The sequence below is a fragment of the Lissotriton helveticus genome, chromosome 1_1, assembly GCF_964261635.1.
Source record: "Lissotriton helveticus chromosome 1_1, aLisHel1.1, whole genome shotgun sequence".
NCBI classification, from domain to species: Eukaryota; Metazoa; Chordata; class Amphibia; order Caudata; family Salamandridae; genus Lissotriton; species Lissotriton helveticus.
This window is the reverse complement of record NC_136057.1, coordinates 1166803301-1166875389: the sequence shown is the minus strand read 5'-3', so window position 1 is coordinate 1166875389 and position 72089 is coordinate 1166803301.

Genomic DNA, 72089 nt, shown 5'->3' with positions numbered 1-72089 from the left:
CTGCTAGGATTATTAATGCTATAATCCTAGCGGGCTCGGGGAGCATGGTGCAATGTCGAGTTTGGTATCCCTGAACTCAGGGTTTAATAACGCATCCGTTTGTGTGGATGGTTTTTGGACTCTGTGTTTGAAAATAGCACTTTTAGAAAGTAGCTATTTTCTTGTCTAACTGTCTACCGGTCTCTGCTGGTTCTGGTGTGCGTGTGACAGGAGCTGGGTGGCTCCAGAGGTCTGAATGAGTCAGTGTGGGGTGAGTGGGACATTTGCATTGAGAGTAGGGGAAGAGTAGCTCCTGATAGCCTGCCCTGCCTGATACAATGCTGGCTCCGCCCCTCTGCCGGGTGGCTGATGACTCTGTGCCTGCCTGGGACTTTCCTGGCCCACCTCCTGCCGGGCAACTGATGGCCCTGCCCCTGCCAGTGACAATGCTGGCACCGCTCCTGCTGGGCGGCTGAAGACTGCCCTGCACAGTGAATAGGCCAGGTGCTTCGGCCTGGCAACACCCACAACAAACCCAAGATGGGGGGGAATTCCCCTGCATGGACAAAGGGATCAAAGCCAAAAAGGGGTATAAGAGAAGGACCCCTGAACCAAGAATTTAGATCACTTCTGACAAGGAAACCTGAACCAAGGACAAGAAGCCTGCTGATCTAAGGACTGCCTATCCCTTCTGCCAGAGTGCTGTTTGTTGGGGGAATCCTGCATTGCTTCTTTATTTTTGCCAAGGAACCAGGAGAGAGGAACTGTGTGTGTACTCTCAATCTTTGCTAAGAAAATCTCCAAGGGCTGGAAGAGTGCCAGTCTCCTGTTGAAGTCACAGGGCTAAAGGACTTCATCTGCTTAAAGTGCTGTTTGCTGGAACTTGTGAATCCAGCACCTCTGAAAGAATCCAGCAATCTCGACGCCGACGGACGCCGCTGAATCCAGCTCGACATCGTGAGTAACGGCTCCAGTGTCCCGCTTCCTCGACGCCGGCCGCCGGGCCCGATCGACGCCAGCAGCAACGCCAGTGAGTAGTGAGTTCGGCTCCAGCTCCAAGTGACCTCGTGTCGGCACCGCTGCTGATCACATCGACTTCGAGCCCTCTCGACGCCGTGAGCGCTGCTCACTCTTGCAACATCGACATCGACGACGCCGTATCCTGCTTCATCTCGTGAGCGCTGCTCCTGCCTGACTTCGGTCGACGCCGCTGCAGATCGCCCCGACTCCGAGGCCCGATCGACGCCGAAGACGCGACGCTGGACATCTCGACGCCGCTGATCATCGAGTGCTTCACTTTTCCAAGGTACTGTGTTGTGGGGGTCTGTGCGACTCCGGGCTCGACGTAGCGCTCCTCGCGGTCGACGCCGAACCTTTGGGTTATCTTTGCCTCGACGTCGTGTGACTTCCGTGGGGGTTACATTGTTGCCAAGAACTGTGTTTTAAAGAAGAAGAGTTGCTTTTGATACTAAAGACTTTGTGCTAAGAAGAAACCGTGCTTGAACTATTATTTTTCCTTCCAAGAGTATTTATTAAGATTGTGGTATATTTTTGTCGTTATTTGGTCTTGTGCTAAGCCTTATATAAAAATCCTTATTTTTATAATACTACTGTGTCGTGTCCATTTGTAGTGTATTCACTTTATTACTGTATGTGGTCATAAATGCTTAACGCACTGCCTCTGAGATAAGCCTGTCTGCTTTGCCAAGCTACCAAGGGGGTGAGCAGGGGTTATCTAAGTGTGTGATCCCCTTGCCCTGACTAGAAAAGGTGTGTCCCTATTTGTCAGAAGTGTATACCTCTGCCAACTAGAGACAGCCGCTTCTAACAGCACCACATACATGTACCGTGATGTAGCCTGCCCTGAGATGTTCTTAGTACAACAGTTTTGTCAATGACAGTAAAGCAGGGTCTAACCCCATATAATCCAGCTTATTCCACCGCCTATGTCTTGGTATAAGGTTCAAGGTGTAATGTGACAATATAGATCTTTGAAATACATGGAAGTGGAGTTAAGAATATTAACGATATATTTTCCTCTGTACTCTTAGCTTCAATTAATTGTGGTTGTTAATATTTAGGGCAAGATATAACCAAAATAGACACGGCAAGTTTCCCTCTCCCAATGTGGCTATAATGCCCATTTTTCCCAGTCTGATTTTCTAATGTTGTGGGTGAGTGCAATGTTTTTGGACCTCTCAGAATTGGAAAACAGGTTTAATCACATTTACACTGAATTTCTGAATGTGAGTTCCCTCACAATAAACATCCAGCTGCTCACTTATGATTACTAAGAAGGTCAAGACCTAAATTAGACACAAGGTTCAACTCAGCCTAATTTTGGAGGCCCTCTCTTGAAAGGGATTAAGTTAGAGGGGAAAAAAAAGTAAGGAAAAGATGGCAGCAGAGGTAAAATAAAAGGGGGAGAATTACCTTATCAGTGAGCAAAACCTATACCTTTACTGTACATTAACAAAATCAAATAGGTGATAACTATGTCACGGCCTTCGCACATCAAAATGCCGTTTACAGTCAGGCAACCATTACACCGCATAAAGACAACATTTCTTTGTTTGGTGCTTTCCCGGTATGCACACCCTGTCAACTAGGGTGAAGTATCCAGCCTGGGTTAAGGCCCCTCACCTATAGTTTTAAGAAAAAGAAGTACCGAAGCTCACTAAAGAGTCCAGTGGTCACTGTAAACAGGAAGGAATGAAATACTCCAGAATCCAAGTATATATTACGAGTATTTATTCTTCCCAGCATTTTTCACAGCCCTTGTGGAACAGAGCGTCACATCCGAGACCAACAGCAGTCGACGAATATGACACTTTACTACACGTACTAATACAACACGTGTCATTACAACACCGGAATTACCACATGTAGTCATTCACTATGACCTACCATTACATTGCATACTTTTACCACGAATATGCCTTTACCAAGCATGCCATTACAACGCAAAGGCATGCGGGGTAAAGGTATACTCTTGATAAAAGTATCAAAGGTAAGTTACATTACCCTGTCCTACCCTAAAACCTAATTTAGTACGCCTGCACGACCCCCCAGCCCCAATTCGTTCCCTACCCTAAACACTAAAGCAATACACCTGTATGACCCACCAACCCCCAATCCTTTCCCTACCCGAAAACACCACCCCTGCATAACCGTTCTCCCCCTCAACCCACAGTCTTCTCCCTACTCTAAAACATTACCCTGCAGAACCCCAACCCTACCCTGACCCCCAGTCCTCTCCCTACCTGAAAACACTACCCTGCATGACACTCCCCCAACCCAGTCCTCTCCATACCCTAAAACACCATCCAGTACGACCCCCTGACCCTACCCTTAACCCTAAAAAAGTACCCTGCATGACACACGCACCCCACCCTAATCCCCTCCTTGGAGCGATAGTAGCGCTATATAAATGTGTGCTTACATTAAATTACATTACTCTAAAAATTAGCCTCACCCCAGACCCAATCCCCCCTTTATTTTTTTTGGAGAGTTTTATATAGCGCGAACTAGACCCGAACCGAATCAGGTATCAGAGCGCTTTACATAGCACCAGTTACGTTACATGAGGACGGACACACATTCATTTTAGGCACAGGGAGATTCAGTGATTTGCCCAGAATCACAGGAGGATTTGGCGTCGTTACCGAGACTCGAACCCAGGTCCCCAGGTCCGAGGTCGAGCGCCCGAGCCGGTAGGATAACTCCTCTCCCCATACCTTTCTCTCCTTGTGGTTCCTCTCTCTCCTCATAGTTCCTACTGGAGGTCAGGTCATATGGGGCGGTGCACGTTGTTGTGAGGAAACAGAAGAGCTTCTGTTTCCTCAGGATCACCTATATTATTTTACAAGGTATGTGCCTTTACCATACATACCATTACAACAAAATTCGTTGTAAAGGCATGTGTGATAAAAGCGTATGCATTGCAAAAACATGCGTAGTAATGACTACGCATTGTTGCAACGCATGCATGGTAACACATGCGTTGTAATGGTATGCAGGAAAACAGCCATGTTGTAATGGCTGTTTCCCCAGCAGCATCTGACACGTTTTTTAAGGCTTTTTCACGGCTGCAAATGATACATGTAGATAGTTTAACATTATTTGGAGACATGATGATTATTGTCTAAGCTATACTCTTAATGTGACCACACCCGAAGAGTGGAAATATGCTATGGTGTGTGTAAGGTTTCCACAAAAGGTGGTAAAGAAGTGGAGATACACACCAAAAGTAGTGGAAAGAGTGATGAAATCTATAATAACAGCACAGACCTGTGACAATGGTCTAGCAGAACATGTGCTCCCAGTAGGTAAACTAGTTTGTTATATAAAATGTCATATAGACTAAAGTGACAGAGGTAGATCGTGCTCATTTAAAATAAGTATTCTATGTAAAGAATAGCCTTTTCACAAGAAGAAAGAGTGCAGAATACCAATTTAAACACAATCCTGTGTGCATGCCAGAGAGTAGTGAGGACATTTAGTATTACCTGGGTTGAAGTATTGTTAATTTGAAATGCAATGTAGCCTAAAAATTGGGGTGTGTCTCGCTGCATTCTGTAAAAGAAACACCAGAAAACTGTCAAAGGACAGGGACATGGCCCTGAGTGTATTCAGGAACTAAACCAAAAGAGAAAACACTGGAGAGACTGTTATATTACATTTCCAGTGCATTCCGTCAGTTTATTACCTGCCAGTATACTTGGTCAGGCATATGGGCCAAGAAAACAGAATTCAGAGGTCATTATATTCCTCTTATAAATTTAGATCTGGGAAGGGAATCCCTCTCAGATCTGGAGGGTCGAGAGAGAGAAACACTTTCACAATTAGAAGGGACTTAGAGGGGTACGTTCTCACTATTTAATTTTACATTCACCCTATAGGTATCCCAGCTTAACCCCTTCCACGCTCATGACGAGCTCAGCTCGTCATGAAGTACACCTCTTGTCCACTCATGACGAGCTGAGCTCGTCATGAACTGCGGTGTTTTGAATTTTCCAGCGCACAGCGGGAAAATACACCGCATCGATGCGGTTAAATGTTGAGTGTGATCTGATTACGGGGGATAACCAGCCTTCACAATAACACTGCACTGCTAAATGCGGAGAAGGAATTCTTCGTTTTCTTTAAATAACCCTCACACATTTTAGTTGTGTCATGCTTCATCATCAGGTATCACCCTGACTCCTACAGGTTAGGGTGGGCTCAACCGTCTAACAGGGAGCTCTTACAAGTATAAGACCAGGGGGCATACTAGAGATTAAAATTCCCTCAAGTGCTCCAAAGTGTCCCTTTATTAGTGGAGTAATCGTGGAAGTAAAAATTACAATATTTGTGGGTTTTTAGGATTTGATAGTCCTATGACCCTCTGTTTTACCAACATGTTTCAGACCTACTCTAAGACCTAGATAGGTCCAGGGCTTTCATCAGGGTGATACAGTATACCTCCCCAGTCCGTCTAACTAATTACGCTAATTGTGTTCTATGTACACATCATGCATACAGCCTTTTGTATGCCAGGGCAGTGGGTATACTTGCCCTTTTATTCCTTTGGGGTCTAACCTGCAATACAAATATTATGTACAGTTGTGATACTAGTTCCTTTATGACATCATGGAAGATATTATAATCATATCATTAAGGTTCTCACCCCTTGTACGCATCACCTACTAAATGCCATTATGGTTGCGATCATGAAACACTTATCTTTACCACCAATCCAGTACTCAAGGAGCATTAATGTGCCAGGCATTCTTTTCAAAACTCCTTCTGTTTCATACACATAAGAATTCTCCTTTTTTAGATGAAGAGAAAGTTGTGTTCTATAAATACTATGCGTCATATTATTCACCTTAGTGATCACGATCATATTGTACGCGTATTTTATTTCTCTTGTGAGATTCATTTCAATCCTCACAAACATCCGCTGCCACCCTCTTTCATACTTTCATGTAATATTCATAAGTATTGTTTGTAGTTAAAAAAACTTTCATACACTCAGCCGCCTGAGTTGGATCTTTTGTATCGCGGGAGGGAGCAGGTCGCCCTTTAGTCACACTCTATGATTTACACCATAATGGTTAGAGAAACAGGGGGGGGTATGGTGTCAGTGATGGTGTCTCTGCATACGGTCTCATATGCAGCTCAGATGTCACATCTTGCCCATGCATACCAACAACAAGAGACTTACTTCATCAAGGGTCCTACCCTGGATTTTCACCTATTTGGTTCAGTGTCTCCCGGCTTGTGGTAGTCTGCAGAGGAAGGACGCATGTTTTTATATGTAGATCCGGTCCCGGTTGACTTTTACTCAGCACTGCATTTCAACCTGTTTTGTGCCATGGGCACGTCGTATGACTTCTATTTCCTAGGCCATCTGTAAGGAGTTGTTGTCATAGAACTACAAGGATCACCAGGGGATCATGGGACTAGTGGTTAGGACTGAGCGAGGTCGCAAACATTGTTAAATTCTTTTGTCCAATCTATGGGAGACAAAGACTTGTTGGTCAACAATTTAAAGTCCTACATCATGCAAGTTGGTGCCCGCTCTAGTAGGCCCTTTATCGTCAAGGTAGGGTCTATCCCAAGGACGAGTGTTTTTTCATACCTGGGGGTTCTGCTGGATGCCAAATTGAAATGGGTACCCCTACTAACTCGCAAGAAGAAAGATCTTACCCAGTAGACTGCAGCCATTTTTAACGTTGCCTCTAGATTGGGAAAAAGACCAGTGGGGACCATACCATACCTCTATAGGGTCAAGTGTATCTCAAAAGCGCTGTATGGCAAGGAAATCTGCGGTTACATTATTCCTGAGGGACTCTACATTGCTGAAAATAATTTCTTGAGATGGCTTTTATCCATCCCCCAGGGTACTTGTCCATGAGAAGCTTGGATTGACTTATATCGCTGTGCTCCTATATTTTAATGAGTATTGAGAATCCTAACAAATGAAATAGATGAATATGTCTTTTTGAACCAACCAAATAAATAATTTTTAATACTTGATTTTCTGGCAACTGTTAGAGTTATTTGGTAACAATTAAATGTTATTTGTTGTGTGAGAATCTGATTGGTTGTAGAAATAAAAACCTTCTACGGGTTTCACTGATACACCTGGTCCTTTAAACCAACAAAAAAGAAATTGGCACGGAAGCTGTAATATAAAAACAATGCATTTATTAACCTCACATGAGAGAGATTGCGTCACACAGTACCCTCAGGCCACTGTAGGAGGTATTCTAAGGAGTATATATGCATAGGTTACATAGTCAGCATAAAACCAAGGGAAGGTCCTGACACATACAAACATGCTTATTGACTAATATGGGTATACAACATTTTAGTGGGAGGGGAGACTAAACTGAACACATCAGTAAGAACAGCCTGACAGTTCTATACTAGGAGCAGGTGCATTCTACCAGCTAGGCCTTTCTGAGCACGTGCAAGGATCTGGAAGGGGGAGAAAGTACATGGCGAGCACATGGCTGCCAAGAAAAAAATGACTTTCAGCTCATGCTAACAGCGTTTCCTGCAATCTTAAACATGGTATGCTGAATAAATAACCCAAAGGGAGTTTATTTTAGACCTGGGGAATTGAGAAAGTACATCCGAGCCGAGTAGTTCAGTGGTTCAGCTCCAGTCGTCAAAGGTTAGCTGAGTTTGTTTCTAGCTCCCCTTCTACCTCTAAGGAGAAAAGGCCCCCAACGTTTTCCCCTCCTCCTTCAGCAACTGAGTTAACCACTCAAGTGATTCATGCTATGTCCCCAACAGTCCCATTAGCCCCTCCAGAGAGATTTTTGGGTGACTCACACAAGGCTCAGATTTTCTTCACACAGTGTTCCCTACATTTCTTATGTAAGCCCATGATTTTCAAGGAAGACCAATCTAATGTAGCCTTCATATTGTCTTAGCTGAGTGGAGATGCAGCTGCCTGGTCCATGCCCTTAGTGAATTCCAATGGTGGAATACTTTATAAATTTGAGGAGTTTAAGTTGGAGTTCCTTCGAAAGCCAGAACCTGTTTGAGCACCAACTTATCTTCTGGTACCATAACTTTTGATACTGCAAAGGTCACTTTGATTGGACCTGATAAACATTGAAGTGTCTTGAGTTTTAGTCTTATCAATGCCCACCAGTTTCAATAAATTTTGAGATTTCCATGGCTTACCGAACACAATCCTAAGATCGACTGGGCCAAGAGAACAATTGAAATGAATTTGCATTATTGTTTGGGGCATTGCTTCGACTTTAGTACTTCCGATCCTCAGTCATCTCCATCGTCTTTTTTGGCAGAACAGACTTGTATGATTTGTGGAAGTTCAAGACGTACTAGAGGAATATCATGACTTGATATCCGTATTTGATGAGAAAGATGGAAAACTTGGGACTTGTATTGAGTATCATGCCCTGAATCAAGTCACTAAAAAGAATTGTTACCCTTTGCCTTTAGTTTCTGAACTTTTGGATCTGGTTAAGAAAGCCCAAATCTAAACCAATTGAATTTGAAAGGGGCATATCATTTGGTACGTATGGCTGAGGGTGACGAATGGAAGACTGCTTTTAGAACTTGTTTTGGTCTGTTTGAGTACCAGGTTATGCCATTTTGCCTGTGTAATACAGCAGCTGTGATTCAGCACTTCATCAACGATATACTACGAGATTACTTGGCTTGTTTTGCAGTCGTCTATATTGATGACATTCTGATTTTTTTCCACTAACATGGAAAAACATATCAGACATGTTCATACTATTTTGCAAAGATTGTTTGAAAACCAGCTATTTGTGAAATTGGAGAAGTCTGTATTTTGCACTAGTCGTGTGGAGTTTTTTTGGTTTTTGTCCCATCTGCTGAAGGTGTGTCCATGGATGATTCCAAAGTAAGAGCAAAAAAAGACTGGCCTTCTCCACAAACTGTCACAGAAGTATAAAGTGTTCTTGGCTTTGCCAATTTTTACCGGCGATTTATTCATACATTTTCTGAAGAGGTCAGTCCCATCACTCGTTTGCTCAAAAAGAAAGAAACATTTGTCTGGAATACTGAAAGAGAAGAAGTGTTCCAGTTATTAAAAGAAACCTTCACCACAGCACCTTTCCTGTTGCATTCGAACCCAGAAGATCCTTTCTTTGTAGAAGCGGATGCTTCAAATCTGACCAAAGGTGGAATCTTTCCGCAAAGGCATAAAGAGACTGGTCAGCTCCATCCGGTCGCCTATTAATCTCGTAAATTAACTGACACATAAGTTAATTACCCAATTGCTGACAAAGAATTGATAGCCGTAAAATATGCCTTTCAAGACTGGAGCCATTATTTATTGGGAGCAAGACATGAAATAACTTTTTTTACGGATCAACAAAATTTTAAATTCCTTAAGTCAGCGAGAACTCTTACTCCTCGGCAATTGAGATGGTCCCCCTTTTTTGCAGATTACAACTTTGTCTTCGCCTACAAGCGAGGGTCTGCAAATGGTAAGGCTGATGCTTTATCCCATTTCAATACTGGAGAAGTAAGAGAAATCTCAAAACAAGGCCATATAATTCCAGAAGAAAAGATTGTCGGAACAATTTTGTATTAGGAATTGGAAAACAAGATAAAAGATCACCTTTAAGATTGAAATGTTGAATTGGGTTCAGGAAGGGCACAATAGAGAAATAAAAGACAAAAAAACTCTACTTTTGAAGGAAGGCTCTACGTACCCAATGAAGAACTACGACGTGAAGTCATTCAGTTGTTCCATGATAACCCCTTAGCTGGGCATAAAGGAGTAAAAAAGACCTAAGATCTTGTGAAACAATAATTTTGATGGCCAAGCTTGGAAACTCAGGTGAGACAGTACATTCCATCTTGTGAACAGTGTGTTAAGGGAAAGGTAATTAGACAGGCACCACAAGGTCTGCTCATGCCTTATCCCTTGTGGTACAAAAGGGGGTGGTGATGGACGGAGCATCTGAACCAATCAAACACTCACACCCAGTCAACAGATCTGGGTTTAATCCATCACCGTTCTTTAGCCCACTCTGCCACCCCAGTTCATACATGGCCATATGCAAATTAGTCTGACCCTGTGCCTCATGGGAACAGTCCAGCCCGAACTGCCAAGCCATGCCTTCCCTGGACCGGAAACAAGCTTCCGAGGACCGGTTTCTGGCATTTTAGCCGTCTTCAGCCTGCTTGCTTGAATCCAGTGGCAAGTGAGCAAGGGACTCACGTCTGAGTATACCCTGCCAACTTATGGCGAACACAGTGGTACAAAAGGGGGGTGGTGATGGACGGAGCATCTGAACCAATCAAACACTCACACCCAGTCAACAGATCTGGGTTTAATCCATCATCGTTCTTTAGCCCACTCTGCCACCCCAGTTCAGACATGGCCATATGCAAATCAGTCTGACCCTGTGCCTCATGGGAACAGTCCAGCCCGAACTGCCAAGCCATGCCTTCCCTGGACCGGAAACAAGCTTCCAAGGACCGGTTTCTGGCATTTCAGCCATCTTCAGCCCGGCTTGCTTGAATCCAGTGGCAAAGTGAGTAAGAGACTCATGTCTGAGCATACCCTGCCAACTTATGGTGAACAATGTGGTACAAAAGGGGGGGGGGGGGTGATGGACGGAGCATCTGAACCAATCAAACACGAACACCCAGTCAACAGATCTGGGTTTAATCCATCACCTTTCTTTAGCCCACTCCGCCACCCCAGTTCAGACATGGCCATATGCAAATAAGTCTGACCCTGTGCCTCATGGGAACAGTCCAGAACGAACTGCCAAGCGATGCCTTCCCTGGACCGGAAACAAGCTTCCGAGGACCCTTCTGGCATTTCAGCCGTCTTCAGCCTGGCTTGCTTGAATCCGGTGGCAAAGTGAGCAAGGGACTCAAGTCAAGCATACCCTGCCAACTTATGGCGAACAAAGTGGTACAAAAGGGGGTGGTGACGGACGGAGCATCTGAACCAATCAAACACACACCCAGTCAACAGATCTGGGTTTAATCCATCACCGTTCTTTAGCCCACTCCGCCACCCCAGTTCAGACATGGCCATATGCAAATCAGTCTGATCCTGTGCCTCATGGGAGCAGTCCAGCCCCATCTGCCAAGCCATGCCTTCCCTGGACCGGAAACAAGCTTCCGAGGAACGGTTTCTGGCATTTCACCCGTCTTCAGCCCGGCTTGCTTGAATCCAGTGGCAAAGTAAGCAAGGGACTCACGTCTGAGCATACCCTGCCAACTTATGGCGAACAAAGTTGTACAAAAGGGGGGTGGTGATGGACGGAGCATCTGAACCAATCAAACACTCACACCCAGTCAACAGATCTAGGTTTAAGTTGGCAGGGTATTCTCAAACATGAGTCCCTTGCTCACTTTGACACTGGATTCAAGCAAGCCGGGCTGAAGACGGCTGAAATGCCAGAAACCGGTCCTCGGAAGCTTGTTTCCGGTCCAGGGAAGGCATGGCTTGGCAGTTCGGGCTGGACTGTTCCCAGGAGGCACAGGGTCAGACTGATTTGCATATGGCCATGTCTAAACTGGGGTGGCGGAGTTGGCTAAAGAACGGTGATGGATGAAACCCAGATCTGTTGACTGGGTGTGAGTGTTTGATTGGTTCAGATGCTCCGTCCGTCACCACCCCCTTTTGTACCACTTTGTTCGCCATAAGTTGGCAGGGTATGCTCAAACATGAGTCCCTTGCTCACTTTGCCACTGGATTCAAGCAAGCTGGGCTGAAGACAGCTGAAATGCCTGAAACCGGTCCTCGGAAGCTTGTTTCCGGTCCAGGGAAGGCATGGCTTGGCAGTTCGGGCTGGACCGTTCCCATGAGGCACAGGGTCAGACTGATTTGCATATGGCCATGTCTGAACTGGGGTGGCGGAGTGGGCTAAAGAACGGTGATGGATTAAACCCAGATCTGTTGACTGGGTGTGAGTGTTTGATTGGTTCAGATGCTCCGTCCGTCACCACCCCCTTTTGTACCAACATGCCTTATCCCTGGTATACAGTTTCCATGGATTTTATTGTAGATTTTCCCTCTAGTTGGGGTTATTTCACAATTTGCGTAGTGGTTGATCATTTTTCTAAGATGAACCATTTCATTCCATTAAAATCCATTCCAAATGCCACCCAGTTAGCTACCTTGCTCATGCAACATGTAGTAAAGAATCACGGTATTCCAAAGGTAGTGATTTCGGATACAGGACAACAATTTGTGGCTCACATGTGGAGATTATTTTTAAAGAGTTTAGGAGTAGGTTCTCGTCTGTCTACCAGTTTCCACCGTGAGACGGATGGGCAGATGGAGAGAGTGTATCAAGATCTTGAGCAATATTTGCACTTGTACTTGATGGATCAGGAAGGAGATTGGCCAACCTTGATCTGGGCAGCAGGATTTGCCTATAATAATTCTGTATACTCTTCCACTGGTTAATCTCCATTCTCTTTCAAATCAGGTAGGCATCCAAACGTGTTAGTTGACAAGATTGAAAGACTGGTACCTGCAGTTGATTTGGTAGTGCAAGATTTGCAGAAGGCCTATCAGATAGCCAATAAAAATCTAGTAAAAGCAAACTATTCCTACGAGAAGCAGGCAGACGAAAGTAGAGGAAAAAAATGTTTTCAAGCCTGGAGATAAAGTTGGATTTTCACTCGAAACATGTGATAAAAGTAGAACAGAACATTTCAACCCTGATTTGTAGGTCCTTATGCAGTGGACAAGATGGTAAATCCAGTCAGTGTAAAGGTTAAACTTCCTAGTAAATTAAATATACACAGGGTAGTTCATGTCTCCCTGGTCAAAAGAAACCTGCCAGACTTAAGAAAAGGTTTGCCTCCAGTCCCAGTTCAAGTGCAGTCAGAAGAGGAATTTGAGGTGAAAAGAATAATTGATTCAAAGTTCAAGAATGGAAAAGTATTTTACTTGGTTGACTGGAAAGGTTTTGGTCCAGAGGAGAGATCATGGGAACCCCGCTCTAATGTTTATGCCCCCAGATTGATTAAGGAATTTCACAAGACTTATCCTCAGAAGCCTAGAGAGAGTGGGAGGTTTCTTGGTGGGGGGTACCGTCAGGACAGAAACAAATCTATCCACTTGCGAGCTGTTTTCCTCTTAATCTTATGGTGGGGCAGAAGGCAAGGTGCAGGAAATCACCTCTTCGCTGGACTCAATTGGTGGCTAAGCGATTCCAGTTGGTGAATTAATAGATATTACTCCAGCCGTTTTTGGCGGAATTCTAAGATGGTGGCCGCATGGGAGGGTAAGGTTAGCATTCGTGCTCTATAGCTGTTTTCAACAGCGTTACGGTTTCACGCTCGCGCACCTGATGTGTGGTGCACTTCAACAGTTGTTTTTGAGGAAGAAGCAGCGTCATTTCTGAGAAGCTGTCCTGGCAGATTCAGCAAGGCTTCTGATCGCTTGCTTCCTAGTTGGTATCCAGCATTTAGTTGCACACCGGAAGGTCTGTAATTAATCTACTATTCTCAGTGGGGCTTCGCAGGAGATTTCAAGTATTTGTTTCTCTGGGTACTAAGGTACTAAGAGTCTCTGCATTTGCTGTTACTGTCAGCACCCGTTTTTCTGCCCCTGTCGCCACAGTTTAGAACTCTGTTCTTACTGGTTATACCCTTGTGACAGAGTTAATTGCAAACGATTATTCTACTGAATTTTGGAGCGCAATGGATACCTATCTTCAGTGAGCTCCAGTTTTTTACAAAAAGACTTTCAGCAGAGGAGGCGCTTATGCATAGGGTCCATCTAAGGCAGTGTCATCTGCATATATTTAGAGACTAATTCAATGACTATTAATAGCACAAAGCATTATTTCTCACTCACTGCTGCGCACTAATTCCAAATCCTCAACTAACAGAGTGCGACTTAACTTATTCATCACATAGCTAGATATATATATATATTTGTACTTACCATCTCTAACTTCTTCATAGTCTATGAAGTCTGCAGCATCTGTAAGAGAAAATAACAAGTTAACAAGACTGTTGAATTGTTTGCTAAAACATTTACCAAAAGTATGAACCTTCATGACAAAACTTTCTGAAAAATTTGTAGAGAGAAGCTAAATCCACTGAGTATACATGTAAAGAATAATTTGTAAGCTCTATAATTGTAAGGAAGTTAAGTGTAAGAGTTGGGGAATGGAATAATATTTTGCTTAGTGGTTTCAGGTGCAGGAAGTCCAGTGCTGGGATATTCTGCTAGAAGAAGCACTGCAGTGGCAGTCTCTCTTTTCTTCCCATTCCCCTTTCGCCCTCAGTACTGTGGGCAGACTAACATCTAGCTCGCAGTGGTGGTGGGGAATTGAGAAAGTACATCTGTGCAGAGAAGTGCAGCAGTTCAGCTCCAGTGGAAGATCAAACTTGGTACATGCTTCTGACATTAGGACAGAAAGTGCACAACCAGCCATCTCGTGGACATAGAGCACAAACAGTTTGTTATAGTTAGGTGTGCCGAGCACTGGAACCGAACCAAAGTTTTTAATTGCTCAAAAGACTGCTGACATTCAGGCGTCCAAGCCAAAGGCTCATGCACTGCTTTCATTGTTAATGCAAGTAAAGGTTTAATTAGTAGCAATTAGTTGGGATCTACTAGCGACAGTAGGAAGTAATACCTATAAAAGTGCAAACATCTTTTTGAGTTTGTGGAATGGGCATTCTAACAATAGTACTAATACGCCCAGGGGTCACTCGCCTACAGAAGGTCACCTAAATAGGTGACCTCCAGTGGACAATACTGACATTTAGAAAGGGAAACTTTATGTCCATGGTGGTGCAATTGCAGCAACAATTTCACGGTGCTGTCTTTACAACCTTGTTCTTTATCGGAAGCTATGAGTAGATCATTGAAGTACTGCACCAATACATTACCTGAGGGAAACAATAAGGAACCCAACTTATTTTTTACGGCTTGGCTATAAATACTGGGACTCTCTGTATAGCCTTGAGGAGTGCAACAGAATCTAAAGCCTCTGCAGTCCAGTGTAAATCGAAACAAATACCTGCTGTCTGTGTGAATAGGAATACTAAAAAAAACATTTTTCAGATCAATGACAGAACTGAGCTGTAGATGGAATCATCGTTAAAAGTGTAGTGATATCAGGAACCACTGGAAACTGCAGAACTACAATTTTATTAACCTTGCTCAAATCAATTACAAATCAATAAACATCATCAAGAGGCTCAGAGGAACCCGAAGGTGTCCTCTTAAGGACTGGAAGAATAGGACTATTACAAATGTTGGCAGATGTTTCTTCAACTACTCCCTTTCATACTAAATCCTGAATAATCTGAAGAAGAGCCTGTTCTCCTGCCTGTGATATTGTATACTGAGGAATGCGAGGTAGAACAGCATTATCTTTTACTTGGATAGAAACCGGTGGTATATGCAACAGCCCTAAATCTGTGTCACCTGTTGCCCATAGAGTGGGTGGCACTGCAGCAAATTCAGCTGGGAGGGTTGCATCCTGAGACAAACACTATTTAGTACTCACATCTGGACCCATCGTTATATACACACTTGCAGGAGAGCAATAAATAGTAGCATGCAGTTTCTTTAACAAATCCAGACCCATCACATTTTCACCACTATCAGAAGTTAACAAGAACGGAGACTCAACATTGAAAGGACCAACAGTCAGTGCAAGGTGTCGTGAAATGGGGCTTACAACCAGTACACCTGAAAAACCTATTGCAACATTATTATGGCCAGAGACAGTCGCCCCTCGGACCATATGTCGAGAAACAGAATTTTCTGTCCTCCCTGTATCCACCAAAACTTCCTTAGTCGAACCTTGCAAATCCGCTATAACATAAGGACACACTGATCTACAGGTATCTGGACTGGTCCCCCATCCTGCTCCTGGCTGTCCTAGCTGTAAGACATACCTGTCACATCATCCATGTCATAATCATCATGATAATACTGTCCATCTCTTGGGTTATCAAAATAGTTATTGTCAGAACTGCCCCCTGGAGCTGCAGCATTCTAATTTATGCCAGTCTCATGGCCTCTACCACCAGTACCACGTCCTCTAGGGGAGGAAACCTTCTGTAAAAGCATAGGGCACTGGCTGCGCTAATGTCCTTCCTCCTTACAATAAGCACACTGATTCTGTCCTAAAGGTTTCGTGGAAGGCTGCCTAGTATGTGAAAGTTGTCAAGAAGGACATCCTCGCTCTTATTTTTTCCCCTGAACGCTTGCTGCAGCAATACCTTTGTCTTTAAGTCCTTATGTTTTTTTTATCTGTCGTCTTGATCCAGTGGCTTACCATCAACAGGTAATCCAACACTATATACTCACATGGGCCAATACGAGCAATTCACAACAACATGGCAATAACCGCTGAGGTCATGTTTTATGAATTTCATACCATATCAAGATTAGTTATTTCTGGCTCCCAACTAATCCTTCCTCTGGTCAATGGACCATTAGTTGAACCAGTTGATAGTGAATTGACATAAATCAACTTACTGGCAAATTTAAAAAATCACAGAGTCGGTAAGAGTTTTAAATCTTTATCTAACAAATTATTTTCCTGTGAATCACTTGCAAAGTACAGAACAGTCTCTGTGTATTCATGGAAGGATGATTCGATAAATCAATTATTAAATACATTCAATTTTACTACGCCATGTTGATGCATGAACGGAGAGGATAGAGAGTAAAGGACATAGGCATATTAAATGGACATATCAATATAATTACCAAGTATGGTGTGAAAACCAACCCCCTGGCCAAGGGGCTGGGAAGGGTACCCGAGGAAAGATCTGGCAACCAAAGGCTTCAGAACAGGAATCAGGACAGGACAGATGACCTCTCTATCACCTACGCTTGTGTAGCACCCCTCTCTGACACTCTCTTCCTCCTCAAGATTCTTCTGTGATCTTCTTCTAAATTAATTAGCTTAAGGTATATGGTTCTGCAATTCGATTCTTCTTCAGCATCTCTTGTCACTTTGACAGCATCTCGGCCTCTGCAGCATTCTGCATCGATGTCTCTCTAACTAACTAGGTACTAACTCAATTATACCCTACAATATTCACGTACCCCCAAAAATGTTTCAATATTATGAAACTCCTAACTCTGATTGGTACAGGCGAGGGGAGGTGATATTCACGGATGTACGTCATGACAACACGGGCTTTTACACCGCGCTGCCATTACGACGCATCCATTACAACGCAAGTCATTACAATGACTTGCTCTGTAGGCGCTGGATTTTGGAATAGTATGATTTACTATTCCAACTCCAGCCTACACAACAGTAGGGAAGGTGTTGGAATAGTAAATCTACTATTCCTTAGTATCTAGCGCCATCCAGCGCAAGTCGTTGTAACAACTTGCGTTGTGATGGCAGCGTCGTAATGGCAGCGCGGTGTAAAGCCCGCGTTGTCATGGCTGTCTCCCATCATCACACCATGCTTACATATTACTCTTTTCACTTAGCCTTTTGTTAATAAACCCACCCCCTTAATTCTTTATTCAAACTTTATTTATAAGCCTTTATTTCCAACCCCAATCACATCATAATTGTCACAAATTATAAAAGTTCACAGGTTCCCATCCATGTCAGTGGACTGTCATTCTGGTTCCCAGGAACAGTATCACTTCTTAACCTTGGACAGGGTTCAAGATGACATTGCTTCTTCCAGCTCAATTGTACTACGCATGTGCAGAAAACAGGAGGGAACAGACTATTCTTCATGTAAAAAGGCCCATAATAAGCACTATTGAAAAGAGTCAAAAAGACAAATGTTAAGATCAAAAATAAATGGTTTCACTGTATACCACCTGGTAAACAGTCAAAATATCGAGTAGAAAATATCGAATGGACATAATATCGAGTTTAAAATATAGAATGGACAAAATATCGAATGGACATAATATAGACATCAAAAATATAGTTTTTTAAGGTAAGTAATGTAATATCGAATGTTAAAAATATAGAAAGTTAAAATATCGAAGTATATAATATAGGTTATTAAAATGATCGAATTTTTAATAATATCGATTTTTATAGTGTTTTTTATGTTATTATATGTGTGAAAAGTGTGTATTTATGTTATAATTTATTTTAGTTAATGAATTTTGGTTTTTTAAATTTTGCGTAATTTAATTCTGTAGCGGGTTGTGGGTTTATAGGGGAATAGGGTGGGAAGTAATTTAATTATAATTAATTAAATATGTAAATTTATTTATTGGTATTCATTTTTAATTAATTGTTAATTAATTTATCTTTGGTAATTAATTAAATTTTAATTGGCAATTAATTTTAATTAATTGATTAATTGCTAATTATGTTAATTTTACTAATTTATTTTCTGTACCGGGTTGTGGGTTTATAGGGGAATTGGGTGGGAAGTAATTTATTTATAATTAATTAAATATGTAAAATTATTTATTGGTATTTTTTTAGAATTAATTGTTCATTAATTGTTTATGGGTAATTAATTACATTTTAATTGTCAATTAATTTTATTTAAATGATTAATTGCTAAATATGTTAATTTTACAAATGTATTTTCTGTAGCGGGTTGTGGGTTTATAGGGGAATAGGGTGGGAAGTAATTTATTTATAATTAATTAAATAATTCAATTTATTTAATTGGATTTAATTTGAATTAATTGTTAATTAATTTTTAATTGTTAATTAATTAATTGTTAATTTGTAATGAATTTGTATTAATAGGTAACTAATTGTAATAATTTTAATTTGTAATTTTAATTGATTAATTATTATATCATATTAAATTGGTAATTACTTTTCATTAATTTTTTATAGATATTAATTTATATTTTTTAAATAATAGTTGAAGTATTTACTTTCCCTACTGTTGCACTCTCTGGAGTGGGAATGGTAATTTTTACCCCTACGCTATTCAACGCTTTCCCTACTGTTGCACTCACTGGAGTGTGAATAGTAATTTTTACCCCTACGCTATTCAACGCTTTCCCTACTGTTGCACTCTTTGGAGTAGGAATAGTAATTTTTACCCCTACGCTATCCAACGCTTTCCCTACTGTTGCACTCACTGGAGTGGGAATAGTAATTTTTACCCCTACTCTATCTAACGCTTTCCCTACTGTTGCACTCACTGGAGTGGGAATAGTAGTTTTTACCCCTACGCTATCCAACGCTTTCCCTACTGTTGCACTCACTGGAGTGGGAATAGTAATTTTTACCCCTACGCTATCCAACGCTTTCCCTACTGTTGCACTCTTTGGAGTGGGAATAGTAATTTTCACCCCTATGCTATCCAACGCTTTCCTTACTGTTGAACTCTTTGGAGTCGGAATAGTAATTTTTACCGCTACGCTATCCAACGCGTTCCCTACTGTTGCACTCATTGGAGTGGGAATAGTAATTTTAACATTCTTGCTATGCTACGGTAATAATATTGTATATTTTTTAATAATATTCTGTTAATATATATATATGTTTTAACAAATAAAATTGTATTATTTTTAAAACTTAAATTAATTATTTAATCATTTTAAGGTTATTTAAGTATTTTTAAGTATGTTTTAGTTATTTATTTTTAGTATGTTTTTAATTTTACATTAATTTTAATAAATTCGATATTTTTACAAAGTACATATTTTTAAACGATATTTTTGATTCGATATTTTTGTACTTACCTGTTTGTAGATAGGACTTCTATATTTTTGTAGTCGATATTTTAAATGCCTATATTTATGTAGTCGATATTATGTCAGTGATCCATACCACCTATCTCTATTATAAACCCATTTACTTATTAATGCTTTCCCCGCATTAGCATTAGTAAAATAACTTGTTTTCGTTTTCTGCAAAACAGCTGCCAAACATGTGACTTTCATAACAGCCATCTTGTTAGCAACTGCGCAAGTACTAGAAATTCCCTTAAACCATGCGTATTAAAGATTTTCAGTCAGCGGCAATTTTAGAATCACACTCGAGTTACTGGTTAGAAAGACACATAGGCAAGCTTCTCTTTTCTTGCAAATGTAATGTTGTACACATAAATCTTCACAATACGAGGTTAAGACAGGGTTAAAAGTTACTTGAGAGGATTGGATCCGAGCAAGACTCTTTTCTACGAGTCCTTGCTCCATTAGTATCCTTCTCTTCCTGATCTCGATGTTCATAATATTGGGCCATATTTAAAATAACAGAGGGGGACTATGTAGACCAAGTACTCTTTGACGCTTGCAAATGAGTCATTATCTCAGCAAGAAGATTAGTAACGAACCTGTCCACAAACAAGCAGACTCCCCATCAGTGGACATATCCTGCCCACTATAATCCAAAAATAGATCCTCAAACTGAGTAAAGAAGTCAGACACACTCTTTTTCTTCCTCTGTCGACAAGTCGTCAATCTATTCCAGCTGACCTTCTTAGGTGGCATAAGTATATGCATGTATGTAATAATACGACCTGGCAAAGCAAGTATCTCAGCACAGGGTTTATCACCTGACTTCCTTTCCTGATCCCATCCTTTAATCACATCCCAGGCTCCACCCAATTCTGCAACATGATCTTGATTATGCATCTGCCACCAAATATCAACCGGAACAAGAAGACAAAAAAACATTTTAATATCAACATGAGTCATTACAGTTGAAGAAGCAGTCTCTGTTAATTCTTTTAAATAAGCTGTAGGATTTTCCTAGGGTAGGACAACGTAGCCTTAAGGGCTAAAACCTCACTCCTTTTCCACGTAGTATAGACGCATTGTTCCTGAAAACGAATGGGTACGGCTGCTCTAGTGACATTACTGTGCTGATCCGTTAACTCAGGAATTTCTGGATGATATTGGATGAATCTTACGTAGAGGGACTCTTTTCAAACAACCAAACTATAGGAAACTTTAGCATTATATTTGCGAGCACCTGTCCTGTGGCTAAATTAGCAATATAAACACAATCTGTAATATCAAATAACACTTATGTAGCCTCAATTTTGATATGTGTGTGCCAGAGATTGATCAATATAGCAGACATATGCTGGCGAACATGCTGTTGTAGAAAAGGCTCAAACTCACACACAGCCTGCCAAATGTCTTCAGCGCTATAAACTGGATTACTAGCCACTTCATAGCCTGTCTGGCTAGCACCTCCTTCTCATCATCTCCTACTTCAGAGCACACCAACGGACCCATCCGTTCCCTGAATTTTGTCCAATCTCTAATCTCAAACCCACATACAGGCGTCTCAGTATTCAAAGATGTTGGAGGGTGAAACACCATAGAAGGAGAAGCAACAGAAGTAACAGGTACAATCGTTGTTAATGCTTGCACCGGAGGAAAAAGAACAGATGATACAGAATTTGGGATAGTAGATGTACTGGAAGTTAAAGTACTCAAAAATGGCAAGAGCAAAGAAAGATTCTCGAAGGGGGTGGATCTGCACACCTGTATTCAATTGGAAAGGTATCTTTTTGTCACCTTAGAGAGTTTTAGCGTGCCCTCTAGTATGAAGGGTGCGTGCCCGGCTCCCTACGTAGTAACAAATATGTAAATATGAGCCCAGGGAAAACCCTGGACTGCTAGAGGCACAACTGCTGGGCCGTAGGCCTTTAAAAGTTCAAAGCATATGTTAAATCTTTAGTTCTTCTGCATAAGCAAATCACATTTATTTTCAATAATTTGCATTTTCTTCAAAAACATGTATCATAAAGGTACATTACTTTGCATTTATATACTGTATATACAAGAATAGCTGAAAATATTCAATAGTCATATTCTCAAATCACATGCTATGTGCACTAATGAAAAGAGTCTCATGTGTGTAATTAAACAAAATTAATGTCCAGAATCCCAATGCATTTCGGGTTTCAAGGTGAACCCTTCGTCAGGGGATTAATGATATGAAGATGGAGGTACAAAATTCTTGGAATGTCGACGTCCTGTAGTGCAGATTCTACGGGATCTATAAAACAGCAAAGAAAGAGCAGGATGTGCCAGAGCCACAGCCAGTTAAGGAACAGCTGTTGACACAGAGACAACCAAAGCAGGTGAGACATGTTGCTGTTACTGTAAAGCAACAGTGGGATATATCCTCTGCGGGGCCTAAGGATACGGGGGTCAAGTATCTAGCAACTCCTCTACAAAAGCATAATTGTCATCTTTGGCCAGATAAGACTTGTCAACATGCAACCAAAATCTTCTATCTTCACATTTAATCCCTGGCTCCTGCTTTTCCCTATCATACGCCACAGCCTTCTGTGTCAATGTTTGCATTTTCCCCTTTCGTGCATCTCTTTCCATATTTAACTGTCTCTGTCTAGCCTACTTCTGCCAAGTTTGAAGAGAATCAAACATTGCCTGCCTACTTTGTCTATTAAACCATAGTACCTGTAAAAAACACATTTTTTGTTAATCAAAAGTGCCTGTCAATGGCCACTGCAACTTGGCATTGTCCCTCATATATTTGTGCCATAATGTACTAAACATAATAGGGCCAAGAGCATGTTTCACATACATATCAAAATTAGGGCTGCCTTCAGGAGGCACCGGCTGAGCCTCTTTCAATCAAGCATCTGCAGAACAACACCATCAACACAAATTCCAAACTGTGCTGAGGCCAGGTATTTCAAAAAGAAAACAAGTCATTATTTTTACCTGCAAAAGTAGTTGTAAATACTATTGATCAAGACAGTCCTCCGACCGCACCAAACTCAAACCACAATGGTACCATATCTACAAAGAACCTTAACAAACTCACCTGATATCAGTAGTACAAACGTACCAGTACTCCACTGCTGACTTCAGACCAAATGGTCAGATCCAAGGGTTTTGCCATTCAGGACTCTAGCCGGGATGACCGCTGGGCGAGCAGGACAGAAGGGGCAGCTGCGGGCAATAAATCTCTTTGTGCAGGGATCCCTGAGCTGTCAGTACTACCCGACGATGTCCTCGGCCTCTCCCCTGTCTGCAGAAAGGGGATGGATTACTCACTCAAAGGAGCCCTGATTGGGCACTAACTGAAGGAAGTGACCCGTTTAGGGCCATCCAGGTCACTAATAACCACTTCTCAGCCTTCCATACGAAAATAAATAGTCAGTCAGAAAGTAGAGAATACAAACCACTAACTATTTATTAGGATACACTCAGAGTGGAGCTGCATCTGCCCAGTCGCTAGGAGTGCTGCAGAGAGGACTGAAAGCAACAAGCATAAGGATACATTATGTACATTTCACAGCCGGGCGAAAACATGCCCACAGTGGAATTTTCAAAGCAGGTGCAGCTAAACAGTGAAATACAAACAAAATGTTTCAGTGCTCCTATCTTACACAAAGATTCATGGTCCAAGGTCATTCCATCGGTGGCCCGCCACCAAACAAGGAGGAGAGGGCCTTTATCTGAAGAGAAAGCTGTGTGCTGACAAAAACAGTGTGCCCATTACAGAAAAAAAACATAGTGCAGTAACGAAATTAAAAGAAGAGCATTTTTCAGAAGTTATCTACATCAGTCTCAAACAGCCTAAAATGGCGCCCAAACAGAAAATGGTGCAGCGAATGCTAACTTACATGAAGCATGCGCGAGCATAAAAAAATTCTATTCTAACACTACGGTTAAAAGTCTGGGCTAGCAAGGGGACACCATTAAACACAGTTATCAAATATATCAAGGGGAGTCTGATGAGCCTGGGGAGAGGAAACCTTTTCACCAACCCTGAACAGATCAACAAAAATGACCTAATTAACATTAAGATGGCCTTCTTTACACAGCAGTCATTTGCCAGGGAAGATAATGAGCTACAGAAGCCCAGTGTACGTCGTTTCATCATGTTAAGAACCAAACAGATGGTGGAGCTCTACTTATTAGGTCTCGTGAATTCATTTACCGTTTTTTACTGACCAGATCCTGGTTTGACCTCTTTCATCTCACTATCACCCATCCAAGGTGGTAGTGCAGCGCGGTCGGTAGTAGGAGTTTCTGCAGGGCGGTGACGTGGGGAGGGGGAGGGGCAGGGTGGGGGAAGTAATGTATGGATTACAGAGTTTAACAGGTAGGTAAACATATAAATAAATAAAACGAATTTTGTTGCGTGCACTGCATCACCAAATGCGATGCAGTGCACGCAACGAAATTCGTTTTATTTAGTTATATGTTTACTTACCTGTTAAACTCCGTAATCCATACATTACTACCCCCCACCCTGCCCCTCCCGCTCCCCACGTCACCGCCCTGCAGAAACTCCTACTACCGACCACGGCTGTGGTAGTGCAAGGGCCAGAGTCTGTTGTCCTGTGACTGTGACGGAAAATCCCAACAGGATACGTTTCGTTTTTTGATGGTCTGTAGTTTTCATGACTTACCCAGAAAGACCTTTTTAGTCCTGATCATTGAAAACGCCTAATTTTAAGCAGGTGCATCCTGCTTTTATCTTTGTACAAATGCTTACAGGTAGCACTTTTTTTTATGAGCTTGTTTTTTTAAAATCTGCTTTCATCCTTAGGTTTAGCTTTGACTAATCACCCTGTTTCTAACATATTTTTTATGGCACTTTGCACTTTGAATGTCTTGCTCACCCTCTTGTTGATCAATTGTTTTTATCTGATGAATTTAATTGTGGTCAACCAAAGCGATTTTTCTTACTGGCATCATTTGTACCTTGTTTCTTTACAATTAGCCTAGGTCATTATCTCACTTGGCATTTTATTGTGAGGAATGTTTAAATATATCTAATGTGTGCTTTTAAGGTTTTACTACACAAAATTGAATAAAGATATTTTGACTTACTGATTACTTGCCCATACAATCTCTGGTATGTTTGAATGACCACAAGAAATGTCAAAGTTAGAATCAGTGATCATATAAATACCATACTTTGCAAGAGAACATCCATGAAACTAACAGCACATTATGTAGAGAAAGGACACACTGATCTAGATGTCAAGTATACAGTGATAGGGGAAGTGGCTCCAATACAGGATTGAAATACAAATTACTGGCAAGAGAACAATGTTGGGTGTACAAATTGGAAGGGAGACCACAATCAGGTTGAAACGCTGTCGACTACCCACCTAAAAACATTGGCGCTGTTGTGGTCAATTTATTTATCTTAAATCCTAAATATTAACCCTGTACGTTATCCTTATCTGTATCTCTGACTACAGTATTATTATTATTTCTTGTTACAGTTAATGCTGTTATCCCCACCCCTGTGTCACTGCGCCGTTCACTATCACTAGCACGTCCAGTGCTCACTTTGTGTGTTATGGGCATTGTATATTCAATTTTACTTTAGTGCTGCTAGAACTACTTAGAAATTATAACCCTTTTACTTTACCATCTTCGTTGTGGTCCCCCTTCATTTGTCCCCTCCTGCTGTGAATTATATCACTGTTTTCTCTGTCCTGCTTTAGTGATTTTCAGTTGAGACATTGTTGTTTGTTGCAAACTTTACCCAGTCTCACCTTGGTTAACAGGTTATACTCCTGTAATTGTTTCTTTGGGTGTACAAATTAGGCACACATAGATCAGGACTGAATGATGACATACCAGGGAATCAGCTAACCCCAAAACTGAGAGGTGCCAACCACACACAACCAGACACTGAAATAATGAGACAGCGCTATGGCCGCATGCTGGTTGTTCAAGTTGCATGAATGGGGTAATGAACATGTTTTCCCATAGACTTTAAGCTAATGATCCTAGCAGACATAAAGACACAACTAATACACCCAGAAAGGAATGATGACCCGATCCACACAGTCAAAAAATACATGAAAGAAAGGAGAGAATTATTAGTTAAAATTAAAACATAATAGACTTTAATGACTTATCAATCGACACATTGAGTAATGGATATGGTAACGAGAAAGGAGAAATGTACACATTATACACTGTAAGAACGGGACAAGAATTCAATTAACCACTAGTCTCATGAGCCCGTGGGGATCATTGTAGTTCTATTAAGGTCTTCATGGCAACATCTTCTGACAGGCGGCTTAGGAAATAGATGTCATACGAGTGCCCATGGCCGCACATAGGAAGAAATGCGGTGCTGAGTAAAAAGAGCTTGGACCGGAACTACTTAAGAAAACATGCGTCCTCCCACGGCAGACCACCACCAGCCAGGAGACGCGGAACAGAATAGGTGAAGAGCCAGGGCAGGAACCTTGATGAAGTAAGTCACGTTGCTGGTATGTATAGACAAGACGCGGCATCCAACCTGCGTATGAGACCGTGTACAGAGACACCATCACTTACACCATTCCCTTCCTTTTTCTCTAACTATTATGTTGTAAATCACAGAGTGTTACAACAGGGAGACCCTCTCCCTCCCACTCCTGAGATACAAAAGATCCAACTCTAGCAGGTGAGTGTATGAATGTTTCTTAACTACAAACTAATAGACCTGGCACCATTGGCGTGGGTCTCCCTTCCATTTTTGCTGTTGCCTCATGTATTTTTGCTGGTGTTAGATGCTTTGGGCACTGTGCCACTGCTGTCCAGTGCCACAGTGCAAGGGCTCTCTATTGTAAATTGATGTGTTAATCAGTGGTTCCATGTTTGGCTATTTGGTTTACTTGTCGGACCCTAGTACAGTGACTTGAGTGTGCCCAGGTCGTGTACATCCAAATGCTGTTGGTGGGCTTGCAGCACTGGTTGTGCCACCCACAGAAGTAGCCTTGTAAAATGAGTCTAAGGTCTGCCATTGCAGAGCCTGTGTGCAGTCTTGTACTGTCATGCTGACTGGGCAAGTACACCCACTTGCCAGTCCCTAAACCTTCCCTTGTCTTCATATCAGTCCCCTCTATAGAGGGCCCAAGGGCAGGGTGCATTGTAAGTATAGGGTAGGACATGCCCTGGTGTGTGCGACATGTCTTAATAGTGAATTACAGCCATTTTCTTTTTTCACTATTGCAAGGCTACATGTTCTCCAAAGGCCAGAATGGGCCGTTAGAAATATTACATTTTATAATCCTAACTGACTCAGAGAACATGGTAGAAATTCGAGTTTAGTATGCCTGAACTCAGAATGATAAAATGCATCTTTTAGTGTAGTTGGTTTTAACATTCTGTGTTTGCAAATACCACTTTTAGAAAGTAGGTATTTGCTTGTCTAACCTTTCAAGCCTGCCTCTGCTAGGTTGTGTATTCCTTTAACAGGAGTTTGTGAGTGACAGGGCTGGGGGATTCCAAGAGACAGGATGAGTCAGCCCAGTGGTGAATAGAGAGATCTGCATCTAGATGGGAGGGGGGAGTTGCACCTGAACCTTGAATAGGGCTGTGCCTGTCTTCCGCAATGCTGGCTCCACCTCCTGGGGTGAGGCTGATGTCTCTGCCCTGCACACTGAAAAAATAGGAGTCCTGTCAACAAAGTGCTCCAGGGCTGTACTTGCCTTCCACAATGTTGGCTCCACCTCCTGTGGGGCGTCTGATGTTTCTGCCCTACACGGTGAAAGGAAAGGAGAAGTCTGGTAAACAGAGTGCTTCAGAACTGGTTTGGACTGGGCAAAGGCCCCTCTCCCCTCAGAGAACAAAGGATTTTGGGTTATAAATATTGGGACCCTGATTCCAAGAAGTTAGATCACTTTTGAACAAACAAGAAGAAACCTCTGCTGAGGAGAGGAACCTGAAGAAACTGAGGAGAGACTATTCCTAATCTGAAGTGCTGCTTAGGGGATTGGCCTGCAGTGGTTGCCTTACTGCCAAAGAGAGGGGAAAGGTACTTTGTGTACTTTGCTTTCAACTTGTGAATGATCTCTAAGGGTTTGGAATAGAGCTTGCTTCCTGCTGAAGTCTCAGGGACAACAGACTTCAACCCCCAGCTCCCCAGAGTTCTTTTGGAAGTGCATGCTGCTGTTTTGAGCCTTCCCTGGAACTGCGTGTCACAAGGAGCTGGAAGCGCGACGCAACGAAGCGGAAGTGTGTCGCCATCGCTGCTGCTGCCGCCGTCACCAGAATGGTGCCACAGCAAAAGGCGGGTGATAGAAAATCCACCAGACACCAGGGACTTTGCCTTTTGGGCAAAAGAAAGTGGTGTGGCTGTCACACTCTGGCATTGGCCACACACACACACACGCCCCAATGGGACAAACACGTCTTTCTACCCTCTTCAGGGGCAGGTCGGGGTTTGCCTTCAAATTACGCCTGTTTAGAGCTGAAAGTCAACTACACATCAGGGAAATCTAAATGGTTCCAACACCAACAAAAGGAGGGTGCAGCCTACCCTGGCATAAATCTACACCCCCCCAAACCAGGGGCAATAGTGTCTTTCTGATCTCCTGGAATCAGATAGAAGGTTTACCCTAAATGGGGAAGTTGCCTTAAATCTGCCCCTTAGGGGGTAGAGAGTCCACTTGATCCTAGAGAGTTTGCCTTTGGAGCAAAATAAAGTTGTGTGGGTGTTGCACTCTGACATTGCTGAGAACCCTAACCCCAAACCCCAGCCCCAAAGGTTACAAACAAACCTTTCTTCCACCCCCCAGGGAATACAAGGGGGTTTCCTTCAATTTGCTCCAGAGGTGGTGTTGGGACGGAAAAGTCTTCCGTATGGTAAGAGATGTGCAACCCCGCCCTGAGTGCCCAACTGTACTGTTGTCATGGTCCCTACTGTTGATTTTTTTTGTCTTAGGCAAACACAGATCATGTGAGTGTGCCATGATATAAGCCTAGCTCACAGATTGTGGTTCTTTTTGGACTGGGGCTTCATAGTGTTGGAAGCTACTGCCTTTACCAGGAGTTAAGCAGCACACACGCATTTGTGGCAGAATACCATGTAGTGATCAATAGAAGTGAACAGGACCTTTTTACCATGTGTCACTAGAGTAAGGCCAACAGGCTGACTCCCCTTTTTAAAAGTTTTGCTGGTGTGTGCTTAACTTACTCCTGGCCCACTTCTGGTAGATGTGGTAGTGCATGTGTGATGGAAACATGCTGAATGTATGTGTGCTGCAAAATGTACACTACATAAGGGGTGACGTGTGGTACAGTACATGCATGGTAAATGTGTGTGTCAGAGGGCAGTGTTTGTTTTTAAAATAGCATACTCGGGTACAATACAGAAATTCTGCAGTACTGGACAGTGTGTGCAGACTGAATATATTTGTGGCATGTAGTTATGCTTGTGGTGGCATATTTCAGGAGGCAAACAATGCTGTGCTGTGGGTGTGGTGTGGATGTATTCTGAGTGCAAGTGTGTCTTCACTGGTACATTATATGGATGACTTTAGATTCCATTTTGAGAAACCCATGTCTATTTTGTGGAAAACGTGAGAAGCACAGGAATCCCCCATAACGATATGTGTATTGCTTCATTCCGGTAAGCTGGGAGGGATATGCTCTGGTAGAAGCGAGAGCCAGGCTCTCCTGTGCATTTCAAAAGGCTCTTTGAATCTATGGTAGATCAGATGGAAGGAGCCTGGACACATCTCAAGAAGAGAGAGATGGGGCTGATAAGGGAATCATAAATAGCATGGCAGGGAGCCCAGGAGTAAGCTTTTGATGCTTATATTACTGTGGCTGACATCCAGGTGACATCCAGGTGGGAGCTTTGGTGGTTCCAGTAAATCTTCTCGTAGGTTAATCATCTTAGGAGTCCTATCTGCTGTGACAGACATCCTTCAGGAGGAAGATGAAAGGGGAATATGTCCATTTCAAAGAAACAGAACCCCAAGATAAAACTTTAAAGATTTATATATTAACATTTTGATCGGGAAAAGGACTGTAAGTATGGGAGTCGGAGAACCCAGATTTTGTCATCTACTGAGCAGCCAGAAGGGCTGTGTAAGGAGAGGAAGCTCTGTAAGACTTCTGCCTGTGACCAAGACCGGGGCATCACCCAGGGAAACAAAGACCACCTGCCCTGGAGCCTTGAGCATCAGTGCCTGGATGCTCGCCAAGACCAATGTGCCCTGTGAGGGGAGGAGAGTGTTGTAAAGAGCAAGGTCCAAGGAGAGCTTTATTGTGAGGACTCCGTCTGTGAGGTGTGAGGAATCCACTCTTGCAATGATCGAGACATAGCCCATGAGCTGGATTGATTTCAGTGACCACAGTGTGCCAGGAGTGTTCGCCATGGACTAAGACACGTGTTGAGGAGAATGGCAGGTCTGCACGACCTCATGCTGGCTTGTCCCGTAGGCCAAAGAGGGGGCTACCATGAAATCAACACCAGGTAAGTGTGGCCAGACTTGTCAGTGCTGAGGTGGTGACCCCATAGGCAAGGAGGGGCCTCCACAGATGCTGAGTCAAAGGGTATAAGCTGTCGCCCAGGACCAAGAAACTGCTGCTGTGACCAAGGCGGGTCAGGCCCTCATACTGCGAACTGCACCGAAGGAAGCCCAAGAATCAAACCACATTGTGGAGACCCGTCAGAGCAAGGAGCTCAACCTACCCCTTAATGAAGAGAAGTGTGACTTACAGTGCGATGACTGGTGTGGAACAGCCTAGATCGCTAAAACCAGGAGTAGCGTGGCTCAGAGGAGAGAGCCTACACTTTCCTGGTGCTGCCGCTTGTGACTGTGTGTAGCCTCACTTTGCTATTACAGAGCAGGACTTCGCTGCACAGCTGAGGGGTTCCATACCACCGGAGTGGGTAATCCCTAAACTGGGCATTTGGGGCTGCAGGGGACATACTGTGATTGGTACTGCAACCCTGTAGACTTAGGGCTCTACAAAATGTACAATGGTTGCTTGTTACAAACATGTACTTGCACCACATACATTACTTTGTATCATAAGAACACAAAGGCGTTAAAGTGACTACAAGTGTGAATACACACACCAAACCCAAAAGAGAGATTCTCAAGACCTTCGCACCTCCAGTGAGGTTGATTTGTAGTGTGTATGGAGAAAACGGCTACGTAATTGCTTCCAACTGTACAACATAGCTAGTAATTGCACACATTATCAAGACGGCACACATGTAGCCCCATGTAGAGCTACCTGGAACCCGTAATGTATATAGAATCATTAAAGGGCAATATGCAACACAGTAGGCATAGAGGGGCATTCATTGTGCTCTATGCATAACTCAAAGCAACTATTAATACACATCGTGTTTCATCTTGGCGTGATGGGGTCAGAAACAGGGTCACCCATGCTATTCAGTGTCTAAAAACAAAAATAAAAATAATAATAAAAGTGAAGGGAGACCAAAAAGACAGAAAATTAGGAAAAGAAAAGAACACAATCCTCAGGGTTAACACAAATATGTGCACCTTACCCAATGTGCAGTGGTTCCGCAACTTTTGCCACAATGGCTCAATACTGCAAAGACAATAATAGCAAATCGGAATGTCAGTCTACAATGCTCCTGCTATTAAATCGCACTACCAGTATCCCCAACCGAAAACAATGAGAGTCTCACCTCTCAGCCGGTTATACTTCTGTCCCGGCTGCCGGGTGATGTGGGGAATCTTGCTGACTCGTCTCAGCAGTTCGTCTATTGGTAAGTACCAGAAATGCGGCACACTGGTGAGCAAACATAAGTATTCTAAGTGTTAGGCACTAGTGGATGGATCTACTAGATCGGTGTTCTCATTCAAGTACATCATGTGGACAAAGTGCCCTGACGAAACATGTGTTAGCTGGGCGTTGTGAATAAAATCTGGATTGAAGGAATACATCTATCAAGACTTCCATTGCATTTCATTGTTTTTTTCTTGTGTTGTATTATCACCTACAGTATTTACACTGCAATCATTTGACGTGTGCACAGATCCCTGTTGTATCAATTGTGTATGGATCTTGGTCCTAACTGGAGGTAATGGGTTATCCGCCTTTCTGTGGCACCGTCAGAATAGTATCAAAAGAGAACAAAATTACGTTACACACGCGAGGCGCCAACTCTTATCGATAACAAATAAAACCTGTTCCGTTGTCTTGTAACCCTGTAGACTTATGTCACTGAACATCAGAAAGGTGTCAGAAGGAAGAACTCTTGAGTATGGTCTTATCGTTTACATTCTCTGGATGTGGTCATGAATGGGGAACAACATCAAACCTGTTGCGCCAAAGATAGTGGAAAAGGGAGTGGCCTGACAAGTGACAACTACTAGAGCCCTTGCAACAAGGGAGTTGTGTTATTGCTTTTGAATGTCATTTGCCTTTGCAGATGTTGAATGAGAAGTAAAATCTTCTTTTTATACTGTTTGCACATTGAATTATGAGTTGTGCTCACTGATCTATCTGTTCTTCCCCCTGAAGTAGCCTTCACTGCTCAACCAAAGCTGCCTAACTGAGAGTCAGGTGCAGAAGGGGTGCTTGGCCCAGTTGAGCAGGGCTCAGCCACCACACTCCGTAACACACTGAAAGAGATTCTGACAGGGGGTAGAAAGCTACCTACTCACCAGGGAATTCAAAATGATGCCACCACAAAGGGAAGGTTTGGCCTACCCTGGCATCACCCCAGTCCCATAAGGGCCAATAGTGTCTTTCTGTCTCCCTGGGGGAAGATAAGAGTGTTGACCCAACTGGGGAGATTGCCCTAGAGGTGAACCCAGGAGGGTAAAAGGTCTACCTGACAGCAAGGATTTTTTCTTTGGGGCAGAAAAAGTGTTGCACGTAGCATTGGCCACACCTGCACCCCAAAAGGGAAAAACCAATATCCCTCCAAAGGCCAGGGAAGAGGTTTGCTCTATTTTACCCATGGGGGTAGAAAGTCCACTGTATGGCAGGAATATTTTTTTATTAAAATCATGGGGTGGGTCTTACTCATCCAAACATTAGTCCTCAACCTCCCCCGTAAAGCCTCAACAGTCTTTCTGCTCTCCTGAAAACTAAATCATCCTGTTCCAATGGCCAGTCAGGGAGTGTGGCTAACTCCTAATATCATCCCTCTTGCAATAGTAATTGGCTACACTTTTTGGGCTTTGGTAGGCTGCTACCTGGAAAAACATATCAGGCCCAAACAGTTCTTAGAACTAGACACCCAGGGGAGTCAAGGCTAATGTACCTCGTGTGGATCCCCCAACATTTTCTTGCCCACAATGCCCTGCAAATATAAAACTTTGACTAAAAGCACACAAAGTTCTGGAATCCTCAGCGAGTCACAAATTTTCTACCACGTTGAGTTCCCACGTGTCTTCCGATAAGAAATGTACCACACTTGTGTGTTTGTGTGGGCCATGAGACCACAGCACTAAAGAGCTCCATTGAGCGATATGCAAAAGGGGTAGCTCAAGTATTTGGGCCTTGCTGTGGTGCCACCCATTCAAACTTGCAAACCATCAACATTTTTTAAGAGTAGACAACCAGGGGATTACAGGTATATGTGTTTTGCTTGGGTCCCACAAGGTTTCCTTACCCATCATATCTTTAAAGCCCCATACTGTGCCCTTAAATCATACATTTTTCCCTACATTTCTCTGATTGGCCTTTAAAATCCAAAGGAATCCACAAAATTCCTACCATCCATTGTTACCCCAGTTTTGCCAATATAAACTCTGCACCACTTGTGTGGCTAGGCCTTGTGCCTACGGCAGGAATGAATCAAGCCAAGGTCAATGCTATTGGGGGTACTGTTCTTATCGAGAGCCATATGGGACATCAGGGTGCTAGCAAATTTGTGGCTCCCCACAGATTCCAGAAATTTCTGTCACAGAAATGTAAGGAAAATTAGATTTTTTTAAACTAAAGTTTGACATTTGCTGGGGCTTCTGGGGAAATTACCTAGAAATGGCCTTTTAAGTCATGCACCCCTGCACTCCCCTGCCTCTCTCGTATTGAAAAATGTACAGGGTTGCTAGGTTTCCTTTGGGGTCGGCTGAGCTAGGGCACGATGACCACAGCTATCCATTTTGAAAAAAAAAAATTTTAATGCAAAAATGTGAAGCGTCTATGTTGTGTTTTGTGCCCTTTCCTGTCGTGGGCACTAGGGCTACCCAAACAATTGAGATATTATTTTTAGTGGGAGACTTGGGGGAATGCTGGGTCATAGGAAATGTGTGGCATCCCAAAGATTCCAAAGGGTTTCTCCACAGAAATGCTTGGAAACATGTATGTTTTTAGTCTAAATTTCAAGTTTGCAATGGCTTCTGGGTAAATTTACCTGGTGAGTGCCATGCAAGTCACACACTCTTGGACTCCCCTGGTTTCACTAGGTGGCAGCTGAGCTGTTGCCCAAAATCCATGGCTACCCACATTGCAAGAAAAGGTCAGTTTTCAGTTCAGAAATCTGATTTCTCTGTGTTGTGTTTTAGGCCCTTTCCTGTTGCGGGCACTAGGCATATGCACACAAGTGAGGCATCATTTTTATCAAGAGATGGGGACAAACTCTGGTTCAAAGGAGGATTGCGGCTCCTGTGGATTCCAGGACTTTCCATCATAGAACTGTGAGTTAAATTGTTTTTTTAGTCAAAGTTTGAGGTTTGAACTAAGGCCCAAAATCAACAGCTACCCTCTTCAATAAAGGGTTACTTTTGAGTGCAAAAGGGTGATGTGTTATATTGAGTTTTTGCCCATTTTCAGTCGCAGGCACTTCTCCACCCACACAAGTGATGTGCAATATTTATTGAGAGACTTTGGGGAATGCTGGGGAGGAATAAGTTGGTGGCTCCACAGATTTCAGCACTTTCCATCACACAAATATGAGAAAATGTGTTCTTTAGTCAACGTCTGATGTTTGCATGGAATTCTGGTTAGAAAACCTTGTAGGAGAATTGCAGGTCACTCTACCCTATTCTCCCCCACATGCTTAGTTTTAAAAAATTTGCTGGTTTTTTAGGTTTCCCTTGGTGCCAGCTGAGCTAACCCCCCAAAATCTATAGCTAACAACTTTGCAAAAAAAGGGATCAGTTTTCTCTGAAAAAATGGGATGTGTCAATGTTGCGTTTTTGACCTTTTTTCTGTCACAGGCACTAGGCCTCCTACCCTCACAAGTAAGGCACCATTGTTATTGGGAGACCTGGGGAAAAGCTGGATGGAAGGAAGTGTGTGGCTCCCCACAGATTCCAAAACTTTCCATCACAAAAATGTAACGAAACAGTGTTTTTTAGTCAGTGCATGAGGTTTTCAAGGGATTCAGGATAACAAAACATGGTGAGAGCCATGCAAGTCTTCCCATCCCTGATTACCCCAGATGTTTAGTTTTGAAAAATGCCCTCTGCCCACAAATTCAGAGATGTACAAATAAACACTGCTCCTAAAGGCCATATCTTATGTACGTTTTAGAAATACATTGCTTTCCTTGATACCTATTTATTACTGCACATATTTCACCATACAAATTGGACAATACGCAGTACACAATGAAAAGCCATTCTATGGTGCATCTCAGTTGTTGATTCTGGGTACCTTGTGCTCTCCTTCCAGGGCATTTACTCATTGATCTTTCCCTTGACTGTGGAGACCTTGCTATCTGACTGACGCCCGGTGGAGCTACCTGTTAGCTAAAGAGGAGATGGGCTGTAGATTCCCCCTTGACCGTCACCTACCCAGCCGGAGCTTGGGCAGAGCATCCTTTGTCTCTCAGTCGTATCCCCCTCCTACACCTTTACCCTACCCCTTTTCCCCTCTACGCTCTTTTTCTATTGTCATCTTTGCTCTTTAAATATTTTTCCGTTGAGACCTAGCTATCTGACTGATGCCCGGTGGAGCTACCAGATAGCTGAAGAGGTCAAGTGGACATAATGGTATACTGCTTTTGTAATTCGTCCATCATGATTAAAAGTTACAGATGAAAACGTTATCACAAATGGCTTTTATTCCTACTCATTGTCAGTATTTCTTTATTTCTGCAGTTAGTTCTTTAAAAAAACCTTGAGGGATCTTCACATATGATGACTTGCTGAATTCAGAATTGTGTCTACTTTGCAGAAATCGATAGCTTTCTTAGATCACCCATGGGTTTCACAATGCTTTTTTTCCACAAACTGGAAGTAGGTTGAAAGTACACAAAATAGGAAAAGTGAGCTACCGCTTAAAAATTAAGGGTAGGCGTAGTTCGCGAAGTAGCGCTACGCTAAGCTACGCGAAGTGCACTTCGCACTACGCGAACTTCACGTAGCACTACGCGAACTGCGTAGTAGCATGTTCGCACTGTGCAAGATGCATTTTCAATGATTGCACAGTGCGAACAAGCATCCGGCACTGTGAAATAATTGAAAACAGCATCTCGCACAGTGCGAGCTGTAGTTTACTGCTGCTCGAGTAGATTTTTACTCGAGCGGCAGCTTTCTCAACGCGAACTGGTAGTTTCTCATCACAAGCGGTCGCGAGCATGCATGACCATTCGCAATGAGAAACCTGACCGCCCCGCATTGAGAGTCTCGCCGGGATGTCATTTTGCTTGCTCGCGGTCGCAAACATGACGTTGAGGACCGCGAACAAGCAAAAAATTACCGCTGCACTACGCTACGCTACGCGTGTTCGCGCTGTGCTACGTGCAGCTCGCGTAGTGCGAAGTTGCGCAAACTTCACAAACTACGCGAGCGTAGCGTAGTGCTTCGCCCAGGGTATTAAAAATATGTGAAAACTGTGGTAAAATATTTGTTTTTTTGATTCAGCTCTGCATGTTACTGAAAGCGAAGAAGATGGTGACTTTAGTATGGCTAACCTTTTATTGATGCCATTCTACGAAAACATCCAGACTTGTTCACGTGGAGCTGCCCCCTTTAGGAAAATCCGCAAACTCTGGGTAAAAATTGAGGTACATTTGGCAGATAAGGGGATAAAGTGCAGTCAAATAAACACATGTACTTAAACCAATAGCGGTTTTAGAAATTCATTTTGTTGTTGGTTAACAGAGATGTTAGCCCTAGTCAAGCTACCTACAAACATCTGGGACCAGCATGGGCAGTGTCTTTGCTCCCAGTCTAGCGAACCTCTATGTTCACAAATTTGAATAAGACCACATTCTAACAGCGACCAATCCATACAACGCTTCTTTGCGAGTATGGAAAAGATATATAGACAATATCCTGGTCGTGTGGCGGGGCACTTGTGAAGACTTGCTACAATTTCATCAGTGGCTTAACACCAAGAATAACTTTCTGCGCTTCACAATTGAACATAGCAAACACCAGCTGGCATTCTTAGACCTGTTAATAACAACTACAACGACAATCGGAGCTCTATAGGAAGCCTATGGCACGAAATTCCTTGCTACGTTACGACAGCTGCCATCCTAAGGCACTCCGAAACAATCTGCCTTATGGACAGTTTTTGCGTATTCAACGCAATTGTTCAACAAGAGATATCTTTCATGAACACCCTAAAACACTGGAGAACCAATTACATATGAAGCAATATCCCAGGAAGCTAGTGCGCCAATCTATGAAGAGAGCAGCAAACAACAATAGAGAGTCTCTACTTGAACCCTCAACTCCTAAAGAAAAGAACCAGAGGATAATATGTGTATATACCTATAGTACTCAATCGAACAACATACAGAAAATAATAAAAAAACACTGGACCATTCTTAATACAGGCTCAGACAAACTACCACCTCCTCGCTTTCCCTTCAAATGGGGGTCCAATTTGAGAGACAAACTGGTGCACACCAGACCCTAAACAAGAATCGCACGTCCAGTTGGAACCTTATGGGACATGCCAGCAGTCGAGGGCATCATCCCTGCGGTAGCTGTGCGGTGTGTCCTCAGATCCCCTTTTACAAGCTTTGGCGCATTCTGTGCAGCGCTCGACCAGGTGCAGCAACTGCTATTTTTAAAGCCCCGTTTTCGTATTTTCGTTTATTTTACGTTTTATATTCTACCTTGTTTTTAAAACTTGTGGCCTCACTTACCTGCACTGCTGTCCTTCTAACCTGCATAATAATTGAAGATTTCACCGCGTTTTTTGCGGGTCCCTCGCCCTTGTCACGGTGGCCGCCATCTTTGGTTGGGAGCATTCCACTTGGCGGTCTAGTCCTCATTTAGGAGGCTTGACCGGTATAAATATAAGTCATGCAATCGCGCAGCGTTATCGCGCAGCGGGATCGCCGGCTTTCCGCCGGATTTACGCCAGAGTTCAGCCCGTCTGCGCCCGTCCGCGCTGAGGACGGGCTGCAGGACGGGCTGTCTCCCTCCATCATACCCTCTGGTAAGCTAGCTCTGGCTGGTCGTGTATACTATTCAAACTCGGCATTACTTTCATTGCGACCCTGTATCCCCACTTCCTGTATCTTATGTACCTTACCCCGTCACTACTTCTTATGTGCTGGTTGTGGTTTTTCTACTGGCAAAATGCAGCTTTCTAAAACACAACAGAGTGTTAAACACTATAGGGGAAATAGGAAGTCTACTAAGGGTCATTCTACTTCCCTTCCTTCGCTCCATTTTTGGAGTTTAAATTGTAGATCGCTCCCTAAGAACAAATCAAATATCTTCGACTTTATTACTGAGGAATCTCCTGATGCTCTGTTCTTGACCGAGACCTGGATCCATGCTAGCTCGGGTCCCGATATAGCCGCAGCCATTCCACCTAACTATGTGGTGTTGCATCAGGATAGACCCTCAGGTAAAGGTGGTGGAATTGCAATCATCTTTAAATCTATTTACCAATGCAAACTGGTACCCTTACATCTTCCAGGTAGTGAGGCAGCATTGTTCAAACTCATGATCAATCCTCAAATGACGCTTTCCGGTCTGCTAATTTATCGGTCGCCCGGAAATGCTGCGTCATGGATCACCTCACTCGTTGATTGCCTCTCAGCAACACTACTAAAATCGAAAAATTTCACCATTCTTGGCGATCTAAACATCCACCTAGATGATGTTAACAATCCCCTTAACAAATCTTTTCTTTCTGATCTTGAGGTTTTTAACCTCAAACTTTGTAATTCCGGAGCTACTCATCTTGCCGGACATCTTCTGGATCCTATTATTTCCACTCTGTCATTCAATTGCATTCACTTGGCGCGTCCGCTCGTCTGGTCTGATCATTATGCGGTATATTTCGAGCTACCACCTGATCTATACTCGGCCAGTGTTTACGTGGAGGAAATTAAATCATCCTATCGCTGGGACAGGCTTGATGTAGCCGCTTTTAATCTGCGTCTGACTGAGACTATTCCATCCTCTATCAACTCTGAGCAGAACTTAAATGCTCCTATTTCTGGTTGGCTGACAGATGCAGTGTCGGCTCTTCTTCCTCAGTCTAGCAGTAAATGCAGATCCTTGCGTCCTCCAGCACCTTGGTACTCGGATGAGCTTAAAATTCAACGTGCTAAATGTAAAGTCCTAGAGAGGAAATGGAGGATGTTCTACTCTGCTCCCTCCAAAGTGATTTATAAAGAAGAACTAAAAGTTTACCATGCAAACTGTAAACGTGCCAAGGCCTCTTACATCGCCTCTACAATCACCTCAGTGCAAAATTGTCCTCGGACTCTTTTTGCTACAGTTAAGAAACTTACAGGAGCCGATACTACTCCGGCGCTGCCGGCGCTGGATGGTATACAATGCAATGCCATTGCAGACTTTTTTATATCTAAGGTTGAGGGCATTTACCAATCTTTGTCCTCCCTTCCACCTCATAATGACTCTTCTCAATCCAGTTTTTCTTGCAATGCCTTTGCTTCCCCCACTGAGTTCATCTACAACTGGACTTTATTTAATGATTCTTCCTTCCTGTCTTGTCTGAAAAGCATCAGGTCAGGCTCTCCGAGGGACCCTGTCCCTATGAAGATATTGAAACAACTTGACCTTGAACCTCGTCGATTCTTAATGAGATTACTTAACACCTCTCTCATTGAATCCCGGGTCGAACAAGACTGGAAACATGCCATGGTCGTTCCCCTGCTCAAAAAATCAGGTGCTGACATCACAAATCTTGCTAACTTCAGGCCTATATCCCTGCTGCCAGCCTGCTCCAAAATATTGGAGCGTCATGTTAACACCCAGCTTACTGAGTTTGTTGAAAACGTGGGATATCTCCATCCATCCCAATCAGGCTTTCGCGCTAACTATTCCACCGAATCCGCACTCCTTGGGGTGACTGAGCGACTCCGACACGGTATCGATAGCGGTGAGACCTTTGCGCTTATTCTTCTTGATTTAAGCGCTGCTTTCGATACCGTGTCCCATTCCATCTTGCTGGAGTCTCTCTGCTCCCTCGGTGTTGCTGGACCAGCGCTTGCCTGGGTGGCCTCATTTCTTAATGAGCGCACCTTTCAGGTTTTCTCGAACAAAGCTGAATCTGCAGTTTATTCCTCTGCCTACGGCGTCCCTCAAGGGTCTATATTGAGCCCTTTGTTGTTCAATATTTATATCAGACCACTTGCATCTATCGTTGAGGACGCCGGTTTGTCTATATACTCATATGCAGACGACACGCAGATAGTGTTCTCTTTGTCTAGCAGCAGGACCCAGGACATTTCTGCCCTCAAAATTGGCCTTTCTCGTGTTGCAGCTTGGATGCAAGCACATCTGGTAAAGCTCAACGGAGACAAGACCGAGGTGATTATACTGGGTAAACATAAAGATCTGTGGGGCTCTAGACACTGGCCCAGTGATATGGACCCGCTGCCTATCCCCGTGTCTGTCGCCCGCAACCTCGGTGTCCTGATTAACGACAATCTTTCAATGAGGCAGCAGGCAACAAGGGTCGCTGCAATCTGCTTTAATACTCTACGCTGGTTGCAGAAGATCATATGGATGTTGCCTGAGTCCACCCGAAGAACTGTCGTACAGGCTCTTGTGATGTCTCGTATCGACTATGGCAACGTGCTCTATTTAGGAGCAGATAAAGCTACAATCAACAAACTCCAGGTTGTACAGAACTCAGCAGCGCGCCTGCTGCGCAATGTCCCACGCAGAACGTCCGCAATGCAAGCTTTGCGTGACCTCCATTGGCTAGAAATTTCTGATCGTGTGGTCTTCAAAACTCTGTGCTTTTTATTTAAGATCCGTCAGGGTTCTGCGCCCAGCTATCTGTCCAATCTTGCCCAGCCATATCAGCCTGGCCGCTCTCTTAGGTCATCCAACAACAATAATCTTGTGATTCCTAGGATTCGACTGACAAAAATGGGAGGTCGCTCATTCGCATATCTGGGACCCAAGATGTGGAATGCTCTCCCGTTGGCGTTAAAAACAGAAACTAGTCTTTCTGTTTTCCGTAAAAAATTAAAGACTTTTTTGTTTTAATTTTTTCTTAATTCTGTTTCTATCTTCAGCCTCTGCTTGTTTTCTTCTCTAGTCTGTCCCTGGCGCCGGGAAACCCATTGCGGGTAGCTGTGCGCAATATAAGTTCAATAAAATAAAAATAAATAAAAATCTCAAGATCAACAAGCATTGACATTGGTAGTAATCGTCCTTGGCAGCAGAGGCGTTTTACTAATTGCAATAGCCAAAATCTAATCTATCTAATTACTTGCCCATGTCAGCTCAAATATATTGGCATGACTACCAGGAAAGTAAGAGTACGAATATCAGAACACAAGAGCACCATTAGGTGCAAGAAACAAGCTACTCGCTTAACTAATCACTTTCTGGAAGTTGGCCATGGACCCACTGACTTTACCTGGACAGTTATTGAGCAACCTCTGGTCCCTGATCATGTTGTAGACATCAGCAAATTTCTGTTCAGTAAAGAACAAAATGGGTATACAAATTTAACAGTGACAAGGCAGGTCTGAATGAGGACATCCCGTGGATGTCCTTATGATCCAGTACTGGTGATCATATGCAGCTCAGTCCACATCACATACCGGGTTCCCTGCTATCTGGTAACATAATGGCCAGAGTATAGTTCTTATTACATTTTCACAACAAATGGCATTCTAGATCTATACCAGATATGATTCTTATTGGGGAAAAGCACCAATGTCGTGAGAGAATAGATTCCATTACATTTAGAACTACTCAAAGCATCATGTGACGTACAGGGACTTCAATCCCCAATAAAGAGTATGTGATAAGAAGCCTAGTGCGGCGGTGCAAATATTACTTTCTGTTTAAATGACCTTGCTAATGACCAGCATAAAAAGATTATACTGTTTTATTTTAGCTCACCACAGTTTCAATTATACACTGCGGTACGCAATGGGAACCACAGGGTGCATGTCCCCTTTGGTCATGTGTCTGACATGACAACAAGTTTAGCAAGGGGTGTTAAGCTTTGTATAAAACAACTTGGATAATGATTATGTTAGAAATCATAATTAACATTTATATAATCATTTCTGAAGCCTCTCGTAGTTTAACTACAAAGTACACATTGAGGTACACATTCAAACTACATTACCCATGATACAACTTAGTCACATAGCATCATATGCAGCGACGTCGCCATATTTGCATACTAAGGTAGCGTTGTTTCCAAGTAGCTCACAACTGACCATGAGATTACCTGAGGGAGTATAACTAATGCCAAAAAATTGATCTCATAACCACACGAACTGTGGGATGCATTTAGACTACATTATCCATAATTTCTCTTAGTCACGTGATTAGCGCATCGTCATGCGCTGCGACGTTACCACAGTAGTATACTAAGAAGCTGCCGGCTACCGCTAAGGTACCTCCCCGAGACTAAGTAGCTCACAAACTGACTATGAGACTGTCTATCTGAGGGAGTATAACTAACGCTAAAAAATCGATCTCATAGCATCTCAGAGGTTTTCTGCATAGTACAGACTGCGGGACGCATTTAGACTACATTACCAATCAGTTCTTTCAGTCACGTGATCGGCGCAGCGTCATGCGCTGCGACGTTACCACAGTAGCATACAAAGAGGGTGCCGGCCACCGCCAAGGTACCTCCCCGAGACGGCCTAGAGGGACGCCCTGAGTACCGACGGAGAGGTGAGTCGTTTGACCCTTTCTCTGTATTGGATTAATGGCCCCCTAGCTGGAATTGACAACAAACCTGGTTACCGTGTATTGCTGAAGCCGAGGTATGTAGAATGGCCATGTGCGCAACCAGGATATGTGTTTCCAACAGTGCCGAATATCTCGATTATTTGCTGACCTATTCGGTTTCTGTTACACCCACTCTCCTCCTCACGAAAATCACCGAGGGGAGTTCTCCCGTAAGAACAACTGATATTTCAATTGGGTTTTTGACATCTTTCGATACACTAACTGACTTTCTACCTGTGAACATCATTGAGGTAGGAGCACTTGTAATAACTACTGGCAGTTTAACTGCAATGTTCGACCATAAGTGACCTCCAATTTAGGATGGACCGGCAAGGTCGGACTATGTTTACATCAAATACAGCATTATTTAATGATAATTTAATGCCGAAGTATGTTTAGAAAAAAAGCCAAGCTTGCTCAATATCATCAGATATTGCTTAGTACATCGATATTGGCCATAACCTAGAAACCATTGTGCATTATTAGTCCAGCGTCTAAGTATCTCTGGTATAAACGCATCATGTGTTGGATATCAGTTTAGCCCAGGCTGATCTCCATTAGACACCACCAGACATATTGGTGGTAGGAATGACTTTGTTTTATTTGAGCCCTGACCATTCCTCTCTGTCTGTGTGTTTTCTGTCATTATTAGAGCGGTGCTCTACCTACCTGAGCCACAGCCAGGTGAGGCGTAGTGTCATGCTCCTACCCAACAGGTAAGCGAGTGATGGGCTCTAATCTGGGTCTTTTGATGTATATGGTATGACATCACTTGGGGTATATAATATATATGCCTCATATTGGTTGTACTCTATTACCTTTATTGACACCAATCTTTGTTTGCCTTTTCGTTGTCTGTGTCTGATTTTACAAATCTCTTCAATACCAGGGAGGACCTATATCTACCAAGGGACGTCCTGGTTACATTAATATTCCGTAAAGTAAAATTTCTTTATTCACTTTTTTATATCAAGCAGTAGCGAGATGTGGTCCAGAAGAAAGCAGAGGACACCTAGTCGGGTCCATAAGACTGCAGAAACATGTCGGCCGTTACCATCTGAATAGTAGTTATTTGTTTAAATCTACTGTGTTCCCGCACTGATTTTTTGATTTTGGATATACGGGAGGTACCTAATAAATTTATTTTCCTCCGGTTTTTCCAATTTTATATTCTTCACTTTATTTACACACTCACTACTCATTTTTTATACGCACTGCTTTCTCAGTTATCATCTCACGGTTACCAACCATACATATTCAAAACACACTTGGGCATCCACTCTACAGTTTTCAAGTGGTTGCAAGAATGCTCTCCTTGGTGTGAGGAGGCCCAGATGATGACAAGGGCGGTACCGAACGATAACTGATGGGTACTTTCATAGTTTGGAGGTACCTTGCTGTGCTTGAATCACACTTGTTTTTGATTTACAGATGATACTTAGTTTTGAGTTGTATGGCAGACACTATTCAACGGATAGCATTCTCAGACCCACAGTTACTTTTTGTCTTTACAGCCCTAGTCAAGCAACAGTCACAATTCCTTCTGGGCTGATTCACAAACATCATTAAATTAACCTGTGCTTAACCCCGGGTAGTTTGGCACAAAAAGCAGTTAGGCTTAACTTAGAGGTAATGTACAAAGTATTTCTGCCGTGCACAAATAGTAATAAGTGTAAAAGCAACACAAAAAAAGTCACACCAATTTAGAAAAATAGAATACGTTTTAATAAATTGATACCAAAACAACAAAAATCCAATCACTAGAACTGGGGTTACAATTTTAAAACGATTCTTAGTAAAAACTAACAGATGATACCGGGTCAAAGTCATAAAATATGGCAGACCATGATGTAACGTGGGTTGCATACAGGAAGTGGATTGGGCCAGGAGACTCAAAAGAAATTCATGAAAAAATTATTTGAGAGAGTAAATTTCAGGAGGGCAAGGCTGCAAAAGGTGTGCAAGGAAGGAGCGTCATTGTTGGAGAGCTGCTGGACGAAGTCGCTGTGAAGATTTCTACATACAAACTTAGTGACTTTTATGGAAGTCAAACGTCTCGAGCAAGGAGGGGGTGTGGCTAGCGGCCGAGCATGGTGGCTGCATAACTGAGGAGCGCGAGAGGCTAGGCGGCTCCATCACATAAATCCGGACAATCATCTGACAAAATTACTCCCCCGAGGGCGGATCCCAAGTGTGAGGACCGAGAGGCGCTGCCCGAAGTAACTCTGCGGACAGTCCGACATCGGGAACCGGACGAAGTCTGACGCATCCGGTGAAGGCCTGTCGTGGCTGAGGCGGCACCGGGCTTGCGTTTGTGCCTGCCCGGTCGGAAGTGAGGCCTGACTGGGAGCGTGGACCGGAAGTGACCGCCGAGGGAAACCTCCAGTTTAAAACAAAGATCCTGCGGTGAAGAGGAGCGGCGGGTGCGACCGGGAGCAGTACCATATAAGAAGGGGACGGGCCGGCTGACTGGCGCAGTGCATATAAGGTGGAGCGAGGTGCGAGAGACACGGCCCGGCATCGGGGACAGCACCGCCGATTGGCCTTGCGAAGATACATGTAACGCCTGAGCCGAGACAGGGAAGCCAGATCTGGTGCTGATTTCGCGCACTCCTTTTCTCTCCCCCGCCCTCCTGGGACGCTTATTGGCATTAGAACGACACAGTGCCACAGACAAACACGGGAGACCCAGTGAGTGAGTGGGTCCCGCAAACAAGCATTGGTGAGGAGACATAGGCGCGACCAGCACTCGGCACTAGTTAGACGAGACCCCATCTGACATCCAAGTCACGAGGCACCGGTCTCGACGAACAATCTCCTGCTCAGCTGTGAGGTGACCTGCGGGGGGACTCAGACGCATGTGCAGCGGTGTGGCCTTCGGTGGACACGATTAAGGCTGTGAGGGAGGTTCAGGCCAGGGATCCACATACTGTATGAAAGATTCGCTAAACCAGCAGCAGCCAAGCGGCACGCGGGGCACGACCGCGAACGGCGCCTCGGCGCTCCCGCGAAGGCCTATACCGACAATTGACTGACCCAGAGGGCCCAGGAAGTGGCGCCATTGTGCACTGTGACCCGTATTAATTGGCTAACTACAGGGGCCCGATAGCGGCGTCACCTTCGCCATCTCCACACAGAGGGCTCCCTATATTGCGACGCGCACTGGTGAGGGTGCGAAGACGTCCGGTGACAAGTAGGCAGCAGAAGCCATGGCGGGACGAGGGCCGCGAAATAAGGCAACGCAGGCAAAACTGGATAAATTTGCCTATGACAAGAACAATGCGTCACATGAAGAAAGCCGCACCTCTACAGGAAAAGGCCCGGAGGGTGATGGGACCAAAAAAGTGGCATTAGAAGATATAATTAAGATGCTATCCAGTGTCCAAACGACAGTGGGCTCCATCTCCACAGATGTCAATTTGCTGAGAGCGGACTTTCACAAAATGACAGAACGAGTGGCGCAAGTAGAGATAGTCACTAAATCCCTGGTGGAGGACACCTCGGAATTGCAACTGGCAATGGCACGTATGGAAGCCGTCAACAAACAGCTCCAGGAAAAGCTGGACGATCAGGAAGGGCGCTCAAGGCGCAACAACGTTCGTATTTTGGGTTTGCCGGAGTCGGAAGGCAAGCGAGCCATGGACCTCTATGTTCTGTTACTTTTCTTCTCGGTGGAGAGGGCGCACACCGTGCCCGGCGGAGTACCGAAGCCGGGTGCTGCACCACGACCGGTGCTGGCCAGACTATTCAATTTCCGGGACAGGGACGCCATACTTCAAGCAGCGCAAACTTCTCCCCCTATCAAGATACTGAACTCAACGATTGCCTTTTTCGCGGACTACACAGCCGAAGTGGCCCGACGCCGGAAGACCGTCACAGAGGTAAAGAAATCCCTGCGGGCAAAGGACTTGCCTTATTCAATGCTCTTTCCGGCGAGGCTGAGAGTGGTAGCTGACCAAAAAACATGGTTTTTCGACACGCCTGAAATGGCTCAGAACTGGCTGGATGGATGGCGACAGGTGGGAAGGCCTCATCGCACTGACAGGAAACAACGGAACCAGGGAAATGAACTCCTAGATGGCTCACAAACGTCGGACAGAAATGATCCAGACCACTCATCATACGTAGGGCTGGGCGGCGACGAACAGTAACCGGTGTCCGGAGGGTCTGGCTACGGCAACTGCGACAGTATACAACTACCATATTGGGCGGGCTGCCCTTGGACTCTGGGCAGGGAGAAGCTAAGGAGGGCAGATGGGGCCGTTGCCATCGGGGAACTCCTTAGCCCCGCAAGCAAGTACAATGGGTGGGAACGGGACAAAGCACTCTGCTAAGTTGGGGAGGCGGGTGGTTTTTTATCCATGTAGCAGGGAGGCAGGGAGGTGGGGAGGGAGGGAAAGTTCAACTGTTATTGTTATTTTTTACGTTTCACACGTTATGGCAAGACACAACAAGGAACTCACACACACCACTAGACAACGCAGCAGAGGTATGGTACTTATGAGAGGGATAGGGCTATCCACACTCACACCACTTCATTATGACACAACGCTCACAATCGCACGCCCTTACTGACTCAATGCGGCAGACCACGGTTTCCCCCCTAAAACTGTTGACATGGAATGTGCGCGGGCTGGGTGACAAAATCAAGAGGGGCTAGTGTTGCAGGCACTCAAGCGGCAGGGCCCGGCACTGGTGCTCCTGCAAGAAACACATCTCACGGGTACGGCTTGTCGGGCGCTGGATCGCCGGGGCTACAAAATGGTGGCGCACTCTGCGTTTACCTCTGACTCTAGGGGAACAGGTATCCTGCTGAGGACGGCCTTTCCGTTCATTCTCCTACAACACAAAATAGATGATCAAGGTCGTTTTGCGGCAATACATGGGCAGTGGGAGGGCCGACTCTTGAATATTGTGTCAGTTTACGTACCTCCAGCACTTCAAACAGTGGCCCTGACAGCACTGGGAGACTTCCTGCTGGACCTCCCAGTGGGTGACGTCATCATAGGGGGAGACTTTAACTCAGTGGCAGACCCAATATCAGATAAATTACCGGCGTGCGCACATACATCTACTCCCTCAGGCTTCCAGGGTTTTTTATCAGCATTAGGCCTAGTGGACGTTTGGAGACACAAGCACCCCACTACAGCACAATACACCTACCATTCGACAGTACACAATAGCCTATCCCGCATAGACTACTTCCTTATGTTGGGCAATGGGATGCAGGACGTAGACACCGTAGATATACTCCCAAGGGGCATATCAGACCACTCTCCAGTGGTGATGACACTTTCTAGCCGGGAGAAAACAAGGAAGAGAATATACCCCATCTACCCGAATTTTCTGAAAGTCCCCAAAATTAAAAAAGATCTTAAGAAAGCGACCAAATTCTACTTCACTGAAAACGAAGCATCGGTGACCTCTCCCTCGATTCTTTGGGAAGCATATAAAACAGTCCTTCGTGGGCAGGCAATGGCCTCCATTACAGGACACAAAAGAGCACAGCGACAGGATTTGTCAGAGCTGGAATTGTCCCTACATAAGGCGAATGTAGCCCATATGTCAGACCCCACGGTAGACTCAGCACATGTATTACACTTACACCAGCAGCGGTACAGGGAACACGTCAGATTGCAGGTGCTTGACAATATTTCGGCCATGTCCCATAGGGTCTATGACGTGGGAGATAAAGTTGGAAAGATGTTAGCATGGTTAGAAAAAAAGGGAGGGAGCAGTAGAGGTATACAACAGCTACAAACTACTGAGGGACAACAACACACACACCCTGAGGAGATCGTGAACTTACTATCAGATCACCTTGAGAAGGTATATACCCCTGAATGGGGAGTAACAGAAGGCGCAGCCCTGGAATCTCTTGAACACATAGTGACCAGGACGCTTCCACAAGAGGCAGTCCAAGAGGTGGAAGCAGACCTCTCTGTTGAGGAGATACAACTAGCTATAAAGGCAATACAATCCGGAAAAGCCCTTGGCCCCAGTGGGATCCCCATAGAGTGGTTTAAACTCATGTCGGATACACTCAGCCCGCCACTGTTGGCTATGTACACGGAGAGTCTTTCACAGGCAGAGCTCCCGCGGGATCAACGGACAGCTGTGATAGTGGCAATACTGAAACCTGGTAAGCCTCCGACAGACTGTGCGTCATACCGCCCTATCTCCCTTCTCAATGCAGAAGCGAAAATTCTCGCAAATCTGCTAGCCACTAGATTGATGACGCATCTCCCGCTCCTGATTCACCCTGACCAATCGGGCTTCATGCCACACAGAAATACTGCTCTCAATCTGAGACGGATACACGGGTTCCTAGCGAGAGCCCCGTTGCTGTTGGAACAAACCGTAATCCTTTCACTGGACGCGAGAATGGCGTTCGACATGGTGGAATGGGGAAATTTTTTTGCAGTGCTGACCCACATGGGCTTCGGCCCTAAGTTTATAGCTTGGATACGCCTTCTATATGCCAATCCAGTGGCCCATGTTGTGGCCAATGGTCACATCTCACGTACAATTCAACTGGCACGAGGGACCAGACAGGGATGTCCCCTCTCGCCACTACTGTTTGCCCTGGTGCTAGAACCGCTGGCGGCGCTGATTAGAAGCACAACCTTGTTGAAAGGCATTTGCTTGACAGAGGGGTGGGAAGATCGCGTGTCGTTATACGCCGACGATATGTTGGTGTACCTGACGGATCCAGACAAGAGTATACCAGCACTCCTGGCGATATGCAACGCTTACGGGACAACGTCAGGTTATACGATCAATTGGTAAAAAACAGTCCTTTATATACTGAGAGGGCCGGTGCCCTTGTTGGACAGGGACTGCCCGCTTCTACGAGCTATGGCCTCCTTTATATATCTTGGTATATATATTACAGACAATCATACTGAATTCTTTAACAAGAACCTAAAGCCGCCTCTAGATCGATTGCGGAATGATGTGAAGCATTGGGCGTCGTTGCCGCTGACACTCCTCGGTAGGCAGCGCTCTACAAAATGATGACCCTCCCAAGGTTTCTCTATGCCCTAGAAAACTCACCATATCCAATTGCACCGAGATATTTTCGCCAGGTGACGGCTCTGGTGTCCAACCTGCTGTGGAGCAATAAACCTGCTCGTATCACCCATACCAAACTAAACAGGAGTTGGTATGAGGGGGGAATTGCGCTGCCAAACTTGCATTTATACTATTGGGCGGCGCCAACTCAAAACCATCAACCAATGGATTCATGCTCCCCGAGACTACCCAGCCTACAGAGCTGATTGGGTCCAACTGGGTACAGAAGGTATGCTCTCAGCACTCTATAACAGAATTCAAGTAGCGAAGTTGGAAGTGCCCACGAAACAAACGACCATGATCTGGCACGCAGCGCAGGCAAGGTTGGGCTGGAAGGGGACAATTACCAAGCTTACCCCGCTCTGGGACACCAAAGCACTGGGGCAATTAAGAAAGAGCAAGGGGTTTACACAATGGGATAACATAGGAATATCCACGGTGGGAGACTTATGGGACAAGGGCTCAGTAGTCTCATTCGCCAAGCTCCAACAGCACTACGATCTAAGCACGACCGAAACCTATAGGTATGTGCAGATTAGACACACACTACTGCAAGCAATACCAGCGGGCACTGAAGTCCCTGAATCCTCACCACTGGAGGATAGACTGCTCACTGACTTTATGCAACATAGTGCCACTTCCCTTACCTACAAAAAACTACTACATAACCTGGTAGACCCCACACTGAAACTGCGTGAAAGATGGGTGGAAGAGGTGGGCGAAATGGATGACACAGAATGGAACGAAGCGCTGGCGCCCCCCAGAGAAGTGGGCATCTCAGCCAAGTTTCGACTGGTACAATTAAAAATCCTTCATGGCATATACTACACTCGAACCACACTACACAAACTCCAGCGAGCTCCGCATCCTTATTGTCTTCGGAACTGCGGCATTGAATGTACCCTGTTCCACACCCTCTGGGATTGTCCACACATTGCGACTTACTGGTGACAAGTAATGCGCACTATTTCGCAAACACTGAAGGTATCACTAACACCAGAACCACGCAAATGTCTCTTGAATGTGTGGGATCCTAATGATTTGTCTAGATATGATCTCATTTGGGCCACGCTGGCACTCATGGTGGCAATGCGAGATATAGCACAAAAATGGGGCGCTGTAGATCTACCAACACTGGCGCAATGGTGCAAGAACATGGACTTATTAATGTTTACTGAAAGAGCGGTGTATGTCAATAGGGCGTGCCCTCGTAAGTGGAACAAGGTTTAGGCTGGTTGGAATGAGTACAGGGGGGGATTTGTGACCCGCTGCCGGAAGATGACAAACATAGCTCAGATGAAGACGAGGGGGGGGAATGCAACTGTGCCTAAGAAGCTGCTAGATACGATAGAAGATGTATTGGGTTACCTCATGTGTTAATGTGCTTATCTCGTCTGCAACTGCTTATTCGAATCTTACTTGAACTCTTGTCGTACTGATTGTCAATGTGAATGTTTATTTCGCTGAAAATAATAAAAATTGCTTAAAAAAAAGTCTCGAGCAAGAGGAGGCAGGGGACTGTAGCCGACGCGAGTTCCAGTAGGCCGGGTACACCTTTAGCAAAGGTCCACTGCAAAGGATTTGCTTCTGCATAGTAGAACATAGTGAGATCTACCGCAAAGTCAGATTGTGCAATGCATTTTGGAAGGAATCGATAAGCATGTTGGTTCCAGTCTTCCCTCACCACGTTTAAAACCACCACCAAGGATCCAGGCCTGGAGGGGCACCACTTGGGGAGTCAGGACTCACACAGGCTGGGTCCATGTGCTAGTTCAAACTGGTGGGAGCCTGTTATGTCCATGTGGCTCTGACTAGGAGGCCAGTAAATCAGCCCTTGAAGTCATACTGGTATTCCTGGATTCAGGTGTTGAATTAGGGCTGAACAGCAGGGCAGACCTCTGAGGATTCAAACACAAGTGGTTCTGTTGGAAAGAGCTTCTTAAGCATACATTTATCTAATCAATTGATAAAAGGAAATATATCCCAAAAAACATGGGCCTGTATAATTCAATGCATGACATATATTCAATGAAAATCGAATTACAATATTTATATCATTCAATAAGTTGCTCCATATGTGCAAAGTGAAAAGGTGCTCTTGCAGTGCATCCAAAAAGAGAGTAACAGCACAGAAAATAAATTCAAATCTTTAATAGGCCTACCAAAACTCTGCAGGTTTCTAGTCTCTTGTAGATGGGCTAGTTTCATTTTTATCTTTAGAGGGTATGTAGGTATGTTGTATAATAATCAGAAGATTTACAAAAACCAAAAGTATGCATGCAAAAGTCATTCGATTAGTATGCCACTGGACTTCATTGACAATAGACTCTTAACAAAGAGATTGTGGTTGATTAGAGGAGCTATAGTGATATGGTACGATTAAGAAGCAGTGATGAGGAGCTGTTAAAGAGATAATTCCACACATGCACATGAATCTGGAACCAACTCCCCATCCACTTACATCAATGCACTGATTATCTGATGTCTAGAAAGTTGTTGAAAACGACACTGTTCTGATTGTATCTCCTTGGTTGTTTATGGCAGTCTGAGCGCGGAGAGACCTGAAGGGGTGATTCAGGCGCTTTATTAATACAATATAAATAAATAAAAAAGGTAAGGAATGCACTGTATTTCTCTCAGAGTTACACACATAAAAACAGCAATGCATGTCCCTGATGGACATCTGGTGGGTTATTTAATAGTTAAAGTTGCTAGAGTCTCTGAGCACAGGTCTAATTTGTATATTATTTCTGAATCACTGTAGGGGCACATGTTAGCTGAACTTTATTAAGCTGGATTTGTCAAGCACCATTTGCCAAACACTTCGATGCAAATGGCCTTCCATTTAAACACCTCTCTTTGTGGTGCTGACCAAATGATTTTGTACAGGGGTTATTTAAAGCTATGTCCTCAGTTACACTTGTTATATTTGTAGCAGGTCCTAAGTTAACCTGAAAGTTGTGGCCTGTGCAATTTTTGTACTTCATTTAATTTCATACTCATAACTTGTAACATAAAAAAATGTATGAACACATTGCTATTTCTGACTTCTTATGATATAAGCTGTGGTTTATTCAATACTTAAATGAATTCATCATTCTATGTGAATTCAGAAGTACTGCTAGCCCTGTGATTATAATTTTACAAGTATATATTTTTTCTAGTTCAGTACAGCATTTTCACTGAAGAGGCAAGGGAACATGGCAAGCAATTATGTTTTATTTTAGGTATCAATCAACCAATCAATCAATCAGGATTTGTATAGAGTTGCTGCTTCACTCGTGAGGGTCTTGAGGTGCTTTAGGTTCGTGCTGCGTGTTCAGGCTGCTGTTTCTTATTGGATGAACATCCAAGTCTTGAGGTCCTTCCTGTATTTTTGGAGCAACTCTGTTATTCTAAGGTGCAGGGGGAGGGTGTTCCAGGTCTTAGCCACCAGGTGAGCGAAAGAGCTGCCTCCGCAGTTCGCCCGATGGATGCGCTGGGTAGCAGCTAGGGAGAGGGATATGGAATGGAGTTCTCTGGTAGGTTGGTGGAAATTCACTCATTTGTTGAGGTATGCTGTTCCTTTGTTGTGTAGTGTTTTGTAAGTGTGGGTGAGCAGCTTGAAGAGACATCTCTTTACAAATGGTTTGTAGACTCTGCAAACTGGGGCACTACTGTCCAATGTGCAGTTTATGTGTGCTGACCCCGAAAACATGGAGAAATAGTTAATTTAACAAACAAAATTACAGTAAAATGACAAAAATCTAATGAAGGGACCCTGATAAATGAATTTTTAATTTTTCAACTAGAAATAGCACCAAACGTGATAATCTCAAATGATAGTCTTTGGTCATGTTAGACCAGGATCTGAGCATAATTTCAGGCTCACCATAAAAGCCCATAGGTAGAATACACAAACCAGGTTCTGGCAGGAGCGGCTGGTGACCTTTCAAAGTGTTGAGACAAGCAAATGTCCTAACACCTCCTAAAAAACGAAAACATATTTTCCCTTCCTACAAAAGCCCATACTAAAAAAAACACCCTCCCTCAAAAGCCCCCCCAAAAAAGGACCCCTCCCGCCAAAAAAACAAACAGTACATGCATTACACGTTATATTCATTAAATACAACTAAATTGTACCCTCTGGCTCCACATCATCCTCCTCACTGTCCTTCCGAAGACAGAAAACGAAGAATCCCCCTACCAATCCAGGTGCTGCTCTCATTCTGCAGCACCAAAATTGGATGGAGAAGGTTGGCCTAACGCTCCTTCAGGCCCTTGAGGCTTGTGCTTGGTCTCCACCCAGCTGTCAAAGTCAGCTTGGTGGATAGCTTCAAAGTGTGCATGTCTCTTTGGCCAGCGCAAGACTGCTGGCCAAAGTGTCATGCACAGTTTGACGTGCATGGTCACGAATACTCCAGTTCTCCTGCTGCCAATCGGCAGCAGAGGGCATGCCCTACTGGCTCGGAGGCAGTCTGGTGGGTGCTGCTCACCTTCTTTAAAAATAAAATGGAATGAAATGACTTCATTGGCATTTTAATTATAACACTTTGAGTGGCTTGCAGCGGGCGGAAGGGCAAAGCTCCCCCACAAAGAACACACCACTGGGTTCCGTTCAATGATTTTACCTTCTGACTCAGTCTTTTAAATCCCAACTTTTCAGGGTTTCTGGTTCAGAGTCTCTGGGTCACTTCAAAGGCTCCCATAACCTCAGGGGAAGCACTTAGGGTCCAGGTACAGTTGCTACTGGTCGGCTATACACTCCAAGGAAAGGGCATCTCCTAATTTGTCTCCCTGTAGCCATATAGGAGGTCAGCCAACTAAACCTTGGAGTTCTCTTCTTTGTCCTGGGTACAATAGGGAGCAGATTCCGTCCTTCATGGCTCCTCTCAAGTCACAGACAGCAGGTCCAGTCCTCTTCAGATCTTCCACAAGTCCAGAAAGTGTTCTGAAGTCGGTGCCTGATTATTGGGGTGAATTATGGGCATTCCCTAACCAATGAGGTAAAAGTTCCCAGGGCCAACTCTACACATTTTTTCAGTACTTTCTGCTTGCCTTATTACAAATAGACCACAAATGCCATGTATAAGGGCATTTTCAAGATGGTGAAAATCTTTGGTCGTAGGGAAATCCCCAGTGCTTCCCCAAGTATAGAAATAAAATCCAATTTGAAGCAAGCACTGTACTCACAACACACCCAGAGACAGGAGAATGACAGGACAAAAGCACGGGTCTTCAGCAACTGGGCATTGAACACACAATAATTATCATGAAATTATTTTGTCTCCCTTTCAAGTGTGCCTCAAGTGTTATATGTGGGTCAACAGACCTGTCCTGCAGGATTTGACAGTGAGGTGTGTCAGGATGCCCATGACCCCGAATATGAATATTTTTTGTAGTTCAGCTGAGTCATCTCTGCCCATTCAGGTCAGCTTATTGCTTTCTTCTGTGAGGGGCATTTCACACCTCACCAAGTACAGACTGGGAGAAGCTGGAGAGCTACTGCAGATTAGCCTCAAGAAGCTTCAGACAGAGAAAAGGTGAATTTTTTAAAATTACTTTTCCTTAGTACTTATTAAAATTCTGTCTTCACCATTGCTTTGAATTTTCAATAACTGTTGAAAAAAGAGGATGAATTCATTTTCTAGCTGGTACAATTACTGAGATGCAGACTTAGGGCCACATTAGGATGGCCGGCGGATCGCCCCTGCCGGGCCAGCGGCTGGGAGGTCCCCGGCGGACGGAAAAGGATTCAATATGGTGGTGGTGGCGGTTAGTCACCGCCAGCCATATTAAAATGTGTGTGGGACATGCCTTTCCATGGCGGCATTGCCACCACTGAAAGGCATGTGGAGTCTGCCTGCGGGCGCCCATTGCGGGCCCCAAGGGACTCCTTGGGGTGGGTGGTGCACATGGGGGTACCTATGGTACCCTCCTGCAGTTCCATGCAAAACATGCCTTCCTGGCATTGTGGCGGGCGGTGCTGAGTCCACCGCCCACCGCAATGTCAGAAATGCAGGATGCGCCCTCCAGTGTGGCGGGCGCATCCTAATCTCTGCAACAAGACGCATGCCCCTATGGCGGGTGGTCCCATTCCATGGGAGGATGGCGGTAGGACAAAGTCAGCTCGCCATCCTAATGACCCCCTTAGTATTTTGATCCGTACACAGATTTTCTACAAAGGACAGAAATGCCTGCCACAGTGAAACTAGCTGTTTGGGCCTTGTCACTGCAGGGACATATTAACATTAATTTTCTACATATCCCAGTTTTAAAAATACCATGCGCCCTGTCTTGTGGGCTACACAGAGGTGAGTTACGGATATTTAAAAGATACGTTTTTACTTGTCAACAGGTATTTCTGCAGGTTTTACTCTGCAGCTGTCTGGCTAAAATGTTGAGACTGAAAATATGTTTGCATTAGTCACACTAGTGGATGGCACAATAAGAGCTGCAGTTTACAAGTCACAGTTAGCTTTTCATGCCATAGGCGTATTTCCTCGTCATATTCTGTGATCTTATAGAAATATTAAATACACCAGGCAGTGTTTAGCCAATTTCTTCATGTTCTCAGGGTCAGCACACATAAAGTGCACATTGGACAGTAGTGCCCCAGTGTGCAGAGTCTACAAACCAGCAATAAAATAGGGTCCAGCAAAAAAGTGACAAATCTGGGGTGAAGACAGATCTCATGCTCTCTGGGTATTCATTGTCATAACACCTCAACTGGGAGCAATCAGGAACATATTTCTCTGGCCGAAATAATGGCTCCTTATGGATAAAAGAGACAATATACAGAAGTGTTGTTTTGTAAGTAGTGGATTCAAGTGACATCAAAGAAAGTGCCACGATCGGTAATGGCTAGCAAGCCATGAGCTCTAATCCTGCTAGAGAGTTCTTAGTGTTTCACTGCATTGCAAATTAAATATAGCAGTGGAAACATGATTTTTTCAACACTTTGACATACCAATAGTTATGTACTAAGGGCTTCACTTCTCTGCTGAGTGTGTTCCTTCTCTCTCTCTCTTGCTCTCTCTCTCTCTAGACAGGTGAAGAGGAGATTGAGGGTGGTCAAAGGTTTTTTTTGTAGGTGGAAGCATTGTATGCTTTTGCCTGTTATAAAAAAATGTACGAGACTTGTTTGCTGTTTCAAAGGCTTTCAAAGTCTTGAGTAATTTTTTTAAAATGTCACAACATGCTCCACTCATTGAGAAGCCTTCTTCCCAAATCAGAACATTCGAAAAGTGAGAGCGAGAGTGAGAGAGAATTGCACATCATCCATGTTCATCCGAAATTTTGGAGCCTCTAAAGACTAAGGGGCAGATTTACAAGCCCCTTGCGACACTTTTACGCCGCCGTTGCGTCACTTTTGTGACGCAGCGGCGGTGTAAAACCATGCGCCACGTTGCAACTTATTTACAACGTGACGCATCTAGGCAGATGCGTCACGTTGTAAAGCCCTGCGCCACATGAAACCTGCGTCAGGTTTCATGTGGGTGTTCTGTCGCAGGTTGGGCGTTCCCTCGCAGGAAAGCCCCGTAAAACTGATGCAGTGAAATCTACAAGATTTCACTGAGTCAGTTTTACGACCCTGCTGCATCACACCCTTACGCCTGCTTAAAGCAGGCGTAAGGAGTGACACACCATGTTGAGTATGGGTGGCCCCTGTGCATTGAAGGAGTTGCTTCGCGCTTGCGACGTGACTCCAGCAATGAGCCGCCCGTGCGCCTCAAGATGCGTCACACATCTGCCCCTCCTTGCACCATGGTGCGCCGCATTGTAAATGTGATGCATCTGTGGTGCCGCAAGGGGGGGATTACGTGACGCATCTGTTCTGGCGCATCCCTGCTGATTTGCAGAGATGCGCCAGAAGACGTAAATATGCCCCTAAAGCTTCCTATGGGCAATTTACCAAGGAAAATGGGTTGGTAGTGAACGTAACCGCTACCGCGTTTTCCCGCTGTGCGCTGGAATTTCAAAAATGCGCTGTTTATGACAAAGCCAGCTCGTCATCCGCGTAGCGCAGGTAACGCCCATGACGAGCTGGCTTTGTCATTAGCGCGGAAGGGGTTAATGTAACAGCACCTTCCATTCCACTGATCGACTGGGTCTGAGAATATTTGCTGGCATGGAACAGGAAGAGATGATGTTTAAAACCCCTACCATTCCCCTGATTCTTGTGGATTTATCGAGAAGCAGTATATTTGATGGACCAGCCCCCTGCCATTATATTGCTTCTCACTGATCTTTGGAATTCCAGGAAACACAGGGGAAGGGAGGAGTGTCCTCTAGGAGCCATACCGTTCATACACCAGCATTTCTATAATTGCACTTCAAGTTTTCTTTATTATAGCTTTAAAGCACTCTGCAGATGGCTAATATTATTTTTAAATGCCCTGAACCTGAGATAACGCCCTGACAAGCAGGTAAAGTCCTATAACAAGCGTGAAGATGTTTAACAACCAGTATAGCTGAGGCAGATAGACAATAATGCTATTAGAATATTCCACTCAATGGGGGTAGAATGTTCTAAATTAAATAGGGGGAACCAGAAAGACAATCCTTGGATTGGCCCTGAGCCATCCTCCATTGAGCTCTAAACTTTCCAATGTTCTAATTTATGATGAAGACATCTCAATAAGTGGAGGATATTGTGATATGTCTACTCGCTAATAGGCCTGAATCAGGCAGAAGTAAGTGAATGCATGTTTGCATCTGTAATTTCACTCTGCCTGATTACTAATGTTTAGATCTTCTTGCACTCAGGTTTATCAGGCTTTCTCAGTAGAAAAAACTGGCTTGAACAATAATTTAAGACTTTGAAAGACGTTGAAACAGCAACCAAGTCTCATCGATTCTTTTTTTTAATAACATGCAGAAGCATACAATGCTCCACCTACGAAGAAAAAGCGTTGACCCTCCTCCAATCTCCTCTTCACCTTTTACCACCCCCACTACATACACCAACCCCACCTACAGTTACCACCGCATACATTTACCACCTGCACAGAGATGGTGGTAAATGTATGCTGTAAAATACAACAGGGTATTTCTTGAGGCATCACAGCTGTCCAAATCTGGCCCATATGGTGATGACCCATTACTGACATGGTAATTCCCCATTGATTTTAATTATATGCCACTGGATCAATTTTACTGAAGCGGAACACTAAATTTACCATGTGGTAAACTATCCCAGTAACGTACCACTCGTAATTGGGGTCAAAATAGTGACAATTTCTATAAACAGTAACAATGATATCGGCCATAGATATTGCTCTTTCAAACCATAGAACATTATGATGCTGTAAGCCTTTGGTTTTCATCTTACTCTGGAAATAGGAATATGGATATATATGACAAAATCTGTAAACAGACTTATTAGGCCATGTATATAGGTTGTAAATCTGAGCCACGATTACAATTGAAACTGGTTTTATACAAACAGCCCTTTAGATATTGTATTATTATTATCAAGACAGTTTTCACAATCTGATGCTTTCCTATTTTTATAAATAATGTTTGTTAACATTGCATGTATTTTTTCACTTAGTTGCTTAAATAAAGTCACGCCACAGGAGCATGGATTGTATTAAAACACTTTTGGCATCAGTCTGTAAGCAGAATGATATGCCAAGGGCTTCTTTCTCTGACTAATGAGCATGTTGAATCCATTTGCCACCTGTATTATTTTCGTTAAACAGCTCCTCTTAACAAAAATACTGTTAGGGCTACATTAAAATGAGAGATGAACTATGAATGAATAATCGAAAATAGACAGCAGTCTATTCAGTTCAGAAGAATCCCAAACGGTAAAGTACTGTTTTTCCTTCCAATTTGAAAGTCAAGCAGCAGCAGGCAGATGGGTTCCAGAGTCATGTCAGGATACTTCGTGAAGTTTATTGATACCTCTTGCCACTGGGAAGTCAAAACATCCCTACTCTGAAAAATAACTAAAGGTATCATATATGTTTGGCTTAAATATGCTTGCTTCTGCAGAAATGTTTCTCTTGTATTCCCCATCAACATCAGGGATCTAGGCCAATGCCCAAATCCTGCTACGTTATTAAGAATTACAGGAGCCTGAAATCGAGCGAATTAATCAATCTCTGGGAAATTCGTGGTAGTAAAATAAAATCAAGCCTCCTGTAACCAATATATATATATATATACATATAGAGTAGCGAAATGAAGCATTTTTTACTGTGGGAGCCGCAGTATCCCCAGCTTCAAATAATCATGTTCTGACAGAAGACCTGCAATATTTGCCACACCTGAGGGTGTCACCATTGAGTTGCTATGAGCTATATCATTGTGCATTGTCTATGGATCAGTATTGTGAAGTAAATTAGGTTGGGTGGTAGTTTATAAGCGATATTATAAAACACGATTACAAACTATTCCTATATACTGGGGACCAGATTTATCAAAGGGTTGCATAGCTCTTGTGTCATGCAAGGTAACGCAATGGCAATGCAATCCTTAAATAAGATTTACCAAGCCACACAAATCCACCTTGCATGGTCCTGTATTACTTGGTGAATCTGGAGAAACGCAAGCCAACGACAGATGCTGCCTTGCACTATTCTGCGTAAGGAAGGCATTACATGGGTGAAGCATGGGTCTTACCATGTATTTACCCATGTTTTGTGGCGCATTTGAGGATTAACCAAGACTGGAAAACCTGTGAATGTGTAAAAATTGTGGGCCTCATTTATGTTTTTTTGCCATGGGGCAGCGCAGCAGGCCTTGCTGCTACGCTGCCCTACGACAAAAGAAAATCGCAGGAATGCACGGTATCTATCAGATTCCTGTTGTTTTCCCTTGTGCTGGCACACAATGGGCTGCCGTGCGGCAATGCAGGCACCTTTTCACCATGGTGCAAGGCTGCCTGTTTTGTGGGGATGGTTATTTTTGTGCAGAAAGGGAAACCTTCCTGCATGAAAACAATAGCAACAAGCTTGAATGCTGCACAACTAGAAAGAGGAAAAACGAGGCGAATTAAAGATACTTCTCCTCATTGTGCCTCCCTTATGCCTACCCCGGACAGGTGTATATTTTTGGGCAATTGCCTCAGACCTACAATTTCTTGAAAATCTGGGGCAGTGTCAACAATCCATGGATGTTGCTGGGAATGCCCACAACAACACCCATGAAACGCCCCTTTCACACAATTTTCTGCATGAAAGGGGCAGATATTTACAAGGCTATAAAAATCCAAGTAAAGTTGCTTTACCAGGCCTTATAAAAATCCTGTGGCACAATAAACCACCGGAACATCAAATAAGTGGTGCCCCGGAGGCACAATAGTGCCAGGAGGGCCCCATAATTGAGGCCTTGTACTTCTTCCCCGTAGAAGCGCAACAAGGAGTAATGTCTTTATTCTTTCTTGCTGCTTCCTCTTTCTTAGTGTGCTGTCTCTAAGGATTGTTTTTGTGCATGAAGATATACCTTCCTTACACAAAAAAAATCTAGCTGCAAAGCATGCCCCTTTTCACCATGGCACAAGGGTGCCTGCATTGGTGCAGGGCAGCACACACTGCACCAGAGTCAGGAAAGAGCAGAAATGCACCATATCTTGATAGATATGGCACATGCCTGCCGTCTCCATTTGCTGCAGCAAGTTTTCTGCTGCATTGCGCTGCGTAAAATTATGACAAATCTGTCTCCGGGTTAAAAAGCAAGTTTGATGCTGTGCTGCCGCAATTTGTGGAAGAGCACCTATGGCAAGATTAGCCAAAGAAACAAAAGCAAACAAAATTACACACATGCATTAACATACCTCCATAACATATCTCTATAACCTTGAAAAACATTCTGAATTGTCCATATTTATTAACATTTCTGCACACTTAGAAGTTCAATTTAATATGCAAATCTTGGGCCCTATTAAAAAAAGTGCCCTAGTGCACAACAGGCATGTTTCCCCACTTGGTACTCCCCAGGTTCACTTTGGTATTACAGAAGGGGCCACAGATGCTTTTGCAGTACATTACAGTTAGCTCAGATAACTATAACTGCTGTATGGATTTTTCTGTGAATTTCTAAGTTTCTGTTTAATTCTATGTCCTAACTGTATCAACCTTGTAACGTTTGTTTTTTTCGGTGAATTTCTATGGGTTTTCAAATGCTATTTCCTAACTATAACGTCCCAGTAACCTTTGGAATTTTTGTGAACTTCAACATTTGTTTTAATAGAAATTGTAGTAAAATTTGACCCATAAGTTCAATTTACCAATATACATTTTCACAAATTTATAAAAACATTTTATTCACACATCCATTCTTATTATTTACTTTAAACTAAAAATGTAAGAATTAGGATAAGGTCTTTCATTAAAGGAAATGCATCAAGTATTTCTTTTACATTTATTTTATTGATCCGTGGATCTGCTCCCAACCAACAGCCCAGATTTAATACTAAAACAATAAACATTTTAATAAAAACCTATGCTATTGCAATTTCTATAAGTGTATCACTGTCTGTGTGTGGGTGTGTGTGGTTGTATGAGTGATTGCGTAGGTGTGTGAGTGCCTCTGTGGGTATGGAAGTGGGTGTGGAAGTAACTGCATGGGTATTTGATTATGTGGGTGAGTGGCTATATGGGAATGTGAGTGGTATGAGTAGTTGTGTGGGTGTGTGAGTGGGTGTGTGAGTAGGCGTGTGGGTCTTTGAATAGTTGTGTGCATATGTGAGCAGGTGTGTGAATGGATGTCTGGGTATGTGAGTGGCTGAGTGGGTGTGTGATTGGGTGCATGAGTGAGTGCATGTGAGAGTGGATGTGTGGATGTGTGGATGTATAAGTAGGTATGAGTGATTTTGTGAATCCGTGAGTGGCATGTGTGAGTGGCTGTATGGGTCTATGAAAGGCTGTGTGAGTGGTTCTGAAGTTCTGTAAGTGGTTTTATGGGTGTGCAAGTGGGTGTCTGAGTGTTTGTGTGGGTGTGTAAGTTGATGGGTGAGTGGGGGTATGAGCACATTTGTGAGTGGCTTAGTGAGTGACTGTGTTGATGTGTGAGTTGGTCCATGAATGTTTTTGGGTCAGTGAGTGGGTTTGTGAGTGGCTGTATGGATGTGTGATTGAATAGGTGTGTAAGTGGGTGTCAGAGCTTTTGAGGTGGTGTGTGGGTTGCTGTGTGTGTCTGTGAGTGGATCTATGAGTGGCTTTGTAGGTCTGTAAGTGTGTATAGATTGCTGTACCCGTGTGTGAATGGGTATGTGAGTGTGCAAGTGGGTGTGTGAGTGGGTATGGGAGTAGGTGTATGAGTGGCTGTGTGGGAATGTTAGTGGGTGTGCAAATGGATTTGTACATCTGTGAGTGGCTGTGTGAGTGGCTGCATATGTGAGTGAGTGGTTGTGCTGGTGTGTGAGTGTGTGATAAGGGTTTGTGAATGGCTATGTGAGTGTGCAAGTGGGTGTGGAAATGGGTGTGGGAATGGCTGTGTGTGTCTATGAGTGGGTGTGTGAATGGTTTAATAAATCTGTGAATGGATTTATGGGTATGTAAGTGGTTGAGTCGGTGGGTATGTTGGTGTGTAAGTGGTTGTGTGAGTGTGTGATTGAGAGTGTGAGTCATTGTGTGGGTTTTTGAGAGGGTGTACATATTTTAATTGAGTTCTGGGTCCAAATATCCTCTGCAGAGCACACAGGGGGTTGTGCTGAGCACCACAGCATTTATGGAAATTTCTTGCCCATAAGGTAACTCTCACAGACCCCTCCATCAATACCAAGAGGTCAAGGTACCTCTACTCTGACCCCTTCTATCAAATTTAAATGTCATATTCCCCCATGGTAACTGAGTCCGATGCCCAAAATGGCAGCTGCAACGTTTGTATCAGATTGTGGCCAGCCAATCATGGCATTGTTTTTGGTACATGGATCTGCAAATTAAGTAGTAGCTCTACGCTAAGCTACGCGAAGTGCACTTCGCACTACGCGAACTTCACGTAGCACTACGCGAGCTGTGTAGTAGCATGTTCGCACTGTGCAAGATGCGTTTTCAATGATTGCACAGTGCGGAAAAGCATCCGGCACTGTGCAAGCATTAAAAACGGCATGCACAACCACTCACAATGAGAAACCTGACCTCCTCGCGTTGAGAATCTCGCCGGGATGTCATTTTGCTTGCTCGCGGTCGCGAACATGACGTTCAGGACCGCGAACAAGCAAAAAATGACCGCTGCACTATGCTACGCTGCACTACGTATGTTCGCACTGTGCTATGTGCAGCTCGCGTAGTGCGAAGTTGCGAAAACTTCGCAAACTCTACGAGCGTAGCGTAGTGCTTCGCCCAGGGTTACTGCAAATCCACCGCAGTGGATCCACGGTGGAGCAGCATCTCTAGATATACACAAATATGTGTACTTTAAACATTACAATATTAATGAACATATTTACACCAAATTACAAACAAATACTCTTCCTTGATCAAGATCTAGCTATCCACCAAATTTGTTGTAATTCCTTTCAGTGGTTGCAGTTGTGGCAAAAATCCCTAAGGGAAATTTCATGGGGAAACATGTTTTGCCAACCCATCTTTTTCTTGGCCCTCACTTGGCGGATCACATTTCAAGACAGCAGCTAAAGTGAGTGGCAAACATATATATATATAAATATATATATATATATATATATATATATATATATATATATATATATATATATATATATATATATATATATATATATATATATATATATATATATATATATATATTACCTACTGGCGGTCGCCAGTAGGTATATATAGTTAGGATTTTTTCTCTATGGGATTTTTGAAAATTCTATGTCTAATAACTTTGGCGTTTGTGGACGGAATTGGCTGAAATTTTCTGGAAAATGGCACATTTTGTTTCTGAGCAGCCCCTGAAAATTTGGGGGGGTTCGTCAAGGGGGGGCCGAGAAAAAAGGGGGGTCCCAAAACGTGTTTTTAACATTGAGTTTTCCATAGGGCGGTTGGCCTCACTTTTAGCCCGAACGGCTGAATGGATGTGCACGAAACTTGGCAAAATTGTAGGGACTGGTAGCCCGATGTGCCTTTTGTAGGTCTCAATATATGTGCTTCAGTGGATTTTGAGAAATTAACGTTCAAAAAAAGATATATATCTGTAACAGCGGACCGGGCAGCGCTCCGGTTCGCGGACTTTACGCGCAACGGAGCTTTGTGAAGCGAAGCTGATTGGTTCTCCGGCGTCTGTAAACATTCCAAACAGTCCGTAGCGGCCGCCATCTTGTCTCTCGGTAGGATCGAGAGACAAGCGGAGGCCAAACCGAAGGGGCAAATGACCATAAGGGGGCATAGTAGATCCTCCCTGACCCTCTAGGTTTGATGTGGAGGTTTTAAAAGGGCCCCGCGGGGCAAAAAAAAAATAAATAATAATAATGGAACGGCTGAATGGATTTGCACGAAATTGGCAAAATTGTAGGGACTGGTAGCCCGATGTGCCTTTGCTAGGTCTCAATATATGTGCTCCAGTGGATTTTGAGAAATTAATGTTCAAAAAAAGATATATATCTGTAACAGCGCTCCGCTTCGCGTACTTTTCGCCAGGTAGGATCGAGAGACAAGAGGAGGCCAAAGCGAAGGGGCAAATGACCATAAGGGGGCATAGTAGATCCTCCCTGACCCCCTAGGTTTGATGTGGAGGCTTTAAAAGGGTCTCGCAGGGCAAAAAAAAAAATATCGTTTTTTTAGTTTTTTGGGGTGGAGTGCGCCCGGTTCGCGAACCGGGAAGCGTTCTGGGGAGCGTACTTTCTTGAAAATTAGTGAAAAAAGTTAGAGTAAAATAATAATTGTGAGTGATCAGATGTAGGGTAGCTCTGAGAAGAGCTTTTGGGTTTATGGTACATTTAGGTACTTATAAGTAGGTACCAATGCACAGTCTTAAATTCAGAGTGAAAATTCTGTTGCCCTCATCTGAGAAGTGAACTCCATCTCCTCTGTAGATATCTTGCATGTAGTAACGCAAGTTATTGTTGTACAGGGAGCCCATTCCATGGTCTCTCATGTAAGCTGAAACAGATTTGTTTACATGCTTCCTCGATTTCTCAATTTGTGGACAAAATTGGTTCGACCACCTCCATTTCTGTCTTTGGCATATATTTGAATATACCAAGGCAGTCTGAGGAAAAAGTGCCATCAATTGCTCAAAGGTGTCCTTTAAAAGCATTTCCAGACCTACCCCAGTCAAAGTGCCCAAATCATTACCTCCACAGTGCACAATTAACAGGTCAGGTTTTGGCAAATGCATAAAGGTTTTCACCAATGGTATCAATTGGTGACATTTTAATCCTCTGTGGCCAAACCACTTAATTTCCACATCTTGTAAATTGAGGTTAGGTAAATTCCTGTTTTCAGCGTACCTCTGAGCCCAATAGATGTAACTATGTCCAACAATCCAGACAGAAAACATGGCGAGAGAAGGTTCTCCTGCAGTCAGATGAAGTGTGGCAATGAAATGGCAGTTGAAAAAATGAGAGTGTAAAATGAAAAAAACTGAGGAGTTTCTGTGTTAATGAAGCAGTAAGAGTGATTGGTGGATTTTGATTGCTGAAAACAGAAAGTTAGGGTGCATGGATGAGTTCGTTGAAAGATGTATTTTGAGTGGCGAAGAAAAAATCATTAAATGAAAGATTGCACTGGATATGCAGGTGCACTGAGAGTTCAGAGTTCAATTGCAACATTGTTGTGTGAACTTGGAAACACCAGAGGTCTTGCAAGAGGTGGTTGCTATGCAGAAAAAGCAGAGAGGGGGCAGAGGGGGGAAGGGTTTTGATTTGAAAAAAAGTGAGGGAAGAGTTTTGATTGGGTGACATGAGAGATATGTGTGAAGAATTACAGCATTTCTGTGCTTTTGATAGCTGCAGACTCTGGAGTGCATACCTTTTGCTCTGCTGAAGACAAATTGGTGTGTTTCTGAGACTGTTTTGAAACTCAAAGTATTTGCTAAGGTGAGAAAAGATTTCTTTAATTTAGATAGAAAATAGTGTGCTTTAAGGAGAAAATTATGAAGAAAGTTGTGTTTTTCAAATGTCGCTTTGTCTCAAGTGTTTTACAAATAGATTTTGTTTCTTTGAGAAATTGTAATTGGAGAAAATGTGAAGTATTAGTACTGACAGGGTTTTTATGTGCATAGGAGCTGTGGAGTGTTTTCAAATTATGACTTGTAAATCGTTTTTGAGAAAAAGCAATGGTTTTAATATTGATGACAAGGACATAATGGTGTCTGCTTCTATATAAGGTAATTGAGAGTCTCTGATGTTATTTTTCCCATTTCAATGTAAGAAGTTTGTCTGTGGAGCAAATTGCTTGTAAATATGCTCCCACCTGTGCATGGCAAATTTAGATTTTGAATGTTTGCGTTACATAGGCATGTTAAAGGTGACTGAAACATGCTGCAAAGGCAATCAAAAAACGCTTTTATGTGTCTTATGGACATTTTAAGTCATTTCCCCATGTGCAGTGTTTTTAAATTATGAGTTGAAAATCGTTTTTGAGGTAAAGGAATGTTTTTAAAATGTATGTGCGCCATATGCCCCCAAATTTCTTTTTCAGGGGTGCAGCAGGGTGTTCTTGAGACACCCCTGCACCCTCGGAAAAATTCGTAATTTGCGATGAGGTAATTGCTAATCGCAAATTGCACCTTCATTCCTATGGGCCTCCTGCTGCATGGAAATGAATGGGTAATTTGTAATTAGCAAATAGCTCATCGCAAACTAGGAATGGTAAAGAATCGCTATTTATTCCTTAAAGTTCGCTATTTAGGAAATGCAAAAAACTTTGATGATACATATGGCGGTTCATCTCTAACAAGATAAGAAGCATAGGGATAGATTTATGATGACTGGCGCATCACCAGGGATGTGTTAGTCATCCTGTGCCGCTGTTCCGCCACCCATGGTGTGCTGCACTTACAATGCGGCGCATCATGGGGTAAAAACAGCATAGATGCGTGACGCATCTGTGCCGTAAAGGTGGCGCATTGCTGGAGTTGTATCGCAAGTGTGATGAAGCTCCAGCAAGGCTCAGGGGTGCCCCTGTCGCAGGGTTTCTGTTCTCACACAGAACTGTGCACAGAGGATTGGAACCTCGGCGAATTAGGGTGCCCCAAAACTCACCTTAGTAATCAAAAACCCCTTAGCAAGCTAGGTACAGTGTCACATTGGATATAACAAACTCTCAATGTTTAGACAATCCAGAATATGAACTTATAGTACCTCAGGATACGTGGAACTCATGAACAGTCGGTCGTTATATATTTCTTAGAAACCAGAACATGGAGTTAAGAAGAACACATGTGTATTTGAAATGTTTATTTACTAATGCCGTCTTCTCAGGCGTAGTATCTTAGATAATACAAGTACACATATTATCAGTAGCAAAATTACCAGCATAGTTACTAGTACATAAAAAGCGAATGGTGACAGTATGTTAACATGCTGTAAATGAATAAGAGTTAGCAACACTTATAAGCAGCCGCGGGCCGTGGAGGGAGTTACGGTGGGGCAGGGAGGCGGGGAGGGGGAGGGGCAGGGTGGAGAGGGCTCCACCCTGCCCCTCCCCCTCCCCACCTCCCTGCCCCACCGTAACTCCCTCCACGGCCCGCGGCTGCTTATATCTCACCCTCCCTAATACACATATTATATTATTTGCTAAGAAGGTCTCTTTGTGTTGGTTTAGGGCGTGCCCATACTTTAGTGTCTTAGATTTGAAGGAATCACATCAGCATCTCTCTTCATGTGAACCGCATCAAGTGTTGTGTATGTGTGTTCGGCAAAGCAATATAAAACCCGCCTCATGCCCAGAATTGGCAGAAGCTGCACTTATGTTATGAGTATGAAGTCGTGGAGATCAGACCTCATAACAATTCTGTATCGTGTTGTTCTTGAAACTTCAGCACTCGCTGTACAGATATAGTTGAACAAGTAAAGCAGATAGTAGAGCAATAACATATTATTCTCATGTAAATCACGATGAACTATTAGGTTGAAAGCTAAAGCAACAACTAAGTGTCGTGTGCAGAAGTTGCAAAAAAGGAAAAATGGCGTTTAAACCGGTAATGAGCCCATGCTAACTTAACACGGTGTAAAGATATCCAGGATCTAGATGACACCTCCCCATGATCCGGAAACGAACTGAATAAGATAATAGAAGTGCCATCTCATGAGAGCAGATTGCAACTTTATATGTGGACGGTCCGCAAGGTAAAACATTAAAAACTAGGAAAATTTAATGCTAAAGAAAAATAAAACAGCCAACTACTTTATCGAGGCTTAAGCCAATAGGCAAGCTAAATAATAAAAACTTGACAAATAAGTCAATGAATTGTCAATGAAATGCTAGTACTCAGCCTATCAAACATGAAAAAGGTCTATGACATAACTGTGTATGCAAAATAAGCTGCAACAGCCTCTAATAGGAAGTCACCGTCTTCATCCGAAAAGAGTTCAGCCATCCAATTTAAAAGCGGAAAAGAACATACGTGCTCTCCCAGCACCGGATCCTCTATCACCATCAGAGGACAGCTCGGTGGGTTTTCAAGAAAGCTCTGTTCCAAGAAAGACTGTGTTGCCGCCAGTAAATTCCAGGGACCAATTAGTCCATGCATCAATGCCACAGCCATAATCCTTTCGCCAGGACAAACCAACTCGTGAGTAATGATAGGAGTCATCAGCTGATTAAAGTCGACGTCAGGAGAAACCGGTCCGCAGAGACACAAATCAATGGCCCAATCGAAATCACAGGTCAGGCAGTGAAATACAGGCTGGACACAGGTGAAGTAGGAGAATCGAAAAGATAATCCATATGCCGTGCTTAATATCACCAACGGCATTGTGCCATAATATTCAAGCATGCGATTGCGGAACAGCGTCAGCAGCTGCAGGGCGGGAGCTTGCACAGGATGGACATCCATATTTAAAAATGTAAAAAAGCACAAGAGCGTCCGTTGGTAATGCAAGTAAAAATGGGAATCCACCAAGCACAGTGGAAAAAATAGAATGAAAGAAAGCAGGGATGACTCCAAAGATTTTCTCAAATGAAGTCACGAGACCACTGGTAACAACTTTAAAAAAGTGCGCCAGGCCCTTTGTGGAGGACGCGTTAAAGATAGTCCGAACCATGTCGCTGAAATGCAAAGGCGAATCAGTATTTAAAAGGGTCTGCACCTCTGTACGGGTGTTCGCTATGTGAAGCACGAAAGTTTCACGGGCCGAACTCAAGGCCACCTCTCTCTGAGACAAAAGAGCTCTTATTCTTGCCATGCCGTTGAAATGTGCTCCCAAGGTTGGTATTTGTGGCCAGATTGAAAACTCCCTATGTTCATGTGTGGGAGGAAATAGAACATTTCTGCAGCAAATAACCCGTTCACTTACTGTTACGATAAAAGGAATACTTTTAATTAACCCAGAACAATCTTCATTATTGAGCATCAAATAACTACCATTTTCCAACAACTTGAACGTGGGGATGATAGCAGGAACTGGCGTGCCTTGCAACACGCAAGCCATATTTGGTCGGTGTTTGTTGCATGAACCGTGTAACTGTATGTGCCTACACATTAGTGAATGATCTGGCGTCTCAGTGCATTCCTCTCCATTCAGATAAACTTCTTGATCATCTTTGAAAATCTGTATGTGTATGGAAGCGACCAGACCTCATTAAGAAAACCACTACCTAAAGGTTCATAACGACCTATTGGTATATATTTCATACAATTTGAAAACTTATATAAAGGAAAAGGCAGCGTTATTAAACCGTGGATAAGGCACGTTGCCAAAGCAGCCAACCTTTTGGATTTATACTGGAAATGTTAAAGGAAGAATTACGGAGTAGGGCCTAGAAATCTTTAATGGACAACCGAGTAAAATTACTCCAACCATCATATTCCTCTAAGTCCGGGATAGTAGGGGTGTTTAATTTTTTAGAAGTAGCCAATCCAAAGCATTTGGTCTGGGAAATTGTTTCATTCACAAACAACATATGATTTGGGATGAGACATGCACGGTGCAAAGCCTCAGTGCCTTGTACCTGCCAGGTTTGTGAACCCCAAACTGATGTAGATCCTGGATATCTTTACACTGTGTTAAGTTAGCATGGGCTCATTACTGGTTTAAACGCCATTTTTCCTTTTTTGCAACTTCTGCACACGACACTTAGTTGTTGCTTTAGCTTTCAGCCTACCTGCGTCAAGATCTATGCCTGCTTCAAGCAGGCGCAAGGTTTTGATGCAGCTTTGTCCTATCTGATTGTAAATGCGGCACACCGTGGGGATGTGCTAGTTAATATAAATCTGCCCCTTTACATTTAATTATGTGCAGGGGACACAGAGTCGGTGAGGTTTATCCAAGGTTAAGAAGAGATGAGTCCTGTTCAGTGAAAAATTGGAGATAGGCTTCACCTCCTCACAGCCGCGGGCCGTGGAGGGAGTTACGGTGGGGCAGGGAGGTGGGGAGGGGGAGGGGCAGGGTGGAGGGACCTAAAAACTGGCATATGGATAAATTCGTAGCGCGCACAGCATCGCATTTTGCGATGCTCTGCGCGCTACGAAATTCGTTTGAATAATTAAATTGTGTACTTACCTGCAATTATTCATATGCCAGTTTTTAGGTCCCTCCACCCTGCCCCTCCCCCTCCCCGCCTCCCTGCCCCACCGTAACTCCCTCCACGGCCCGGGGCTGCCTCCTCAGCATCGTTGGACATGGTTAAATAATAGCTGCAAAATGTTACTCTTGTTAAACAATTTTACTATTATAATCTCTGAGATTTGTCTCTTACTGCGCAACATCTCATTGTTGTTATCTTTCTTTAAAGATAAAGACAACATCAACATGAGCGACAATCAGCAATCAGTTGATTTCGACCTCATCATTGAACTCGTAATTGAAACATCAGTGGATGTTGATCCCTTGGATGATTTCAATCCTGAGGATGAAGAAGAACGTGATGAGGATGCAGATTTGTCAGAATTGTATGACATAGGATGGGAAGCTGACGTGCTTGAGCCTATGGAACTATAAACATTTATTTTATAAATTTATAATAAATAAAAAGTAAATATTTGAACCGTTTAATTTAAAAATAAAGACACCTTCAAAAACAGGTTATGTGTAGTGTCTTCAATAAAATATTAAAATATGGTCATAAAATTAGATCAGATTCATATATAAAACAGCACAGGTAAAATGAATATAAATTCCATTTCTTTTCTGCTATTTCTGTATTCTAAATTTGCCATGTACAAAAAAATGTTCTATGTAAAAATGTTAAGTAATGTGTTAAGTTTTTGATGACTGTTATTAATTTACTGTT